The following is a 70,752-nucleotide window of genomic DNA, read 5'->3' as shown; positions in this document are numbered from 1 at the left end:
GGTGGTGACGCACACCTTTAATCCCAGCACTCAGGAGGCAGAGCCAGGCAGATCTCTGTGAGTTTGAGGCCAGCCTGGATCTCAGTCTACAGAGTGAGATCCAGGACAGGCACCAAAACTACACAGAGAAACCCTGCCTCAAAAAAAAAAATCTGGAAAATGGAGAATGGTAACAGGTCTAAGAGCTATTAATAATTTGATTCAGCCAATGAGCTTTTTACAGCCTGGAATTCCCTTGCCTTCTCTATTACCTAAAGGATGGTCTATTATAGTACTTGATTTTAAAGACTGTTTCTTTACTATACCTTTGCAAGAACAGGATAGAGAAAAATTTGCCTTCATGGTGCCTACTTATAGTAATTCCCAGCCTGTTAAAGGATATCAGTGGAAAGTTCTCCCACAAGGGATGTTAAACAGCCCTACCTTATGCCGATTTTTTGTACAACATTGGAAATAATTTGTAATTAGTTTCCTCAATCTATATTTTACCATTATATGGACAATTATCTTAGTAGGTGATTCAAATGTAGATACCTTAGAGAAAATGTTTGAAGAAGTAAAGAAAATTTTACCTTGTTGGGGATTACAAATCACTCCTGAAAAAATACAAAGAGGAGATTCTATTAATTACCTAGGATATAAAATAGGTTTACCAAAAATTTAACCCCAGGCTGGGTGGTGGTGGTGCACGCCTTTAATCCCAGCACTTGGGAGGCAGGGCCAGGTGGATCTCTGTGAGTTCGAGGCCAGCCTGTCTACAGAGGGAGATCCAGGACAGGATCCAAAACTACACAGAGAACCCCTTTCTCAAAAAACAAACAAACAAAAATTCAACCCCAAAAGGTACAAATTAGGAGAAATTGATTGCAGACTCTTAATGACTTTCAAAAATTGCTGAGAGATTTTAACTGGCTATAGCCCACAATTAGATTAACAACTCAAGAACTGAGTGACTTATTTCAAACCTTACAAGGTAACAAGGACCTATGTAGAAAAGGTTTCTGAGTTTATCCTAAAAGCAAAATTGAGACTTTGTAGTCAATCAGCAGGAATAAACCCTGCTGAAATTGTAGTACCTTTTACTAATGCTAAAATTTCCTCTTTATGGGCAGAACATGAACATTGGCAAAGAGCTTGCAGTAATTTTTTTTTGAGAGAGAGAGTAACAACAAATATCTGAAAAGCAAGAGAATTCAGCTTATAAAAAGAACTAACTGGATCTTTCCTCATATTGTATGGGAAACATCAATTTCTTGAGCCCCTACAGGAAAGGCAGGTTGTAAGTCAGGAAATTACAGATGCAAACAAATCAGGAAAGGTGAGAAATTTAAGAAAAGTGGCTGAAAGCCCTTATGATTCTGTTCAAAAGTCAGAATTATATGTTATTCTCATGGTATTATTAGATTTTCCAGAACCTCTTAATATAGTTACCGACTCTTAATATGCAGAAAGTTGCTGTGTTTATTCAGACAATTCAGAATTGACTTTGTTATTTACCTAGTTACAATAAATAATCAGAAATAGAAATCATTCCTTATATATAACACATATAAGGTCCCATATGTGTCTACCAGGCCCTCTAGCAGAAGGTAATGATGAAATTGATAAAATATTGGTAGGAAATGTGCTAGAAGCTACAGATTTCATAAGAAATACCATGTCAATAGCAAGGGTTTGAAAGAAGATTTTTCTATTACTTGGCAACAAGACAAGGAAATTATAAGGAAATGTCCTAATTGTTCTTTGTATAACCAAACTCCATTACCCGCAGGAAGTAACCTAAAGCGTACTCAAATAAATGAAATTTGGCAAATGGATGTCTTTCATTTTTCAGAGTTTGTAAAATTAAAATATGTACACCATACCATAGATACTTATTTAAGATTTCAATGGGCAACTGCTTTGAGTTTTAAAAGGCTGGTTCTGTAATTATACACCTAGCAGAAGTTATGGCCATCATGAGGATACCTGTACAAATTGAGACTGACAATACTCCAGCATATGTCTCTAGTAAAATAATTTTTTTTTTGCATATTAAACATAAAGCATATATCACACAATCCTACAGGGAAAGCAGTTATAGAAAGATTGAACTCTAAAAGATATGCTTAATAAACAGAAAGAGGAAATAAAGACCCCAAGAAATAGATTGCACAATGCTTTCTTAACTTTAAATTTTCTAAATGTTAATGAGAAAGAAACAACAGCTGTGGAGAGACATTGGATAATAGAAAAAAACTACTGAATTAAATCAGTTTATATACTTTAAAGATGTGCTGACCTCAGAATGGAAACCAGGATATATGTTACGTTGGGGAAGAGGTTTTGCTTTTGTTTCCACAGGAGAAGATAAGCTATGGATACCATCAAAACTGATAAAGATTAGATTTGAACAATAGAGACCTCCTAATTAGAAGAGGTAATAGAGTTCATCAACCAATGTGACCATTCAATCTAAACTAACCTATAAAACTAACAAATGCTTTTCATTTGATCAGTTGTAACTTGCCAAAAGGGAAACTCCCCAAAGTTGGGGCAGGGTTTTATTTTTGTTTTTCCAGAAGAATGAAGGCATCCAGCTAAGGAATCTGAAGACTATTGGACAAATGAGACATCTGAAGAAAAAAGACAAATTATCCAGAGAAAATGTCCCAAGAAAAAGAGTAAATTGGCCTATTGGTATATCACATCTCCAACAGAATAAAATTTCATATACATTCCCAAATGTTTGTTTCTGCTGTTCTCTCATACATATAATTCAAATGGTCTTTTTGTAGTTCCAGTTCAATTAAAAATTAAAGCTGGCTTTGGATTTGGAGCATGCTAAACCTAAGCATACTTGTTAAAATACAAAATCTCTGTCTCATGTCAGAAGACCCAGCTGATATGGGACAGAAGAAAAACCAAAATTAAGGGATTATACTATTGCCACTAATCTCATAAACTTTTGGTTTTATTTTATTTTTAAATTATAATATATATATATATATATATATATATATAAACTTTTTTGTCATGATATTAATGGCCATATAGAGTACTAACTAATTTTAGAAAAGGGCTTCATCTAGCTTCCTGTACATGGTTTTGGGTTTGAATCTCTATCAGGTAACTAGGAATTAAGTTTTTGTACCCTGAATATACATAACAAATTATGGTCCTTTAACTTTTTCAAGATCTTCTGCATATGACATTTAAAATGTTTAAGCTTTCTACAATGAATCATAACCATTCCTAACAGTGACCTTTGAAGTCTCCAAAAGGCAGATGGGGCCCTACAACAATTCCACTGGGAAAATGGTAATGCCACTAAGCTGACAAACACCACCACAAAGATCAGTTTTGGACTACAAACTGCTCAGGACAATTTCAAGGTGGCTTAGCTTAGATGATCCAGCCTCACAGACTACTCTAGCCAAAACTTGAGATAAGCCTTGCATTTTCCCATTAGGCAGAGACTGGACAACAAATGATACAGCTAGCTCTCACAGGATTTGACAATTATCCCAATTTTTTTTCAGGATCCCCTAAAGATGCCATCACCCCCAGACAGCAGGAGGTAATTTTAAGAACATGATGCCCACATTCCCAAGAGGTGGGGTGGGTGGTTTTGGACATTCAGTGGTTTATAGAAATTTTGTGTAAGCATTGCAACGCATATGGAAAGGGATGCTGGTAGTGGGGAGCCAAGGAGTACAAGTCACTGTAAGCATAGCAGCTTACAGCCCTGCTCCGGGGAAAGGTTTCCCCAATGTAACAACTCTACCCCTGCAGGGGAGGGTTTCCCCAGTGAAGTTGTTACAGTTCTACTCAGGTGTAACAACTCAGCTCACCTAAAGGAAGGTTTCTCCAGAGAGATTGTTATAGCTGTGTTCTGCTCTGCCCAGGCTTCATCTCTGCTCTGGCTAAAGAAGGTCTCACCTTGGGTAATGCCTGGGGGCACTCACCAACCTAAGACAGAGCTCCTGTGTGGCCTGGGCAGGCATCTCCATGACGGGTAAGGTGACCTGCTGACGTCCCACGCAACCCAAGTCAGAAGCTCATTTTTTAGTAAAAGGGGGACCTGTAGGTCCCTGGCCCCCGTTTTGGGTAACTGTTGTCTTGCTTGCTGACCTTGACCTTGATATCCTCCCTATGCTAATTCCCTGCTGGGTTCCACCTTCCTGAATGCTTAAGGGAAGTTCCTTGTCTGTCTATCCTGCATAATGGGCGTAAACAGCTTAGATGCAAGATTGTAAAACATCAGTAGCAAACTTCTGCCCTCCGGGTTCCCCCATTGTGCTATAAGCCTGTATTTAAGACCTCCTCCCTCCTTCAATAAACAGCATTCGGCATTTAAAAAAAAAAAAAAAAAAAAAAGGTCTCTCTCAAACCTCATTCAAGAATTTATTATCCAGGAGAGTGGCTGCCTCTGCCAGGGTAGAGAAGGCAGCAGCAAACACAACAGGCCCAGGGCTTATATAGGGCTTCTTAGGGGCGGGGTTTTTCTAGGAAGATTTTCAGGGTGGGGATTGGTGGAATTTCAATTCCCTTAAGCATGGACAAGCTCAGATTGGCTAGATTTTGTGCTCAGGGATTGGTTGGTTTCATGCTCAGTTGGTCAGGGGCAGATGAGCTCTGGTTTTAGGGCCAAACTGTTTTCTTTCACTGGCCCTTTTTAGCCTTTTGGCTCTAGTTTTAGCGACAGAGCATATTTCTTTCACTGGCTCTGGTTCCAGGGGCAAAAGTGTATTTCTTTGGCTCTGGTTTCAGGGCTAAAGTGTGTTTCTTTCACTGGCTCTGGTTTCAGGGTCAGGGTGGGTTTCTTTGGCTGGCCCCATTTCCCTAAAGGTTGGTTACAAGTTGTTATTGGTAATCATCAGGAAAAAAAAACAAAGGAGATTAGACTCAGGGATCTTGTTCTGAAAAGAAAAAGGTGGGATATAGAAATGATATGATAAAAAGATTTTTTTTTTTTCCAGGCAGGGTTTCTCTATGTAGCTTTGGAGCCTGTCCTGGAACTCGCTCTGTAGACCAGGCTAGTCTCAAACTCATAGAGATCCACCTGTCTCGGCCTCCCAAGTGCTGGGATTAAAGGTGTGTGCCCTCACTGCCTGGAGAAAGGTGTAGATTATTGAATCTATTTTTAAAATTTATTTATATTTTATACAAGTGCTCTGCATGTATATCTGCATGCCAGAAGAGGGCATCAGATCCCACCATAGATGGTCATGAGCCACCATGTGGTTGCTGGAAATTGAACTCAGGACCTCTGGAAAAGCAACCAGTGCTCTTAACCCCTGAGCCATCTCTCCATTCCCCAAAAAAGCAACTACTAGTCTTAAATATTTTTCCATTGGTATGGATTTTTTTATTTTGATATAAATTTGAGGTCATTTTTATTATACTTTTTATATGTTTCTACTCTTAAGATATTTTTGTATATTTATACAAATCTAAGGTTATTTTTGTTAGAACATACTGTACATACGTTTCTACTCTTGTTCAAGGTATTGTATCTATACAGCTCATTTAACAATGTAATGTACATTTCTAGTCCTTGAAAGTTATTATTAAAAACTATTTAGTATAATAAAGAAATACAGGTTAGTAGTTAGTCACCTATTACAATCAGACTTGTAGTCATGTTAAGTATGTTTTCAAAGACAAACAGAGATATATTTTAGATAAATGGTCTTCAAACACTTCAGAGATCTACCGAATATGGCATTTAAGATGGTTTAATAAAATGGATTCTTTTTATGACAGTGAGACATGTCTGCTCCTGGCAGCACTAATCTACTTCAGAGAAGATGATGGGCATCCAAGAAGAAACTCCATATGGAGTTTACTTTCTTTATGACCACCATGTGGGTTCTGAGAATTGAACTCAAGACCTCTGGAAGAACAGCCAGTGCTCTTAATGCCTGAGCCATCTCTCCAGTGCCACACCAACTCCAGTGTCGTCTGTGTGACATGAACAATTATGTCTATAATAGCGGACGGGAGATACGTGTCCCATGGGACTAAGCTCCCTGGTGTCCCTGGCAGAGTGCCCGTGTTATGCCTCCTTCTCCATTCTTCACGGATCATGAGCTCCCTGGGCTATGGGTTCTGTATAACTGCTTTTCTGATAATGTTCTAATTAATCTATAAAGCACAGCCAAAATTAATGAATGCTTGGGTTGTAAACTATGGAGGAAAGGAGAAGCTGGACATGGATCTTAATCAGATATAACAGAATGAACTATTTCTTAAAGACCCCAAGCCGCTAGATTAAAAAAAAGTATAAGGTTCAGGCATTTCTAGGGAATGAACACTCACCCACTAGGAATCCTTTAAGAATCCCAACTAAAGTGATTTATGGTAGAAAATGTTATCTCATAGGAGGCAGATGGTGGGCCCCTCTGTTGAGGAAGTTCAGCATGGGAAACTTAAGGACTACAACAAAACCCCTTCCCCTTACAGGCATAAAAGTACAAGAGTCCATATTCCAACAGGTAAAAAGTTTTATGTTAAAAGAGATATGTGGTGAAAGAACTAAAAAAAAAAAAAGACTTAGAGAGGGTCTACAGCATCCAAATTGGCTAAGTGGGTCATGAGAACCAGAAAAGTAAAAATGTATAATAAACTAAAAAGCTGCTGAGATAAGATAAAGGACACAGCTACAACCACAAAAAGTCTACACAAGTCTAGAGACCGTACTAAGTTAAAAAAATACAGACTACTCTTTGGGTCATGAAGTTCTTGTGGGTGAAGGAATATGTCTAGCACCGATTAATAATTGTGTGCTTGCTGTTTTTTTAAAGATGATGTAATTAAATTATTGCCAAGCTCTTGTTGTTCCTTGTATGACTTGATAGTTTTCTTTTCTGTATATAAACTACTGATTTACAAAAGTAAAATTGCAGCAGATTCAAACCACTTCTGAGTGTGTTGTCTGTCTGTCATTCGCCGAATCCTTGCCTTCATGACTACCCAAGCCCTGATTCTCCTATGGTTGTGATACCTCCAATGGGCCAGTCCGTGACACTCCAGCCCTACTTTCTTTATGGCAAAAGTTAGCCACTGGGCTAGAAAATGCCTTGCCTTGACTGCTGACAGTATGCTGTCCAAATTGGACAAGCAGGACACAAAAGTAAGTGAGTGCTGAACTTTGCCAAGGCAAGGCAGGACAGTCCTTCAGAATATCCTGCTTTACAGAAAAGTCTGTCATATATTGTAGGCCTGCAGCCTGAAGATGGATGCCCCAACATTGCAGAGGGATCTTGAATCACTATCCAGGCAGTGAGCTGTTTCTGTCATTTTTTAATTTTGGAAGTGTTTGTTCTGCAATTCCTGTTTACTCAGGTAATATTATTTCCTTATATATTAGGTCTCTGATGGAGTTGAAGACTAGATAGTTATAGTTTTCCTTGTTACCAAATTCAGAAAAGAAACTCACTAGCCAGGCGGTAGTGGTGCATGCCTTTAATCCCAGCACTTGGGAGGCAGAGCCAGATGGATCTCTGTGAGTTCAAGGCCAGCCTGGTCTAAAGAGCAAGATCCAGGACAGGCACCAAAACTACACAGAGAAACCCTGTCTCAAAAAAACAAAAAACAACAACAAAAAAAGAAAGAAAAAGAAAGGCCTTGAATTTTGGTTGGATTAATTTCCCATCCTCTGATGTTGCATATGTGTTACCAATGAATTCAAAGTGGTTGCTACCTCCTGCTCATTTGGTCCAATCAGCATAATGTCATCAATATAGTGCACCAGTGTGATATTTCATGGAAGAGACAGATGATCGAGCTCCCTTCGAAGTTATGACACAGGGCAGAAGAGTTAATACATCCTTGAGGTAAAACTAAATGTATATTCCTGGCCTTGCCAGCTGAAAGCCAATTGTTTCTGTAGGTCCATCTGGACAGGTACCGAGAAAACAGCCTCTCCTGGGTCAGTCGCTGCATAAACCGTGTACCAGGAGATACGTTAACCTGCTGAAGTGAGGGCACCACATTATTATAGCAGCTACAGTTGGAGTCACTGCTTGGCTAAGTTTTCAGTAGTCATTGTACTCCACCATCTGTCTTCTGCGCCGGCCAGGGAGAGTTAAAGGAAGACGTGGAACCACCACCCTGCATCTTTCGAGTCCTTGAGTGTGACACTGATTCCTACAGTTCCTCCTGGGATGTGGTATTGTTTTGGTTGACCATTTTCTGGCAGAGGCAGCTCCAGTGGCTTCTGTTTGGCCTTTCCAACCATAACAGCCCTCACCACACTGGTCAGGGAACAATGTGTAAATCCTGCCAGCTTCTAAGTGTATCCCAAGTATATACTGAGGAAATAATATAGGATGAGTTCGGGACCCACTGGACCTACTGAGTCAGAATTCAGCCAAAACTCCACTAATAACCTGATGCCCATAGGCCCCCGATTTAACTGGAGGGCCACAATTCTTGAGATCTCACAGAACCCGTCTCCAATAGACTCCAGAAAATCTGATCGCTTCCTTTCCCTCAGCATATAGTTTCCCTTATAAAAGGCTTCAGGTCCCTCTGGGGAAGGACTGGAGAAAGACTAACAATAGCTGGGCGGTGGTGGCGCACGCCTTTAATCCCAGCACTCGCCAGGCAGAGGCAGGTGGATCTTTGTGAGTTCGAGGCCAGCCTGGTCTACCAGAGCGAGATACAGGAAAGGCTCAAAACTACACAGAGAAACCCTGTCTTGAAAAACCAAAAAAGAAAAAAAGAAAGAAAGAAAGAAAGAAAGAAAAAGAAGGGGGCTGGAGAGATGGCTCCGAAAAAGAAAAAGAAAGGTTAACAATAAAACTCTTGGGTGTTTTAGCAAGGGGAACCTACCTTTTCACTCAAGGGGTTCCGGGTCTGGGCCTGCAAAATGGGTCAAGTCTGGAAGCGGGCTCACAGGGATGGAGTCCCTCTTGCCACTGTCCAGTGGAGCCTTTTGTTTGTTTTGTTTTGAGAATTTTCTGAGCAGCAACTCCAAGGTCTGGCACAAGGAAAAGATGACAATGAAGCTCTTCCAATGTGCTCATAGCCCTCACCATCTCGTGCCTTACAGGATTTGTGGAGGGCATGTCTTCTGGGCCTTCCCGTTGCGGAGGATTAGATTTTACAAGGACTCACTAGCATTGCGATACCTGAGCCTTAAAATCCCTTCAGCAACACTAAGCCAAGGGATATCAGAAGCATCTCTAGCTTCTTTTTAGTGGGCCATCTTTGACAAATGTTTCAGCCAACTATTTAAACAAACTTTTGACCTTTTTTTTTCTTTTTTTTTTTTCCCCCTTAGTTTTTTGAGACAGGGTTTCTCTGTGTAGCTCTGGCTGTCCTGGAACTCACTCTGTAGATCAGGCTGGCCTCGAACTCAGAGAGATCCGCCTGTCTACAGCTGCCAAGAAGGGCTCCTCTAGGAGAGCATGACACAGTGGCCAGGCCAGAGACCTGGGTGTGTGTCTATGTGTGCATCTCTGTCTGTAAAATGGCGTTCTAACTGTAGTGTGCACCCTGAATTGCGGGTGCAAGACCAGAGGAAACTGCTCAAGAAACATTCAGCCAGACCAGGAGTGTAAGAGCACTCCACATACAAGTTCCTGGTGTCTGCTGAGGGGTCTAAGAGGTTTATTTTTTAGTTAGTTTTTAATTTTATGTCTAAGTGTTTTGCTTGTATAAGTGTGTGTACCACATGCATGCCTGTGGGGGTCAGAAGGATCAGACCCCCTAGAACTGGAGTCATAGGTGGTCGTGAACCACCACATGAGTGTCGGGAACTGAAACTCGGTCCTCTGCAAGAGCGAGTGCTCTTTCCCGGGGAACCATTTCCCCAGTTCCCTAATTCTGTTGAAACAGGGTTTTACTATGTGAAGCCAGGCTGCCCGCGACTGATAGATCTTCCTGCTTCAGCTTCCCACATGCTGAAACTATAGGCCTTAAGACCAGGGTCATCTAAGTTCAGTGTTCAAGTATAGATTCCAGGACTGGGGGAACTACACTCTACATTTTCTGTCCCCCAATTGAATCACACCACTCTTATCATTCCAAGAAATCTTAATTTCTTTATTGTTTGACTTTTTGACTCAACATTTTTTTAAACTTTTTGTTTTTTTCTGAAACGTTCTTATGAGCCTTTTGTTTTATTCTCGTTAAATGCACTCGACCCAAAATTGGTTTGGCATATCGAAAAGGAGACCAAGGAAAGAAGGGAGCAGGGTGTGGGGGCAGGGAGGAGGCCCGAATGGACAGAGAAATCGAGAATGAGAGGAACACAGAGACAGCAAAAGGACACAACAAAAGAGGTTGGATAGTTAGGAAAACCCAAAGGGGGAAAATGCAGAGAAAAAGAATGAGCAAGATTTAGGAGCAAATGAATTCAGGAGCCCAAGGAAGGGAGTAGGAGGAGACCAGACCCTTCTCTGACCCGTCCCCGCTGGGGTGGGGGCGTCAAGGCACCAGGTCTGGTTGGGGTAGGGGACACCTGGGCTCTCTGGGTGGCTTTGCGCTGGATTGTAGTGGATCCAGCCCCACCGGGGGACCTGCCATGTAGCTCCGAGGCCTGGGATTTACTCTGTGCTAGCAATTCCAGCTGGAACAGGAACCAAGGGCCCTGCTACACCACATCCTCTGCCTCCATGTGTCCACATCTGGAGAAGGGCTGTGCAGGGAAAGAGGGAGCAGGACTCCTGTGCCTGCCAATCCCAGAGCTCTTCACCCCACCCCTCCTGCCAGCTTTATTGATGTCTGATGGGCCTCAGGCCTGGGCTGAGTCAAGTCCTCTGGCTCCTGGGCTATTCACTCCACATAGCCACAGCAAGCTCCAGGTCCAGTGGAAGCTAGGCAAGAGCCACAGCCATTTCTTACTCTCCATGCCTGCCTAGCAAGACTGTCCCCAACCTCTCCTCTATCTAGACTTCACCCTTGGTCTTCTGGCAAGATAGGCTAAAACATACTACCACCAGAAAAAACCAGAGATGGAATAAACCCTGCCTTTTCACATCTGTTCCCCTTCATGGGGCAAACCATTATCTTTGGTCTGGCCCCTTCCCCCGTCACTGATGGGGACAAGCCAGTCCCAGCTCCCCAGAAGGGAGAGGGCTTTCTAGCAGCAAAAAGGTGGGTCCTCCTAGCCACTGACCCACCGCCTCAGCTCCTTCCTGGAGTCGCTCCCCCATAACCCAAAGAAGTTCATGGCAGCAGCAAGCTGAGACCCGAGGATGCTTGAAAACTCATGGCACTTGTGAGGAAGGAGGCAGGAAAAGACAGGGCGAAGTCAGCAGAGGTGGGCTGCCACCTCTGCAAGATGGCAGCAGGGTTATGCTACCCCCAAAAAACTGGGGGAGGGCAGGCCAGGCTAGAGGGCTTGGAGTGGGGGTAAGGGAAAGTGACCTCTCACCTTTCTTGCCCCTCCCTCAGAAATGACCCCACCACGGCCATCCTGCCCTCAGCCACAGGAGCCATACTCTGCCCTCAACTCCTCTTTCCCCTCTCAGGGTGGGATGCCAGCCTCCTCCTGCCTGCCATGAGTCCTGAAGTGATATACGAGAAGCAGGAACTCAAAGGGGTAGTGCAGCCATCTTGGCAAAAGCATCTTTGGGTGTGAGGGTGTCTCCTGGCCAGCGGGGCAGGGGGAGACAGGCCTCTGGTCCTGGGGCAGGCAGTGAGGTACGCGCCCCAGGAGGGCAGCCAGAGCAGAGGTGATGGACCGGTGCTGGGAAGGACAGGTTCTTTGTTTTGCTGTTGCTTCTAGATTGGTTTTGTCTCTGGAGTGTAAAAGCTGCTCTGGCGGCTGCCCACCCTGGCTGGGATGTACACATACAGGAAGTCCTGGTGGCCAGGGCTGGCCGCGGCTCTGTTCCGGAGAAAGTCCGGGCTGGCCTGGGCTGCAGGTGCCCGGTGGCTTCAAGTGATGAGATTTTCTTACTTTTTTTTTGTCTTTTTTTTTTTTTCCTTTTCCATTTTGTTGAAATATTTACAGCAATAGGGGAGGAAGAGAGAGGGGTAAGAGGACCCCCTAGGGAAAGATCCAAACCCAGGACCCACTCCTCAGGGAGCCCCAGACCCCAAATCTGCTCCCCAGATAGCCCAGCCCACAGGACTGGGAACTGCCCAAATATGGCCACCCCCGTGGGTTGGGGCCCTGCGGGGAGTTGTGCTTCATCAGGAGTCACCCCAAGGGAGGGGGTCATTGGGTGCACTCTGGGGGTCGAGGGGCAGGCTTGCTTGGGAGACAGGGACCAATAGCAAGGGATCAAGGAGCTTCAGAGAAAGTTCCACGTTAACCACCAGCGCCACTGCCCATGCCCTGGGCCTGGCTGGGGTCCAAGGCCCAGTCTCCAGGGCACGGGGAACTGTAGCATGGGAGGATCCTATCCATCTGCCCAATCCCCCGCTGCTCCCTTCTGATGGATGGAGAGGAGCAGCTGATAGACTGGATCCTGCAAGGCTTTGACCACCTCAAAAGCGGCAACCCCCTAAAGACCTAGGGAAGCCTTACCCCTTGCTCTTCCTCCACAGGCAGGGAGTGTCAGAAGTCGGTCACACCTACCAGCTTCTCCCTCACTCCCAGGGCCCGGGGGCTTTTCCTCATTGCACTCCCCTAGAGAGGCTGGGGCGTGTGGCTGGTGGAAACCCTGTCTCACCCTGGCACCTGGGGCCCAGGTCAGCGCCCCTGAGGGGACAGTGGGGCCCACGGGCTGAGGGGCACCTGGAGAGAGTGGCCCACCAGCCTCCGTCAGTCTCTGCTCCCACCAGAGCCCCTCCTGGGTTCCCTCCCCGGCCAGGCCCCCGGCCTCTGGTCCATGAGGCCCCTCAGAGGCTGGTGACCAACTGCATCTGCCCATCCCCATCAGGCCCTGGCCCCTCGAGGCTGGGGGCTGCCAGGTAGCCCTCATGGCTGGGCCGCCGCACCTGGTAGTAGCCCTGTAGGGGATTCCGAGCCACCAGGGCCGGCGGGCGGGAGGTGTAGTAGATTTCTGGGGGCCCAGGGGGGGCAGGTGGGGGCGGGGGCAGGGTCTCACTAGGCCCCTCGGGGCTGCTGTCCGGGTAGGAGGGCGAGTCCCGCAGGTTGGCCCCGCTGGCATAGAGGGAGTCCCGGCCGGGAGGAGAGGAGAGGGGCCGACTGGTGGCCCCGTCCTCCGCCGTACAGCTCTCCGACTCATCCAGATCGCTCTGGTAGAGCACCGACTGGGCCCGGGGCAGCAGCAGAGGCTCCTCCAGGGCCTTGTAGAGAAGTTCAATCTCTGCCCGGTCAGCACCCCCAGGCCCGCCGGCCTCGTCCTCACTGACCCCTGGCACGGGCGGCACAGGAGGCTCCGGCGGAGGCCCTTTGGCGCCCCCGCTGGCCCCCCGGAGGTTGTTGTGCACCAGCTCTGAGATGATCATCTTCTCAAAGGCCGCGGCGTCGGCCAGGTTCCGGCCTCGGGGCGGCTCAGGACCCCCATCCCCCGGGGGAAGTCCCCGCTTCGCAACGAGTAGCTGTTGTTGAAGTTGCCGTTAAGGGGCAGGGTGTCCATGCCACAGGCTTCCCGGCCTCCCAAGGGGTGCTCTGCAGGGCAGAGGGGGGCGGTAAGGATGGGCTGGTAGGCAAGGGGGCTGAGGGGTCTGTCGCAGAGCCTCCCGCCTCACTTCCCTCTCCCCTCCTGTGGGGTCTGCTCACTAGCAAAGGCTCACGAGGGTGTGCAAGGACCGCTTCTCCAGGGTTCCCTCCCAAGCTTCAGAACTTGAGCAAGTGGAGGCCTGCGCGGTCAGGTACACCCCGCTACGCTTGGAACCCTCACCTTCACCCCTACCTGAGGTCCCCACCTGACTGCCACGCCAGAGCCTGTGGGTGGGGACACCCCAGGTTTCCAGTTCCTAGGCGAGGCTTACAGAAAGCTGTGTCCCCTCCCCTTGGGAAGTGCTTCCAGGAGGCAGAGGTACTCACTGGGTTCCCTGTAGCTCCCTGCCGAGGCCAGTCAGCAAGAGAAGAGAAGACAAGCGTGAGCTAAGCAGAGGCCCTCCCGACCTGCCCTCGGGGCTTCCCGACCTGCTCGTCCCTGGTCCTCACCTGGGGAGTTGAAGACTGGGGGCGAGGAAGGGTTGAAGCCCACGGACTCGGCGATGAGGGTATTGTAGGGGCTGGTGCCGCCACGGGGCTGCAGCACGGGGTTGGTCAGCAGGTGATTGCCCATGGTACCTGCCAAGGGCAGGGAGGGTCAGAGGTTACAAGGCAGCCCAGGGGCTGGGGCGAGGTGCTCGAGAGAGGAGCCGGGGCCGGGGAGGCCTCACCTCGGTTCAGGGTGGGGGTGCTGTTGATGTCGCCTGCCATAAAGGAGGACTCCGTCTGTTTCCTCACCGTGTCGTTCCACATCCTCCGGATTCGGCTCTGGGGACACAGCCCAAACATGAGGGGACCTCTGCGAACACCCCCCTCCAGGGCCATCCCGAGGTGCCCCAGAGAGACGCGGCAATGCCCCCTCCCGGGTACCTGGGTCCCTGTGTAGTATCGGGTGTTACTCCGCATGGCGGAGGTCTTGAGGGAGCCGTGCGCGCCCCCTGGCGGGGAGCGGATGCAGCAGTACGAGTGGCGCAGGCACTTGCTGTACTCCTTGTGCACCTGCGGAGGGGACCGACCGGGTCAGCCGGCGGGCCACGCCCCCGCGCCAGCCACGCCCCCGCGCCAGCCACTCCCCGGCCCAGCCACGCCCGCCCACGCCCCGCCCAGCCACGCCCCCGCCAACCACGCCCCCGCGCCAGCCACTCCCCGGCCCAGCCACGCCCCCGCGCCAACCACGCCCCCGGCCCAGCCACTCCCCCGGCGCTAGCCACGCCCTGGCGGCCCGCGTTCAGGCGATTATTTTGGCCCATTCTCTTTTCCTCACCACCAGCACTGCCTCATTCCTTCATTTTCCAACTCAACACATCTTTAAGGAACATGTACGCCAGGCGCGGGGAACATTACGTCTCTGAACTCCCGACCCCCCTGCCCTCGGCTCCCGAGTGCTGGAATTCTAGGCTCGCACCGCTATGCCCAAATCATTATACTGAGGACGGAACCCAGAGATCATGCATGCTAGGCAAGCTTTCTACCACCTCAGGCACATGCTCAACCCTTGTGTGTGTACGGACGCTTTGCCTGCACGATCTGAGGCCAGACAAGGGTTCCCCTGGACCCGTTCCTTCTATCATTACAAAATCCAGTCCTTCCCAGGAATCTTAACACTGCGGCTCCAGTTGTCTGTCTGGCACGGAGCTGGGCCTCACATCTGGCAGGCCCTGCTCTGCACACTCCCACTCCCTCGTAGCCTGCCTCACTTCTGGCTCAATCGCCCAGTGCCCATCAGACTTAGATGGTTCCACAGAAGGCAGGTGACCAGAGGACACACTGAGGGGCCCAGAGGGCACCTGAGCCCTTTCATCCTGGCCTGCCTCTCCTGACAGATCCAGAATGTCCCCAAGGAGAGCTCTGCCCCCTCACCTTTTTCTGTAAGGCGCAGTGAAAGACAAAGATGAAAACCCCCTGGAAGGCGTTGAAGGTGGTGAAGAGATAGGCCATGACTACTGACTCCTTGTTGATGAAGAGGAGGCCGAAAGCCCAGGTGAGGCCCAGCAAGAAGAGCAGCGCGATGGCACCCAGCGCCCAGGACCTGGTGGCCAGGGGGACAGGGGGACAGGCAGTCATGGTGCTCACCAGGGAAGACAGCCCAGCCCCTAGGCCTCCGGTGCCGCCTGAAAGACCTAGCCTAAGGTTGGGGAGGCCTTGGGAAGGCCTGCTGGCTGACACCGAGGGTTGGCTCCCAGTGACGGGTCATTCCCTTTATCACTTGGGCCAAATTTCCAGTCCACTCAAACTCCCTTTGTGGCCGGCTTTTCAAGGTGCCCTCCAGCAGACTCGCACTGAATCTGCAGTGCAGGCCGAAAGCACAGGTCGGATGAACTGCTGCACTTCCTGACCCTGTTAAGTAGGGCCTACACCATGCACAAACACCCTCCTGCTGAAAACCCCACTGCGCAGGCACCGGTGAGGAGCAGTGTTCTGGGAGACCTCAGGGCCCAGGGTGAGGGTCTCACTTGATGTTGTCAAGGCGGCTGGAGTCAGGCTTGAGCACTGAGGAGCTTCGCACCATCTTGTGCAGGGTCACCATGAGGAATACCAGGTTCACCTGGGTACGAGTACAGGAAATGGGCTCAGTTTCTGCTCCAACTCCCTCTTCAGGGGCCCAAAGTGCCCACTACCTGGGTCTGCTATCTGCTGTCACTGCTGTGAGGCCAAGGGTCATGGCTTGGCATGACACGGGCTTGGACCACAGCTGCTGGTACACTGGCCTCAGCGCTGGGGACTGTGGACTCAGTCACCTGGTCTTTTTAGCTACTGCTCACGCCTGTGTGTGTGTGTGTGTGTGCGTGCGTGCCTGCGTGCGTGCGTGCATGTGTGTGTGTGATTTTAGGGCTAGAACCCAGGGCCTTTTGCATAGTGGGCAAGTGTCCACCCCTGAGCCATGCCCTGGCCCCTCTGCTTGGTTCTGATAGTTTCTACACTAGTGCCTTGAAAAGCTGGCAAGGGGCCCAAGGTTAGGGTCTAGACCAGCCTGATGCAAGGAACCCCAGTACTTGGAGTGCCACTCACCACAATAACAAAGGACACGGGCCCAATGAAGCTCCAGATGAAGTAGTTATCCACTCTCAGCCAGCAGCTAAAACGGAACACAACCAGAGTGGAGAAATGCCTGGAAGGCTAGCCACCCCAGCCCTGGCCCAAGGAAAGCCAGCCACTCAAGAGCCAATCAGATGAAGACCATGGGGACAACAGAGACACTCACGCCTTCTCGGTGCCATAGCTTCGGTAGTCAATGGCGGCTGCGATGCCTACCACCAGGGCTGGGAAGCAGTAGCCGCCCAGGTAATAGTACTTGGTGCGTGAGTATTCGCTCTCAAACACCTCCACCAGCAGCAGGTAGAGGTGCACGCCTTCTAGGCACAGCCAGGAGAAGGCGGCCAGGAAAAAGTAGTGCAGCAGGCCCGCAAAGATGGGACAGGCGACCTGGAGAGCACATCAGTAAGAGGCTGGTCTACCGCCGCGTGGCCCTCCCGCTGCCTGGCCCCGGCCCCAGGTCGGGCTCACCTCGTACTGAGTCTTGTCTATCCCAACCAGGAAGAGCAGCTCCGCAAGGAAGAGGTTGATGCAGAGGTTTTTGTGGATGGTGTTGCGGTCAGTCTGCAGGCCACGCAGGAAGCAGAAGGTGGAGATGCAGATGGCCAGACAGACCAGGGAGATGACGATGCCAACCCAGGTGATGACTGACAGCAGCAGCTCATTGATTCGGCCCTGGTACTGGGGACAGGAGTAGGGAGGCACTCAGGGCCTGGCTAGGTGACAGCTGCAGCTAAGGACCCAGGCAAGGCTGTGGGCCACAAGGGCCCTCCAGTGCTACCCACCCAGCCACCAAGCTGGCCCCCGCCCCCGTGCGGACAGAGCGGCTCAATTCCTCATGCTCTAGAAGGCTTGTGGAGAAATGACAGCTGGCTTCTCCAGAGTGCCTCAGGGCCAGAGGGAGCCAGATGCAAGGCCTCATGCCCCAGGCAAGACTGGGGGCCCCCCATGCCCACAAGCGGGCCTCGTAGGCATCGCCCATGCCGTGTGCTCTCTAGGATGCCATGCAAAGCCAGGCCAGCAGCGAGCAGGCCCGGCCAGAGCCGCAGAGCGCCGGGCAGCTTACGATCTCTCGGTGAGCCATGAGCACTGCGAAGTTGGTGAGGTGGCTGCAGGCACATGTGGTATGGGTCTTATTGGACTCCACCAGGCGGCAGCCCTGGGTTGACCAGTAGCCCAGCATGGAGCGCTCTGAGTAGTTCCAGAAGGAGCAGTTTGCATTGAAGTGGTTCTTGGCCTGTGATATGGTGGACAGAGTGTCAAGACTGCAAAGTGCTATTCCTGTCCTCAAACCAGCTACGGGGACAGTGACAGGTGTGACAAGTGCCCGGGGCCCGAGGTGACCACCAGCTCTGTGGGACATATGGTCCAAGCTGAAGCAGGGAAGCTGAAACTTACTCTCAGGTGGGTGAACACATGGTGGGGGACATGCAGCCCAGAAACAGAGGATGCTGGGACCTCCAGGGAGGGAGGGGTACACCTGAGCTCACCTCCAAGTGGGCCACAGTAAAGATGACAGGGTCCATGAGGAAGACGCGGCTGGATTCCTTATTAATGGATGCTGCAATGACCTGTGAGTTCACCACCAGGGAGGCACCTCCAGGGCCACCAGTCCCTGCCTCGCCCGCCAGCTTCACTGTGGCATTCTCCGTGGACAAGAATAGGCCCAAGTTGTTGTAGAGGATGAAGACAACCTTGACCACACCTTAGGAAGATGGGCACAGGGAGATAGAGTGGCTATCCTCGGGCACACACTTCCCTCTGGGCTCCATGGCTCTCAGACACACTGGGAGTGGGCAGTGTCCCACTCAGAAGCCATTTCCACAAGGCCGCTGTCTAGCGGTGGCCAGGACATACAGTACAGGCTGCCTCTCTGACCCACTTTTACTTCCTGTGTGACCCTGGGCAGATTCCCTAGCCTCTCTGGCACAATGACTTCTAGAGCTAGGGCTCCCCCCGCAAACCCAGGCCTCCGCAGGGCTTTGGGATATCCATACCAGTGGCAGATAAACCGTGATTAAAAGATACGCCCGATGTGTTCCACAAAGCCAAGGTCAAGGTGCCAAGTGGGCAGTGCGCACATGCTTTCGGACAAACTCCACGGGACACTAACCATTGCGGCTATTCTGCTTGATGGTGTTGGCGGACAGCTGGATAGAGTTCTCGCTGGGGTATTCCTGAGGGAACACCAACTCTTGCACTTGACCCTCTGTGTTCAGGACAGTCACCTCCAGGACTGTGGGGGCAGGGGCAGAAAGGGCATGCTATCAGTGTCTATCCCCAGACAGGGTTCATGCTATACCATGAGGCCTGCAGCAAAATCACAGGCCCAAGAATCGGGGAACCAACATACTTAGAGTTTGGGATTGGTCCTGGGGTGACTGAGGTACTCACCCACATTCTGCTTGGCAGCCAAGAAGCGAGCGGGTTCCCTGACATTGTCGGCCAGCAGGAAGGCCCCCTCCTCCAGGACATCTAGGAGCATGGTGGCTGTGTGCACCTGCTCTGTGGCATTCATGTCTTTCCAGGATTCAAGTGCCTCTGGCCGGAGCAGGTTGTCCACTGTCTCTACCACAGCCTGTGTGTAGCAGGGACGATACACACGAGTCCTCCACATTCTTTAGTTCCCTGGGGCAGTCTTGATGGCCTCTCTTCTCCCTTCCCCTCATTCCCGCAAACTGTACCCCACTGAGCTCACCTTGATATAATCCTTGCAGGTCCTCTCTCGCTTGTGCATCTAGAGACAGAGATGGAGGTAGAGACGGGTGGGGACTCCAAGCACTGTTCCCCGCCACAGTGCTCACTCTCCCAGAGGAACCCCACCTCTGAGGACTACTCAAGGCAGCGCAGCAAGTGAAGCCCAGCAGCCCCTGGGGTCTGGTGTCCCTCACTGGTCACTGTGGGTGGCAGCAGGTACAGGTGCCTACCTTATTGTAGTTCTTGCCAGCTGACTCGCGCTCAATGGGCCGGAGGGCCTGGAGCTGGGCATCCAGGATGTCCAGCAGCTGCTCCATCAGCTTCACCGACGAGGACACGTCCCCGGCATAGATGGAGCCCCGCGTGTGCCGAGCCAGCTCACTGGCGATGTTGGCTGCGTTCTCTCCACTCTTAATCTGTGTGAGGCAGGGAGGATGGGGCCTCAGGTCTGCTGGGCACTGGCCTGCCCTGCTCTCCATGCCCTTTTCAGACGCCCCACCTGCCTAGGCCCTCTCCCTCTGCTGGCCCCTCCCACGCAAGGGTTGGGCAACAGGAGACCCCTTGTGTCTCCCAAGCTCTTTCCTCCACTGCTGACCCTGGGCACTGGATGGCTGCCTGTAAGGGCAGCAGTTACTGGTACCTTCTGGGCTACTTGGTTGACCCAGGGAGAGGTGCAGTTGCTGAGGTCAGGGCCCCGAGGGTTCCAGAGTCCCAGAGCAGGGAGGCACTGGAATGAGGCAATTCCTGTAGAGATAGACAAGAAAGTCAAAGGGAAGGAGACGAAGAGGGGCCAAGGAAGGAGGGAGGAGACAGAGCAGAGGATGAGAAGGAGGGACAATGGCACAAAGCAGCCCGCCCTAGCCTCGCAGTTAGAACCTCCTAGGCAAGATCCACTATGGAAGGGTTTCTCCACTAAGCCTCTTTCAACCTTGCCTGGACCCCCCAGGGCACCTGGGCTGCTTATCAGTCCCACATCTGTCCTGAAACTGGCTTTGCTACTTTAGTCTGACGCAGGTGGCCGGATTGCCGGCAGCTCCCTGGGTGCCAGACCGCAGAGAGCACCTGTATGGCTAAGCTGCGTGTCTCCCAGCACTCACCTCGAGTGCCCTTGGGGCAAGGCCTCTCCACCAGCATGCCCTGTTGGGTAGCTGGCCACTGGACCCGCCGGACCTCTCGGGGTTCACAGAAGAGCTCAGGAGACACATGCAGATTGGGGGCTGGAGGCCTCCGGGTGCTGGGTGCTGGGGCTGTGGCTGGAGGCAGGTCAGGTCCCAGCTGGTTAATGGCACCCACTGGGTGTGTGGTGAGGGGTGCCCGGCGGAGTGGGGTGGTGGCTGCAGGCGAGGCTGTGCTGGTGAGGGGTGTGGGCCGAGCTGTGGTGGTGGTACTGAGAGGTGGGGAGGTGGCCGGGCCTGGAAGGTAAGAGGGACAGGGCAGGGTCACACCCATGCCTAAGGCCCACCAATGTGCCTGAGCACAGGGCCCCTTGGCACCTTGCCATCCTCCTTACCCACCGAAGTGGAAAGCTGTCCTGGGTCCCTGGCCTTTGTGCTCAGAGGCACGCTACGTTCATCAGACCATATACTCAGAAGAGGGTGAAAATGAACTGCTATGCACCAGAAGGTGTCTCTCCCAGAGCTGGGACGGACATGTGTGTCAAAGTGTCTGGATGTAATCAACTCTCATCTGTGACACACTTGATTGTGGGGTCTGGAACCCGGGTGCCCAACTCCCCCTCTCCAGAGTTCTGGGGATGCTCTAGGCTAGTGATCAGCTGGCGTTAAAATGAGAACACAGCAAGAGTCTGATTCTGCATCCCCCTAAACTATCCCAAACTACTGTGCCCAGGCCGCACAGGTCACTGGGTAGAGCCTAGAATCCTGGGGTTCAATCCTCAAGATAATCCCTCAGCCACGCAGTGCACGGGTTTCGCCTGGAAAACAGTGCAATGAACCTCACGCCCCCAAGATGACAGGCACACCCGGAAGGAGCAACGGCGATGAGTGAGGACAGCGTGTGCCACGAGCTATGATGTGCTTTACCTCCCTGTCCTCAGCAGCCTACAGTGAGCCTACATCCTGGTGTCAAGGAATGAGAGACGCTAAGAGGCCCACACCCCTCAAAACCCATCCTCACCAGCACTGGGGTCTGGGGGTCCAAACTCCAGGCTGTAGCGCACCACAAAATAGTTGTTCCACACGTACAGCTGGTTGTCCCGGGGGTTGTAGTCGACGGAGGACACAAACTGGTAGGGGTTGGGGAAGGCGAGACTGACCGGCTCCTCGCGGTTTGCATTGGTGTTGAAGGCGTAGTCCACGCGGTTGCCGGCCGCCTCACTGTCGTCATCCACGTACACGGAGCGCAGCACGTAGAGGACTCCGCAGACCATGAAGGCGTTGGAGGCCGAGCGCTTATCGTAGCCCGTTTCCCATGTGCCCTCGAAGCGCAGCGTGTAGGGGTTGAGCTGGCTCACCACCAGGCGCCCGTTGTTGCCCTCGGTGGCATAGATGACCCATAGCCCGTTCTCATCCACCGCCAGGTCAATGTCGGTCTTGCCTCCCCAGCGATAAGGCGAGGTGTCGTGGTAGTTGGCTGTGTTGATGACTGTCTCACCGCTCTTGATGCGGGTCCGCAGGTCATACTTGACGATGTTGCGCGTGCGCTCCTTGTTGTAGAAGACCGCGCCATCGTAGACTACGAAGCCGGTGCCATCCACACGGTTGGGCAGTCGGTATGTGGTAGTGTGGCGTGCAGCCACATAGTCCTCCCATGAGGCATATTCAGTCAGTGTGTCCGTGCGGTAGGGTATCCAGGGCATGACGTAGATACGGTCACCTGCCTGCAGCGGGTCCTTACACCATGCACCAGACTGGTGCTCTGACTCATGTGTGGAGGTGGGCTCCAGCACCTTCTGCAGGGTCCCTGGGCACACGAAGACTGGGCCGGGTGGGTAGGTAGGCAGGGAGGAGGTGGGGAGGAGCAGAGGCAAGGAGAGAGGGGAGAGAGAGGCAAGTTGGTCACACGGCGGGGAGGAAACCATGCCGTCCCTCCTGCTGCTGCAGTCATGGTTGCTTTGTCGGGCTGGTGATGGGAAGGGGGTTTGTGGGCGGGGAGTCCCGCCCTGCCCAGCTGCCCCTCTCCCTGGAGCTGTGACCCCTGGAGACCATCAAGAGCAGGGTTAGTGTGGGGAGATGGTGCTCTCTTCCCTTCCTTGGCTGCTAGAGACCCCACAGGCTGGGGACGAAGGATTTGGCCAGAGCTCTCCCAGACTGGGCTCGAGGGGGTGGGAGGTGGGGACCCCTGCTGTAGTCCAGGCTAGCCTCAAGGTTCGGGTATCAGCACCCTGGCCTCCCTTCTCTGCCTCTGTGGAAGAACTAGGGGCTGGGATCCCATCCTTCACCAACCATGCAGGGATGGACTTTTTAAAAAAACTTCACTTTCTTCCTCAAAAAGCTGCAAGGTAGAGTGATGTTTCCACACCCACTCTGGCGGGGAGGCTTAGAGCTGTCTATTCTCTCCTCAGGTCCCTGCTGCTGTCTGGGCTCCCCCAGCTGGTGCCCGTCAGGTAGGGAGTGGAGGAAGGGATGGAGGGAAGCGGCCCCCAGGTTAGGCTAGGGAGAAGTCCAGCTCTGCCCCAGCCAGCAGGGTCTCTGGTGGGGTGAGGTCCAGAAGCGCACATGGACACTGGTGTACAAGGGTGGAGGGGGGCATGGAGAAAGACAGGACTCCCGGGACACTTGGGGGGGGGAGCTGCGCAGAGGGAAGAGAGACAAGGAGGGGGGTGTCCACAAGTCCTGGCTCCAAAGGAGACGTTCTGGAGACCACCTGGGAAGAGAGGGTTAGTGCTGGCGAGGAGAGAGGGGGTGAGCAGAGAATTCACTCCAAGGCCCAGGCCCGACTGAGAGTCCCTTCCGGGGCAGTCCCAGGTCCAGCTCGGAGGGGGCAAGGGAGGGACCAGGTGCTAGGATAAAGCCCCGCCCACCCAGCCAGCCCCCACCTCCCCTGCCCCGGACCCCGATTTACCTGTGACCATCCCCGGCTCGGGAGGAGGGACCAAGGCAGCGCTGATGTCAGAAAGGTGGGGGGCCCCGCCCCACCCCCCCATTCCCTGAAAAGAGGAAAACCTCAACTGCATCTCGTTGGCACCACTGGCCTGCCCACCCTTGCCCCTCACAGCCCAGCACCACCTGTTCCTAGCCTACCCTAGCGATCCAGCAGGTCAGTGTGGCCCACCCTCTCCTCTTCCCTGAGCACTGTGGGACAGACGCCCTTCCCTTCAGGAGGGCTGGCACCTCCTCTCATTTCTCCACGACAGAACCCACAGGCAGGCCAGGGCTGTAGGGTGTGTGTTTGTGGGTCTATGGTGAATTCTCTGCTCCTGCTTGGTCCATCACCAAAGCAGCTAGCCCCAGGGGCACGGGGAGGGCTGGGACGACTTGGCACCAGCATGGTGGGCAGCTTCAGTAGTGAGGGACCTTTGGGTAGGAGCCAGGCCTAGTGGCTAACTTGGTTAGAAGAGGGGACAATCTGTAGTGCCTCCCACCCCCGCACTAGGGCAGCTTGGTTTTAGGCCCCTAGGCCCAAGGCGTCAGCAGCACCGCCTTGTTGGCATGAGTTAACCCTGGGCTCTAAGCCCTGGCATTCCCATCAGTTATGTCTGTACCCTCTGACCAGACTACCTGGCCCCCACCCTTTTTTTCTGTTCCCCAGGTCCCTCTACCCCATAAAAACCCCTGCCAGGGGTGTGTGCTCATGACGAGGGCCTGAGCTGGTCAGAGGGTACCAGGGAGGAAAAACACAGTTAGAGGTCATCCCAAGGAAGGGGAAGAGATGAGGAAGGGTCTGCAGGGGCCTTGGGCAGCAAGGACCCCACCTCAGCACCCGGCTCCCCACATCTCTTCCCTCCCCCAGGCCGACCCAGAGAGGAGATCCAGTGCCGTAGTTCCAAGCCTGCAAGAAGAGTGGCCGGTGCAGGGCTGACTGAGGAGAGCAGGGGAGAGGGGAGGGGGGCAGCTCAGAGGGACCCCGCCCACCTCCCCGCAGGGGCCCTCCACAGACCACCGTAATTTCAAGGCGAAAGGGACCCTGAAGGGCCCTGTCATGGTTTGTCCATTGCTTCCTGCTGCCTTACCACTAGCCAGTCACCCTCCACTCCCTAGCCCATAATAGACAGCCACACCGACTACCATGGGGCTCCCTGCAAGAAATTACGGGGCCTGTGGAAGTCCCCAGAGCAAGCCTGTGGCCCCGCCCCCTCCCTGGCCCCTCCCACACCAGCCCGGAAGAAAACCCTGACTGCAGCTTCGCGAGGTGCCGAGACAGAGCCGCCCCGCCCACCCAGGAGGCCCGCCCCACCCACCCAGGGCTTTGGCCGGCTGCCACCTCCCAGGGGCTTGGGATGGCTGACAACCCTCCCCAGGACTGGACCCGGCTGGTCAGAAAGGGTGGAGGGTGAGGAGACTTGTTCTCTGCGCTCCACAACAGCTCTGGGCCTTGGAAACGCCAAACCAGAGGAACTTAGGCCACCAGGAGCCAGAGAGAGAGGAGAAATCTGGTCCCCAAAGGAAAGAATGTCCCTCCATCCCACCACCCTCTACCGGTACACTTTGCAAAAGGTACAAGGGGACAGGAAAGGAGAAAGAGGAGGGGAGAGAGGAAGAGGGAGGGAGGGCGGGCAGGAGAGACAGAGAGGCCTCTAGCGGTGCCTGTGGAAGCTGGGGAGTCCCTCCCTCCCCACCCGCCTGGATGCTTACACATTTCTCCTAAGGAAGGCAAAAGAAATGAGAGATGAGGTCAGGTGCCCTGCAGGGACCAGGGACCAGAAGAGGTAGAGAGAGAAGTGAGGAGAGAGGGGGGAGGGAGGGAGGGGGAGAGGGGGGGAGAGAGAGAGGGAGAGAGGGAGAGAGGGAGAGAGAGAGAGAGAGAGAGAGAGAGAGAGAGAGAGAGGGGGAGAGAGAGAGAGGGGTAGGTGGCGGAGTGGGGTGAGTGTCTTGCCCAGGCTCAGAGAGGAGCTTCGGTGAGTATCTGGAGGGTGGAGAAGCCCATGGCCATGGCCTTGGCCTTGATGGTGCTGCAGCACCAGGCCCGGCCCAGCTGTGCTGGGAGGGCACCGGGGCAGGGATCCCTGGACCGAGTGGGGGGGGGAAGAAGGGTGGGAGGGGCGGGCCACATGAGTATGGACAGTGGACGAAGTGTGAGTTGGGGTCGGCAGTGGTGGTGACAGTGCGTTTACCTTTCTGCTCCACTTCTACTTTAAGCATCGGAAGAGAGAGAGAAAACAAATTGAAAAAAATGTGCAAGAAAAAAAAGAGAAAAAAAGATTAAATCGCTTTCGTTTCTTTTCTGGCCACACGCCCCCTCTTCCTGCCTTTCCTCCGCTTTCCCAACCCCTTCCGTAACATCATCTCAGCCCCCACCCCCAAGTCCCTTTTTCTGGGGGTGGGATGGGGTAAGAGGTGCTGAGGAGACAGTGAGAAGGGACAGGGGAGACACACGGGAGGGAAGAGACGAAAAGACTGGTATGGTACAGACAGGCAGGTCGACAGGGTCCTCAGGCGGGAGGGCCCCGGTGTGGAGGAGCCCCAGCTAGGAGCTGAACTCTGGCTAGGGTGACAGCAGGCGGTGGGGATCTAGGAACCGCAGGGCTCCTCTCCACCCTGTGTGCTAACCCCTGCTAGAACCGGGGGCCGCGGGAAGGGGTTTAGTGTCTGGGGCCTGGGTACCCCTCCCAGCCGAGAGCACAGGCTGAGCCCCTTCCCCGCTGAGTAGGCCCCACCTGAGTCCAGCTGTGTTCCCCTAAGCCCTCCGGACCCCCGGAACGCACAGAGAGGGCAGTAGAGCCAGACACAGAACAACAGAGGCAGGCAGGCAGGCGCCCCTGGCCTCGGACAGAGCCAGGGTAGGGAGACAAGAGGCACAGAATTGGAGGACACAGACTGGGCTGGACAGATTGTGGCAGACAGGCTCCTACACTTCTGGGGGGGGGGGCTCAAGGTTCAGCTGCTCTGCCCAATCCACCAAGGGCCCAGGAGCCCTAGCTGCACCCTGCCCTGCCCACCGCCCTTGATGACGCACGGGTGGCACCTGGGGAGGAAGGGAGAGTTAGGCTGTGCTCAGCTGCAAAGCAAATCCAGTGTTAGTCCAATGTCTGGGGTTTCCACACTCCAGTGATCCCCCAACTGTGGGATCCCTGCCCCCCACCCTGCCCCCTTCACCAGCACTGGGGTCACCCCAGCCTCTGAAGCCCAGGGCCCTGTGGCTGACCAGACTGATCCCCGCCAGGCACCCTGCTTGGGTTTTGCAGGGGTCTCTGCCTGGCTCCCCAGCGCCTTGCCCAGGACCCAGCACTCAGGATATGCTCAGGGAAAGTCATGAAGCATGTGTCTGGATTCTTCTTAGCTTTAGTTATTCCTGAGCCCCGATTCTCTGGGGGTCCAGGAGATAGTTTACCTGGGCCGACTAGCTCTGCCTGACCAGAAGCACCTGTGGCTAGCCCTGCCCACGACCTCCACCCTGCGCATGGGCACAGTCTGCAAGGCTCAGTCAGGTTTGCGTTCTCCTCAGTCTGAAGCTGCCATCCCCTGCCCCACTTAAACCCCACAGCCATCTTTCTGGGTTGTGCTCCTGGACACACAAGGGGCCCGGCTCTAGGTCTCTACGCTCCAACTCAGGACCTGGGGCCTCTTCTTTTTTCTCGTATCTTGGTTTGACCTTTGAACCTGGACCAGGGACTTTTCCAGCCTTGTGTCCTGTCTGTTCTAGAGAACTGTTTATTATATGTTGCTATTCCAATGACCATGACATTACTCATTACTGTTAGAAGTGAAGTGTAGCCACAGTGACAGCAGCCAGTGCTCATGAGGGCGCGGGAACAGTGCAGGCCCCTGCAGCCAGGCCTTCCAGGACCCTGTCTACAGCTGGGGAAACTGAGGTTCAGAGAAGTGAAGCCACACAGAGGGGGCCATGCAGCTGCCACTCCCTCAGAACCTGTGGCCTGGGGCACAAAGCAGCTTGGGTCCCAGGCTGCCGCTATTCCTCGAAGCACCCCTCCCCCATCACAGAGGAGCTAAGAGGCTCAGGTGGCGGGAAAGAGCGTCCGTACCATCACTGAGCACATCTTGGACCAGGCTCGGGGCTGGGCGCTGGGGGGTGAAGTCGCGGCCTCTGCCTTCGGGGCTGTGCTCCTGGGAGCACTCTGGCCGCAGGGCTGAGTGCTTGTCACTCCCGGTCTCCAGGACTCACGCCTCCGTCTGCAGCACCCGGAGAGATTTTAAGTCATTTGCTGCAGGTTTCAGAGCCAGACAAGTCAGGAGCCACAGCTGCGCCTCAAGCCACCTGCCCAGCCCTCTGTCCTGGACACACGTCACTCCCCACCTCCCTCCCTGCTGCCCCAGCTGCGGGTGGGCAGTGTCCCCAGTGCTGTGGGGAGGCTTCGGGGAGCAGCCGGGCATCCCCCTCAGGCGGTGGAAGGCAGCCTCAGGCGGTGCTGAAAGGAAAGGACGGAGACTAAAAGGAGAAAGTTACAGAAGCAGTGAGTGATCCTGTTCGCCCATCCTCCCGGCTTCACCTGCAAGGAGAAATCAAAGGTTGGAGGGGTGGGGCGGGGAAAGCTGGGTAGGAGGGGAGAGGAGGCAGAGTTAGGCGGTCTCCTGCTCCCCTGCCCCCTCATTTGGACACCCCGATGGTCCTGCCTCCTCCCCTTTGGCCCAGAGGCCCTCCCTACCTCCGGGCTGGCTATGTGAAGGCAGGGGAGAGGACAGAGGGCGATGGAGGGAGGGGTGGGCGGGAGACTGGTGATGCCAGGGGCAGGTGCTGGGGTGAGCGACCCTGTCTATCTGCCCCCTCAGTCAGATGTAGGAGAGTCAGGCTCTTGGCTCCCCAAAATCATCTTCTTGGGGGCACTGTCATTCCAACATGGCAGTACTTCCTTTGCAGATAGGAAGTGTTCTCAGGGTAAGCGATAAACCAACCAATAGTTAGGAACCTTGGAAGATGTCTTTGGCTTTCATGATGTGGAAGGGGCAGGAGGGTGTGTGGGGGGAAAGATCAGGTGTGTCCATGGTCAGGAGGAGAAAGGGTGTGGAACAGGAGGCTGGGAGCGCAGTTGGAAGGCCAGAGAGAGAGGCCAGCATGCTGCAGGTGTGTGGCTGGAGGGCTTTAGCAAGTGAAGGACATGTGAAGGATCAGATCAGGAATGGGCAGGTGACTGGAGCTGAAGACACCCTACAGGAGGGACACATCTGTGTGGGAAAGCAGCCACCCAATGTGGCAAGTGTCTGTGAGAAGAATGTGTCAAAAGTGGGAGCGAGCCTGCGAGCGTCTGTCTGTGCCCAGCCCCATGGATGTGTGCACACGTGTGCTGGACCAAGGTGCGCCCGCCAGGCTCCTTGCTCTGTGGGGGAAGGGCCCGAGCCAGCATGAGGAACAAGATGACTCACTGTAAGGGACACAGTCGTACTGCACCTCCAGGTACTTGTAGGTTCCAGGACAGGGGTCAGGAAAGGCGTCGGAGCCGGCCACCACCACACACTGGGTTCGGTTATTGCACCTATGGGGACAGGAAAATGGACTCAGACCCAGGAGGCTCCAGGTCAGGAAGCTAGCGCACAGCTCCAGGTGGGAAGACGCGTGAGGCACAGGTTGGGGTGGGGTCTGCTTTGCTTCCTGCCTGTTTTCTTTCCCACAGGCCTCTATGGCTGTGAGGCAGGATTTCCTGGTACATCTTTGGCATTTTCCTTTAAATTGAATTAGAAGCTCCCATGCCAGTCACTAAAAACGCACGGTCACACGTGACGGGCACTTTCACAGAAGACTGAGTGCCTGCTGTGTCCACCTTGGCTCTTCCATGGACACTGCCACACTCTGGACACTGCCTGAACCTGCAGCACAGCCAGGAGGAATCTGGAGTCTCCACCGGGGTCCCCGACCCCAAGCCTGTGCTAGTCTCTCGGGGTCTGGCTAGCACGGAAAAGGAGGTCTATTTTACAACCAGAAGACACCACCAGAGATACCTGTCCCCATCTGGTGGCTGCTCTCCTACCCCGCAGCCTGTGCCCACCTGTGGGGGCATCTTCAGCTCTAGTCACCTGCCTGTCCACTCCTTCAGATTCCTACAGCTGCCTGTGTCCTGTCAAGGTGCCTGCAATGGTTCATTCTCTCTGTCAGCTAGCCTGGGTTTAGAACTGCCTAGGAGACTGGTTAGGTATGCTTCAAGGCACATCTGTGAGGGTACTGCTAGAGAGGATTAGCCAGGCAAACAGGTCCACCCCACACGTGGGTCTAGACTAATGTAAGAAAAGTGAGGGAGGAGAAAGGCAGCAGAATGCCCACGGTTCCCTCTCTGCTTCCTGGCAGCCACAATGTGTGTGCTCTGGCATGCCATGCACGCCGCGCTACAATGGATGGAACTCTGAAACCAAGAGCCAAAATGAACCCTTCCTCCCTCCATTGTTTCTGTCCAGTGTTCGGTCACGATCAGAGACAAGAAATGCAGCCAACATCATCCCAGGTCCTTGGAGTGGCAGACAAGGTGTGTACAAGTGCTAAGTACCTTGAATCTGCCTCTAGTTCTTCCCGGGACCAGGAAGTACAGAGGAAAACAGCAGGAGGCTGGGGGGGTAAATAGGCAGGCAGATCTGAGAGTTCAAGGCCAGCCTGGTCTACAGAGTTCCAGGACAGCCAGGGCTGTTACAGAGAAACCCTGTCTCACAAAACCAAAATCCAAAACCAAAACAAATCACCACAACAAACAAACAAAAAACCACACAGGGACCTCATGCAACTGAGTAATCCTGGTCCTCAGCAATATGTCCTACAGCATTTATAGCAAGTGTGAGCAATTACTCAACACCCAGGTTCACTGCTGCATTGCCCACATCCACCAACAGGGGGAGAGAACCCAAGTCCGCCCACGGAGGAATGGCAGAACAAAATGTGCTGGGTTTTGAGATGTTGATGGTAAGTTGGTAAAATGTGGCCTGCCCACGTGATGGAACGCTATCTGGCCAGGAAAAAGGACATGGTGGCTGACCCACAATGTAACGAGTGTATGAAAAGGCTGCACAGGGCAGACTGGTGGGCATGGAGAGAGAGCCTAGGCAAACCTCTGGGCAGAGAACAGAGCAAGGGCAAGAGACTGTGAAGCTTATGGAGTGTCCTTTTGGAGTGATGGAATGCTCTGCAACTAAGCTGAGCTGGTAAATGCACTAAATGTCACTAATTTCAGGGATGAGTGTGGTCCAGTGGCAGAGTGCTCATCTAGAATGTGCAAGGCCCTCAGCACCCCAGCTTTGCACCCCGACTCCCCTGGAGCTGTAGGCGTGGCATCTGTCTTTAAGGGGTGGGACTTGAAGGAGGTGGAAACACAGTCCAGCGAAGGTTGGGGCCAACTACCCAGTGGTGGATCTGTCACCAGCAGCTTAGCTGTGACCCTGATAGACACAGAGAGCTTCAAGACGGGGAGCATTAGGAGAAGCAGCAGGGCTAAGGCCCCCAAGCCCTTCCCCACGAGGCTCCTGAGGTCTCATCTCGCTCCCTGGCCCAGCAACTGCACATACACACACACACAGCCTCCTGTGTAGAGGTGTGCAGATATGACTGTTTTAGCTGCTGTGGAGACTGTGGAAATGGGTGGGGCCTAAGTCAGGGCTGGAAGGCTGGATGAGGAGTCAGGAGAAATGGAGCAAGGGGCAAGGCAGCTTTGGCCAGGCACACTTTGAATCACCCCGCCTACCCGATGTCCTGTGAAGTTCTTGCCTTCCCTTCCTCTGGCCCAGCCTTCCTCCTCCTCCTCCTCCTCCTCCCATGCTACAGGCCTCAAACATCCAGTGAAAAATGCCTGCTGTAGACCTGGCTATAGCCACAGTGGTGAGGGACAAAGGTTTGTTGTCCCTCACCACTGTGAGGGTTCGGGAGGAAACAGGATAAAATACCAAGCACAAAATATCTGATGGAAATGTGGATGGAAGGCAGGGCCCTGAAGGGGTCAGGAGGAGGGAAGGGGGCCTGCAATTTCAGAGTGTGTAAAAGTTAGGTAGACAGCCACAAGGAAGTCTAAGAACAGCCACTTGGATCCCAGGGACAGCATTTAAGGCAGAAGGAATGCAGGGATAGGTTCATGTTTCTAGAAAAACCCAGAGGTTGGCTTTGCCACTTAGCTGTGGCCCATAGACCCTATCAGGGTGTGACAGAGCAGAACCGGAGACTGGGAGCCTTTGGGCTACCAGGATGCAAATTCTGATGCATGCTCAAGTATCTGCAGTATCAGGACTGAACCCAGGCAGCACTCCACAGCGAGCTGCCTTGCAAGGCTGGAACTGAGCCCACAGGAAAGGAGGGCCAGTGGTCAGGGCAGGTCATACAGGCATGTCTAGCCTCAGGAAGGCTTTGGCTTTTGCAAGAAGGTGGGAACCTGAGAATGTTCTAACAGAGGGAAAGGATCTGACTCAGGTGTTCACTGATGCCTGCCGTGTAGGAAGAATGGACTATAACAGACGAGGTGGAGGCAAGGAGAGCAAGCAGGGGCCCTGTGCCACGGAGCGGTGCTTGTGGAGCAACTGAAGGCTCTAGACAGACTGACTATTTGAGTAGGCTATGCAGTTTCCTATGTGGGCTGCCCCAGCCTGGGACACCTCTTTAGTCACACAAGTACACCCTTATTCACACCCACAGCTGCTCAGAGACACAAACACAAGCTTCATATTTGCACACACATATTCAGACGTGAAATCACCATCTGTACAGTTATATACCTGCAACATGCACAAGGACAATTTTGCACACCAAAGCACCCTGCCACAGACAGACAGACAGACAGACACAGACACACAGACACACACACACTTGTGTAAGTTATTAATAGCTGTCTCTCTTTGGGAAGCATACCTTTGCTTTGATTCTGCAAGCTCCCACCCGCCACCAACAGTCTTGAATAAGTCTCTGGAGGTAGCAGAGGGATGAGCAAGGTCTATGGCAGTGGTTCTCAACCCGTGGGCTGTGACCCCAAGAAGGGGTGTACATGTCGGACATTTACATTACAACTCATAACAGCAAAATCACAGTTATGAAGTAGCAACAAAATAATTTTATGGTTGGGGGTCACTACAATCCAAGGAACTGTATTACAGGGTCGCAACATCAGGAAGATGGAGAACCACTGCTCCCTGGGGGTGAGTTAGCTGGGGGACACTGTCCGTGGGAGCAGCTCAATCTCGCTTGCTGTCTGTGTTCAGGGAGCCGATGTGAGGCTGTGGAGCCGGAGCAGGCTCACCTCTGTGACATGATCTTGAAGGCGTCGGGCAGGTAGCACTGCACGTTCTCCATCTGGAAAGGGTCGGCATCGCAGATCTTGTCGTCTGTGCGCCCGTAGTTAGCATTCTCCACCATGATGACGTCGCTGCCTGGGCACCGCAGCTCGATGGGGTAGCCTTCACATGCTAACTCCCGGCGCATCAATCCAAATGGGAGCCCAGCACGACTCAGGCCTGCAGAACAGTTGGGGACAGTGTCACAGTCACCAGGGAAGAAAAAAACCTGCTGCTTTAGCCAGGCTGGGAAGCTGGTTATGGGAGTCTCAGGCCGACTATAAAGTGGCACAGAGTTTTAACCCCTGTGGAGGAAGGAGTAGCCTGGCTCAGAGAGAGCTGACCTTCTTCATCCTGTAACGAATGCCGTGCCTGGGAAGAGTGAACACTATCCTGGATGTTGTGGGCCAGTCACAACTGTGTAACCCCAGATCCTTTCCAAGCAACCTTCTACATTTATTTTGTGTGTTCGAGGGTGGGCATGTGGAGGTCACTTGTACCTTTTGCCAATGATACTGGTGACTAAACTCAGGACAGGCTTGGTGGCAAACTCCTTAGCTCCCCTGAGCTATCTCACTAGCCCTGTCCCCCAAAATCTTAATGCTGAATTGAAGAACTAAGCCCCAGTACTTCACAAAGTGACTGTACTTGGAGATAGTGTCTTTTGGATTTTTTCTCTTCCAACCCCCAACTAAGGCAAGGGTCTCATGTGGCCTAGGCTAGCCTCAAACTTGTAACATAGCCTTGAACTGATTCTTCTGCATCTACCTCCCTAGGACTATAGGCATGCGCCAACACACCCAGCGCACACATACACAAATTTTCCTTCTCTGAAGGTCTCAGTGTAGCCTATGCTGACCTTGAACTCACTAGGTAGCCCAGGCTGGCCACAACACTAAATAATCTTCCTCCCTGCCCCAGCCTCACAAGCACTGGGATGAGAGGTGTGCACCACATCTGGCTTGGAGATAACTTTTTTTTTTTTTTTTAAACAGTGGAGATCAATTTAAAAATGAGGCTGTCAAAGGGCCTCGATGCAGTCTGGCTAGGGTCCTAACAAAAGGGAGCATTTGGGGTACATTTTATTGTTATTGTTGCAATACTAGTAACAGAGGTGAGGCTACACACACCTTCGGGAAGTGCTCTACCACACCTTTCCTTCTGAGATGGCATCTTACTGACTGGCTTAGGTTGTCCTTGGAACTGTGGTCCTGCTTCAGCCTCCTGAACAGCTAGGACATTGGGGCTGGGCCGTCACTCTGTACTACAGAGGGGATCCGACACAGCGTCATCCAGGTAGACTGTGTGCAGACGTGGGGGGAGGGCACCCCAGCAGGCCGAGGAGACCTCGGCAGGAGCCAGCTGGGTTGGTGCCATGATGGTGGGCCTTTGTTCTCCTCACTGGTGGGACAAAGACTGTGGCAGTTTTAGGAGACATGTGCCCTGATGACAGGACTTATGGCCTCTGCAGGGGCGGGTGGCTGCCGTGAAGGCCATCACTCAAGTCTATGATGGGACTTCTGTTGAGACTGGGAACACCAGGACATGCTGTCATAGCAGAACCGCACAGAACTTTACTCTTCCATGTCAAACACCTTCACCAGACTGGGCTGAATCTGTCTTCTCATTGCAAAAAGCTGTCCCTAAGTACAGTAGCGTCTGTGGGTGCTGCTCGTCCTTGTCACAAGTGAGAGTGGTCTGGGGGACCTCCTACCACCACCACCACACACCACACAAGGAGTGGACGGAACCCAGGCAACAGTTCTACCAGGAGCTATACCTGCCTGTTTTGTTTGTTTACTGGGAGCAGGGTCTTGCTGTGTAGCCCAGCCTGGCCTGAAACTTGGTGTCCTCTTGCCTCAGCCTCCCCCACATTCTGAGGTTACAAGCATGTGCCACCATGTCTAACTTTTGCATGCTTAAGTTCAGATAGCTACTGGTAGTGGCTTTCCCAGGCCTTGTTTTCCCAAGCTGTAAAATGGGCACCCACCCACAGGTCAGGACCAGACAGCGGGACTCTAAACCAAAGGAATCTTTCTGTTTTGGTTTTTGAGACAGGATCACACATAGTTAGGTGGTCTCACAGTCTAAGCAGCCAAGGTTAGCCCTAAACTCCTGATCCTCCCACTCCATCCCCAGGTGTGGCAGCATGCTTCACATGAGGGGACACCCTATGACAATCAGAGCCACACAGTATAGCTCTAAGTCCCAGCTCTGCTGTTTCCTGGCCAGGCTGGTGGCTCCAAGGCACCTATAGGGTCCCTGGTCTCTCTGCTACCGCAGAGGTTAACCTACAGTTAATGTCTACTAATGTGCTGACGAGATGCTCGTTTTTTTGTTAAGGGTATTTCTCAGGATCCAGGGCTGACATGAGCCAAGCTGCCCTGGTAACCACTCTGGGACACTGGCTGCAGCCCAGCCACACAGGGCACAGGAAGGTAGACGCTACAGATGTCTGGGGGAGGGCCACAGCTGGGGGTAAGCGGAGTGCCGTGAAAGGTGTGTGTGCTATGGTGCAGAGCCAAGCCAACCCCTCTTCAGAGACCGACAGAGTCCCCAGGGGTTCTAGCAGCCAGGCCTTCGGGTTTCTGGGGGTGAGCAGAGCCCCAGTTGAGAAAAAGTTTCCCATGTGCTCCTGTCGTACCATCTGCTTCCTCCCCTAATTTTAGCTTCCCTTGTCAGGGAGGGAGGCCGGGGGTGGAGGGCTGGCTCACATGGGGCTGGGGGTGGAGGCAGCCCCTCCTGGCCTAGCAGGGGCTGGGCCTGGAACTTGGGCACTAGGAAGATTGGGTCACTGGCCAGCAGGACTCTGCCAAGGCTTCAGAACAAGGCTGACAATATCCCAGTGACTTTCCAGGGGATGGGCCCGGCAAGGTGGGGGAGGGGAGCCCTTTAGGAAGGGGCCAGGCCGGCAGACCTCTTCTTAGCTTCTGTTGTCCTGCACACAGCTGGTGCCCAACCTGGGGATGGTAACTAAGTAATGTCAACAGTGGGCAGCAGGCTCAGGGCACTAATTGTGGCATGTGCAGGATCCCAGGCCGGAGCTGGGTAATTAGTTGTTTTTAAATAAACGTCAGCAGGCATGCTTTAATTAAGCCTTGGTCCCAGTGAGCCTCAGAGATGTGATGAATGACGGGGGGAGGGAGAGATAGAGGAATAGCTGGCCCCCCAGAAGGCCTGTCTTAGTCCTAGGGGTCCCCAAGCAAGACAGCACCCAGTGCACTGGCCTGCTGGGAGTTCAACACCCCTCAGTGGTGCCTGCCAAGGGTGGCATCACCAGGTTCTCTCTGGCCTGGTTCAGCTTCATCTGGGGTGGAGGCTGTGGTCCAGAGAATTTGTTTCCCACCTTCCGTCTGGGTTTGGAGACCCAGCCCTTCCCCAGCCCAGACACACTTACCTTGGGTTGCAGAGGTGACGAGGACAGTGGTGACACAGAGACTCCAGAGTGCTGCAGCCAATCGGGCCATGGCGAAGGCCAGGGGCGGGCGCAGGGCTCTCAGCGGACTGTGGGGGGGGCGTCGCCCCGCATCACCAGGGTACCACGGCCTGGCCCACCAGCCTGAGGGAGGACAGCGGAGTGATACTGGGCAGGAGCTGACCTCAGCAAGCCCAGTGGGAGTCTGTTCTGCTTCCTGGGCTGGGGTGCACACTGCCCTGTTCTGGGGTCACTCTAACCAGCTCTGGTCCCTCTTCTCCAACGGAACCTCCCTGGGGGCAGCCTGACAGGTCAGCATGGCTGCCTTGCACCCATCCACACCAAAGCTGCTTCAGCCCTCACCCCTAAACCCTGCCCCGCCCACTCCTCTCCACCCAGAGATCTCCGTCCCTCAGGGAGGGCAAGGGTGTCCAATTTGATTTCAGCCTTGGCTTCGGGCAGGGATCCAGCCCCGCCCCTAGCCTCTGCTTCCTGTCTCTCCGCTCTGGCAGCTAATTAGAATCCAGCTGGCTGGCGCCACCGATAGGGGATCAGGGACACCCAAGTCCCCTCTTTCCTTTCCAGGGGACTCTGGGGTGAGCTGGAGACAGGCAGGCGGAGTGGGAGGGGTGCTGAGAAGAGGAAGTTGGGATCATGGGTTCTGACTTGCTGTTCCTCCCCTGCCCTCTGCCCTCTATTATCTCACCTGATAATAGCGGAAGCACCATGTTGTACCCCACCCCACCACCGTCACCTAGCCTGTCCCTTCCACTCAATCCAGTATGTTCCAAGTCTCTTCTTTCCCGTCTGGGATCCCCCAACACAGCCTCCATCCTGCTCCTCCCATTTTAAAGTCTTTGAGAAACCACCTACCAACGACTGTCCCGTTCTGCTCCGCCTGGGCCCTGCCCGGCCTTTCATGCATCCGCCCCTCTGCTGCAGCTTCAGCTCCTGAGTTATCCACAGGGCTGGCTGTCCTTTTGCTCAGATGTAACTGTCTATCTGGTTAGGAAACTGCCCATCTGGGGATCTAGAGTGCTTGGTTCATGACTACCACACCCAACTTTTAGAGTAGGCCGCACATACTGAGAAATTCTATTTGTTGACTGAGTCTCAGACCTATCCACTCCCTTCCACGGCAGGTCTGCCTCTGTGTCTAGTTCCTCTGCCCCTCCCCCGCCAGAGCTAAGGACGTGGGATGAGACTCATCTCACAGCTCAGCTTCCTTCTACTCCTCAGGTGCCACCCTGCTGGCCTGTCAACCCCACCTCTTTGCCGCCCCTTCCCCGCTCCCAGAAACTCCCAGCTTCCAAGCACTGTCTGGGACGCTCTCCCATGATTCCCAGGTACAGGCTTCTTACTTGGGGCTCAGACTGAGGACAACCGTCCCTGATCCTGTGCCATAAACTCACCATCCGCTCATCCTTTAACTCCTGCTCCAAGCCACCCCTGATGTGGCCTTCCCACGTGGCAGTCTGTCAGTTACCCCCTCAAGGTTTGTCCGGTCCCCTGTGTGCCCTCCACGGCCATCTCTCTTCTCACCGCCAGGCCCCTGACCATCTAGCCACCTTCTTCTCTAACCCTGCCCAGACATGGGTGGCCTGGGACAGTGCAGGCCACTTCTGTACTGGAGAAGGAGCCTCCCTGGCCCTCACCCACCTCTCCGTCCCAGGCGGTCCCGGCAGTTCTCACCCGCCTCTTGCAGCCGGAGCTTTCTTTGCAGCCGAGCTAGCCTCAGAGGCAGGAGGAAAAGCAACTGCAAAGGCTGGGCACTGCCCTCACAGGAGGCTTCAGAAGCCCCTGCGGCCCCATGTGGGTCCAGGTCCCCAAAGCTGAGTCAGCTTGAAACAATCTAGGCTAGACCCATATTCCTCCACCTCCCGAGCCCTGCCCCCTCGGGGAGGCAAACTATTAGACTGTTGTAAGACCAGCAGTCTCCACTTAGATCCTCACCAGGTGGGAAGTAATTACGGGGGGCTCTCCTCCCCCAAGGCTGCATCCGTGATGCAGAGGCCCCAGAGGGAGTCCCCATACAGCTCATGACCTAAGGAGGCTACAAGTGTACTCTCTGGCAGGACCAGACCACAAAAAAGCCTCCTACCCACCAGTGGCAGCCACCTTCCAGGTCCAGATCTCAGAAGCCCAGCCCCTTGCTTGCTCTTCCTCACCCTGTCCCAGCTGGGGAGCAAGGCAGGAGTCTGTCCCCACGTTCCCTTTTGTCCAAATACTCTAGGCCACCAGCAGGCAGAGGGATCATTGTTTTTGTTTTTTTATTGCAACATAGAGGCTGGAGAGATGGCCCAAAGGTCAAGAGGACCCGCTCTTGCACAGGGTCGCTCAGCTCCCAGCACACCTAGGACGGCTCACAATCACCTGCAACTTGAATCTAGGGGATCCAATGCCTTCTTCAGACCCCCAAGGACATCAGGCACCGAGAGGGTGCACAAACACAAGAGTGAAACTCCTATATATACAAAATATGACGTAATTTTTTTGGTTTTTCGAGACAGGGTTTCTCTGTGTAGCTTTGTGCCTTTCCTGGAACTCACTCGGTAGTCCAGGCTGGCCTCGAACTCACAGAGATCCGCCTGCCTCTGCCTCCCGAGTGCTGGGATTAAAGGCATGCGCCACCACCGCCCGGCCAATATGACGTAATTTAAAGCATGGGTTTTCTTCTGGTATACAGATAGAATCTAGTACGTCCTGAATGCTAAGCATTCATTCTACCTGTGACCTGTGCCCCCAGCCCCCAAACCACCCACGTGTACAATAAGTGTAATCAACTAGAGTCACTCTGAGTGTTTGACTTAGTTTTTAGTAGCCCAAGCTGGCCTTACAGTCACAGTAGTCCTCCTGTCTCAGTCTCCTGTAAGCTGGGATTGCAAGTGTGTGTACTACACCTGGTTTCTATACCTTGTGACATGGCTCTACTCTGATGTCCAGGATTTTGTGAATTCCTGGGCTCGAGCGACACCCCTGCTTCAACCTCCCTCAGCAGCTGCTGCTTCTGCGGTCCGAGCCATCACATCCACCCAGCCTTTCTAGCTTTCTTTTTTGTTTGTTTTTCAAGACAGGGTTTCACTATGTAGCCCTGGCTGTCCTGGAACTTGCTCTGTAGACCAGACTAGCCTTAAACTCAGAGATCGCCTGCCTCTGCCTCCCCAGTGCTGGGATTAAAGATGGGTGCCACCACCGCCCAGCTATTCTAGCTTTCTTAAGGCTGGAATTGTGTGCGCATGCCACCAGGCCTGGCTCTTCTTCCCTTGAGTGCTAAGGGATGGACCAAGGCTCTGCGAGCCAGGGAAGCCAGCTTCTCACACCATGGGTTGTAGCCTCACAACTGAAGGCGGGGTAGTGAAAAAGTTGCTAGCTCTTCATCAACTGTCTGAATGTGCAAAGACCAAAAACTAATCCAAATCAAACAGATCACAAACCGGAGGCATTTCTGACAGTGCTCGCCTGGGCTACACTCTGACTTTACTGGAGCCTTGGTTCCGAGGGCACAGCATTTGCAGCCCCTATGAACTGTGTGCCTTGTCTCTCAGTCCAGACTGCCGTAGGTGTGCGCTGCAATGTTGACCAGCCTTACAAAGTTCTCTGCAGTTATGAAAACATAGTGGTTTCATTATGGAAAATAAGAACTTTTATTATTTTCCTACTATTATTCCTAAGCATGTCTTTGGATTGTATTATGCTGTTTGATTTTTAAACTTGTTTGAGGGGAAGATGGAAAAATGATTTAGTGGTTAAAAGTGTATACTGCTGCTGGGCATGGTGGCACACGCCTTTAATCCAGCACTCTGGAGGCAGAGGCAAGAGGATCTCTGTGAGTTCCAGGCCAGCCTGGTCTGCAAAGTGAGTTCCAGGACAGTCAAGGATACATAGAGAAACTCTGTCTTGACACTCCCCTTTCCCAGGGGAAAAAAAAAAAAGTGTACTGCTGTAGCAGGACTCGAGTTGGGTTCCCAGCACCCATATCAGGTGGCTCATAGGCTCATAATCACCTTAACTCTATTCCAGCGCATCTCATGTCTCTTGGCCGCCATGGGTACCTGCATGGACATGCACATACCCACACACATACACATAATCTAAAAATAATAAATTATTGAATGAATACTGGCTTGAGATTAGGTCAGAATTTCCAGCAAGTTCTCAACACTCCCAAACATTCTTCTGTCATTTTGAACTGTGTATTCACGTGAAACTGGTTCTCAGCACGGGTGATTCTGCTCCAAATGACTCAGGACAGCACAGGAGGCTTTGTGTCCTGCACTGGCAGAACTCGGCCGAGAGTTCATTCCGCCTGTAAAAACTACCAAGCACACCCATCTCATCAGCATGCACACCTGAGTTCATCTTTAAAAAATGGCAAAATTATTATTATGCATACCAAAGAATTGTTTTGAAATTCCCTTATGGTTTACGACCAGCTAGTGTATGATTTGTGTCTCTATATACTAGATTTTTGTGTCCATTTCTCAGGTGAAATGGGATTGTGAGTAGAAAAGTTTAGGAAGCCATATGCTGGGCAAACACTTCAAGAATTCTCCAGGAATGCTGGCACACACCTTTAATCCCAGCACGCAGGAGGCAGGATCTCTCTAGGATTTTAAGGCCAGCCTGGTCTACAGAGTACATTCTAGGACAGCCAGGGATGAATAGTGAGACCTTGCTCTCTAAAAAAATGAACAAAAGAAAATAAAGTGTGTGTGTGTGCGCGCGCCTGCATCTGTATACCACGTGTGTGCAGATTCCCACAAAGGGTGTTGGATCCCCTTAACGATTAGTTACTGAGTCTTCAATAGCATTGACGCAGGGGCAGCAATCTGTGCAGTTCCAGGAGGGACCATGCAGGGTCTTGGAATGCCACACTCCTTCACACAGTCTTAAGCACCGGACGGTGGTATCTGGGGTCCTGGGCCACAGAGACTAACTTCCTCATTGCTCTGAGAGCCAGGCTTCTGTCAAGGGCTCCCTGCCCAGCATGCACACTGCTTCTCCCTGTCCTCACTCAGCCTTCCTGGGTGTGTAGGAGAGAGGTCTCTGTGTATCTCTGTGTTCTTATGAGGACATCACCAGCCCTGTTTTCACTACCACCTCCATGAGGCCCATGACAGGATCTCACGTAACCTTAGCAATCCACTAAAAGCTCCCCAAACCTTCTCTCCAGGGAGGTGTTGGTTGTGGGGGGTGGGGTGGGGGGTGCGGGGACGACGACACACATGGGACACAAGGGGATCTTGAGCTGAAGGCCATTCTGAGCTACAGAGTAAGTTCAAGGTCAGCCTGGATAACCTAAGACATTATTTCAAAATAAAATTTATGCTGGGTGCAGTGGCACATACCTTTAATCTCAGTACTTTGGAAGCAGAGATAGGCAGATGTCCATGAGTTTGTGGCTAGTCAGTTCTACATAGCGAGTCCCAGGCCAGCAGGGTTACATAAAAAGATGTTGTCTTGAAAATATAAATTTAAATTTTATTTTAATTATGTGTGTGTGTGTAAAGGGTATGTACACTCGAGTGTGTGTGTGTGTGTGTGTGTGTGTGTAAGGGTATGTACACATGAGTGCTGATAACAAGGGAGGCCAGAGGCACTGGATCCCTGAGGTAAGTGCTGGGAACTGAACTTGGGTTCTCTGGGAAAGCAGAACACACGCCCCAACAGGTGAACCAACCATCTCCCCCGTTCTTAAATGAATTGTTTTTAAGAGGTCAGGGCATGGTAGAGCACACTGTCTTCACTCACTCTGATCTTACTTTAGGGCAGGGTCTCTCACGGAACCTGGAGCTCAACAGCTCTGTGCAGTGCCTGGCTAGCTCCTCGCTCACTCCGACTTCTCAATCCTCCTGTCCTCACTGGGGTTATGGAGACGCACTGCCACACCTGGGATCTCCAACTCAGGCTGGCTTTGAGCTTGTGGCAATCCCTCTGCCTCCTAAGTGCTGGGATGACTCCTGGCTGCCATGTATCTCATTGAACCACCACCGGAGCCAGGGGCTGCAGGACCCACTTTATGGAATGGGTAACTTCTCTCCTGGGTGCCGTCTCTGTCCAGCACGGTCCCCTCCTCCCTGAACCTGACTCCTACCCTCAATCTCTCCAGCCTGCCCCCACCCCCTGCGGGTCACAGGGTGCTCGTTAGCACCTGAATCATTTCTGTCCCTCCTTTGCTTAGAACACTCCATGGCTCCCACCTTCCTTAGACCAAAAGCTTAAAGCCTCACTGAGCACCCACACACGGCCCAGAGCAAAGTACCCCACTGACACTGCGACCAGGAGGAAGAGGAACCCCTCCCAGGCTCCCGCTGTGCTCGTGTTGGGAGAGGACGAGACACTACTGTGGCAGCGCAGGAACCAGGTGTGCACACACCTGTGCACACCTCCTTCTCAGACCATGTGACCCTGGGGAGACAAGGATGGCGACTCACCCCAGGGCTCGACCCAAGGGGCCACACACCTGCCTTTATGTCAGTGTCTGAGTCCTGTGGTTGCCGTAAGCCTAGAGAGGGCATGTGCAGCAGGGTCTGTCCTCGGGTGCCCTAGGGCGGGGACAGGAGTGTGACAGGAGGAGAAGCGGCTGCTGAGGAGAGGAGAGGGGGCGCCTGGAGCCTGCCCTAGCCTGCGGTTGCCACGGCAACCCTGTATGCTGAGTGAGTGGGAGTCTGAGTGTCTAAGTAGGGGTGGTAGGCAACCAGAAGGGGGCGCTGGGCCCCTCCTGGCCTCACTTGCCCGTCCCTGGAGCAGCCACCCCTTAGGCACCGAGTCTCCTGTTGCTGGCTGGGAGTCCACTTCCGCCTGCACTTCCAGGAAGCCAGGGCTGGTAGACACAGTGGCCAGTGCCAGAGCCAGTCTGGAGTGGAGCCTTGGGTCTGGATCAACTGATCAGGCTCTTGGCCTTTTGGGCCCATCTCCTGGGCCCTACATGGGAACTAGCAAGGGGGTCTTGCAGAGATGGAGATGGAGCCTGAGAGTGCTGGGCACATGTCTTTCTCCAAGAGGTTGGGGGTGAGGGCAGGTTCCCCACTACATATTCAGTACCTCACTCACCAGACAGCAGCCTAGTCCTTCCCAATACCCTGCCCCACAGACAGCTGTCCTGGGTCCCTGGGCCACCTCTGCTCAGGAGTTACTTCTTCCCTAAACCCCCTGGCTCCTACCCTCGTTCTCCAGTGAGGCCAGGGCTAGCCAGCTAGCACCTGAATCATTTCTGTCTTTCTGCTCGGAATACTCCATGACCACCACCTTCCTCAGACCTCGCCGAGGCCCCCAATCCTTGCAACATGAACTCCCTTGCATGGCCCTACCCCCAGGACCTTTGCACAGACCCCCCCCCCTTGCCCTGCAGCTACCCTTCTCTACTGGACTTTGCTCACACTTTCTCAGGGCCCAGGAAGGCCTTGTCAATGGCATCACCCCAGTGCTCTACCCTGTTTTTATTTCTTTATTTCCTTGTGGTTCTTATGTCAAGGAACCTGGATGTTTCATTACATGCTTCTCTCTCACACCAGAGGTTGGCTCTGCAGGGCTGTGTATGAGTCTGTGTCCCAACACCCAGCAGAGAAGGAACTGGATGTGTAATTATTCAGTAGAAAAGCTTCAGAATGCTGCCCTAACTGGAAGCAGACACAGGAGTATCACAAGTTCAAGGCTAGCCTGGTCTACAAAGTGAAACCAAGCCATTCAGGATTAAATAGGTTGTGATATTCTGTTTCAAAATAAATAAATGAATGGACTTTTAAAAATGTAAAGGTTAGGGGTGTACCCGGCTGACCACCAGCATCCCTGTGTTACAGAGAGGCTAGAGTTACCCACAACACCCTGTACCCCCGAACACCTTTTCTCTAGTCTCCTATCATCTACCCCTCCCCTAGACCCAGGCTCTACCCTAAGTCCAGGATATCTGCAAAATGAAGACCCAGTTACATCACTGGCTGCCCACCATTCTCAATGGCTCCCCATTGCCCCTGTAACCTAATACAGCATGCCAGACTCGTTTGTTAGGGGCCCTGCACAGGCCTTCCTCCAGCTCCTCCTCATACATGCAGCTCTGGTACCCCGACACCTGACCCCGTCTCCCCCTAAGGTAATTCATCCTCTTTCCCACACTGTCTCTCTGATTTCTCCCTGAGTTAGACTCAGCCCAGTTGTTGATGGTCTCAGAGAAGAAGGTCTTATCTTCAACTACCACACACCCCGCCCTGGGCACAGGGTAGGTGATTGTTATAGAGCAGGCGCAAAGAGCCAGGCACGCGGGGTGGGGGTGACATCTGAGACTGGGGCATGTGTGAGTGCCGCTGCAGTCAGGGACGCGCAAAGGTCCTGAGGCAGCAATGTGCCGAAACACAGCAGGCAGGCGGCAGATGAAGGGGGCTGACGGTGGCACCTGTGGCCTCTGAGATGACCCTGGCCTTTTCTGTGCGTGAGGTGGAAGCATTCCTAAGCAAAAGAGGAATGAGATGTCATGTGAATGTTCACCTCTGCTGCAGAGGTCTCCGCTGGAGAGTAGCCTGTGTGGACTGTGGTCCTGGGACTGGAGGGGGCACATCAGTCTATTCTTCCTTTTCCCCCGCCCCCCACCAAACCTAGAAACTCATTCTTGCCATCCCCTCCCCTCCCTGCCTATCAACTCTATTCTCAACTCTGCCTCAGAGACACCGCGCCATCTCATGCCCGTGTCTCAAGGCCACTGCACCACCTCATCCCTGTGTCTCAGGCCACTGCACCACCTCATCCCTGTGTCTCAGGCCACTGCACCACCTCATCCCTGTCTCAGGCCACCTCATCCCTGTGTCTCAGGCCACTGTGCCACCTCACCCCTGTGTCTCAAGGCCACTGCACCACCTCACCCTGTATCTGAGGCCACTGCGCCACCTCATTTCCATATCTTGAGGCCAGGAAAAGCTAGCTGCTTCTGGCCCCCACTCCAACGCCTTTGGCTATGAGGGTTTTCTTCCCTAGGGCTCTGACTCCTCTCACGTGGGCCCTGACCCTGGGCCAGGCCCACCCTAAGTTTGCCCAGTCCAGGAACGCTACCAGACCTGAGCAGTGGATCTCATGCTGAGCCTCTCTACACTCCACAGGTGAACCCCGGACCTCTCTAAACCCAACCTACAACACCGAGGTCCAGCCCAGCTTCCTATCCAGAGCTACAAAATACCTTTTCTTTCCTTATATGAGCCCTGTGTCTTTCTCACCTTAGGGAGGACTTCCTTCCAGGCTCTCTAGCCAGTTTCTCCTCCAGGCCACAGCTGGGGAGCCCCCCCCTCCAAGAAGCTCTGACCTACATGCCTGCCCCGCTTTGCTCTCTGCTATGGTAAGCTAGTAGCAGCGTGGCGGGGGTTCACCTCCCAGTGTTCCTGTCCACCAAGCTTCTCCTCTCCTCCCATGCCATGGCAGAAATCAGTGCTAGAAGCCAAGACCCCGGGACGAGGTGAACAGGATGCTCCTGGCCCTCTGATGGATGCATGCTGGCAGGGCGAGAGTGCAAAGCCCAGAGAGGGAAATTTCTGAGATGGATTCTCAATAGAGCAAAAGGACAAAGCCCCAGAATAGCATCTCCAGGTCCAAGGTTCAAATCCTGGAGGCCCACACTTCCAGTTTAATGACAAGATGTATATGCAGGTCACAGTTTGGGAATTCTGACTCTCAGCAGGGCACAGCCAGTGACATAACAGGGTTGTAAGGCTCAGAAATAACATTTGGTTTGGGGCTGCAGGATCTCAGAGTGGAACACTCGTCTAACATACAGAAGACCTGGGTCCTGTCTCCACCACCTAAGATAGACAGACAGACAGACAGACTGACAGACAAGCAGTCTTTACTCCTGCTCTCCTGAGCATCGACCGTATGTCAGCCAGGCGGGGCAGGGGAGACGGTGGTAATGAAGTAGATTTGATCATGTACTAGTGCAATGGAAGACAATGCCAGGAAGAAGAGCCAGGAGGGGCTTGCCTTTTCATTTTCTTTTTTATTCTATGTATGGGTGTTTTCCTGCATGTATGTCTGTGTCCCATATGTGTTCGGGGCCCACAGAAGCCCGAGAAGGTAAGGGACCCCTGTCACTAGAGTTACAGATGCTGCCAGTGGCCATGTGGGTGCTAGGAACCGAACCCAGGTCATCGGGAAGAGCAGCCAGTGCTCCTAACCACTGATCCACCTCTCTGGGTAATTACCTGGCGATGGCACTTCAGCTAAGTCATGCAGAAATCCACGGAAGGAAAAGGGATTCTAGGCCACCCGTGGCTTGTGCAAAGGTCCTGTTTACAGAGCAGGTCCAGGGAGAATGAGGAAATCCAAACAGTGGGGAGGCAGCCAGACTATGCCCGAGTCCCGAGGCACTTGTGGTCCCTAAATGGGGGTGCCCCTCAGTCGATATGCTCTGGGCCATTCTTGTCCTTGGTGAGCTAAGAAGGGCTTCTGACATCCTCTTTACAGTGAAGAGGACGATGAACTTGCAATAGAGCTGTTCCACAGAGCCCACAGAAATTCCTATCTTGCTTTTTGGGACAGGGGGGTAACCAAACCTGGGCTCAGAGCCCTAGAATATACTTCTCAACTGGGCAATTCTGCCTTGGGGTCAGTCTGGAGAGGCTACTGAGTGCAGTGCAGTGGTGTGTGTGTGGGGGGTGCTGCTGCCATTGGGAAGGTGTAGCCCTAAGGTGTCGCTAGGCACCCTACAGATTGCACAGCAGTCTCATAAAAAACACCACGAAGAGCTTGTGGGTTCCCAAGCCTGTCATCCCAGCACTCAGGAAGCTGAGGTAAGAGAGAGGAAGGTGTGTGCCCAGCCTGGGACACACCGGGAGGAGAGAGAGGCCGCCCGAGAGAAAGAGCTGGCACGCACATCAGGCTCCAACATCAGGGGCACCACTGGGCCACCAGGGGCCCACAGTCCACTTGTGACTTTTAAGCTAATTTTTAGCTTCTGTGTGTGTGTGTGGGGGGGGTCACTGTTTATTTTTAGCTGGGGGGGGGCGTTGCAGAACTATTTTTAGCCTCCAATTTATTGACTGAATTGTTATCTCCCCCACACTTTGGAGTGGGAGGTGATCAAGACATAGAATTCTGGTTACTACTCCCCAAGGCCCAGAGAAACCCAAATCATGTGGAGGGCCCCATCCCTGGGAGAAGTAGGGTCAGTGCCCAAGGGACCTTGGGAGCAACTGCTCAGACCTTGACTCAGGGACTCCCAGCTCCCTGGGGAGGGTAAGTATTCCTTGAATTGCCACTCCAGGACCTAACCCCTGTAGCACACAGTAATGTGGAGCCATGTTCCCACAAAGACAACCTCACACACAAAGGTACCTGTGAGTACCGCAAGACTGTCCCCAGGTGGGCACAGGCATGCAAAGAACGTGGCATAGCTAACCCAGCCCAGGCCCTGCTTCTGAAAAGGGGGTCCTCTCCAACTCTAAGGAAAGGACCCTCCTGCTCAGTCAAGAGTGCCAGCCCGCCTGCCTCACCCCCTCCTTCCTGCCTCAGTTTAGAAGCCTCGTCTTTATTATTTGTAATCATGTTTATGTGTGGGGGACGGGGGACAGCACCAGTGAAGGTGCTCAGGAATGATAGAGATGTCAGGTCCCTTGGAGCTATGAACTGATGTGGGTGCTGGAAACTGAATTCTGGTCCTCTACAAGAGAAGCACATCCTTTTAATCTCTGAGCCACCTCTCTCTCTCTCTCTTTTTAAAATTATTAAAATGTCTCCCTCTGCAGCCTAGCTTGGCCTTGAATCCATGCTCAGCCCTCCAAGTCTTGGGAGGGGAGGCTGGTACCACCACATGCAGCTCAGCCAGGAGTTCTTCCAGGGCCCCCGAGCTCCAAGAGCACACGGAGCAACAAGATCCCCGAACTTCTGAATCTTACTCAGGCAGACAGACAGTAAACAGACAGGCGCAATAAATCAGGAAATTACAGAGGTGTGAAAGCCCCAGGCTCCACAGAAAGCCAGGAGCGCCGTGGGAGCTGCAGTGTGAAGCCTAGTGCATGGGCCACGTCCTGGACGGAACTGCCTTTGAGAAGGTGGGATTTCCAACAGCACGGTAGGAACGTGAAGGAATGGGATGAGAGAGGTGGTGACATCACGTTCTACACCGAGGTGCAGCCTGAGGGGTGAGGGTCTCTGTGTGCAGTCTAGGACCATCCTCGCTAGAACGAACACACACACACACACACACACACACACACACACACACACACACGAGCACACCTTCTCTTTGTCAGGCTGTGAGCCAAGGGAAGAGAAGTAGCCACTGTCAGAGCGGTACCTCACGCCTGGCGCCCAGCAGAAAAAGCACCTGTATTTGCAGCTGGCTTGGAGAGGAGTGCCAATCCTGCTTGCTCCCAGCAGTTCTGGGACACACAGCTGAGCCTACACTAGTAGGTGTGGGCAAAGGAAAGCCCTCCTGTCCTGTGCACACAGACAGCTGCTCCAGAGTCACCCCGCAGCAAAACTCACCAAGGGAAGCATCATTCGGACCCACAGGGGCAAGTAGCCACACACTCGGATACAGGCAGAAGTGGAAACGATCGGGATGTGGAGAGCCCCCACCCCAACCCCAGGACCCCAATTTCTCTATTCAGTAGCAACCATATGGTTCCATCCCAGGCAGAGAGGCATGCTGTCTTGCTGGGCACCTTCAGCTCACCAGGGAACCCCCACCTTGGCCAGCCCCTCCCCCAGTATCCCCACAGAGGAGCTGGAGGAGGGGAAGTGTCTGGCAACTGGAAATCTGATCCCTGAGAGCAGCCCACACAGAAACCAGAGCTTTCAGTGTCCTTGGCCACGTCTGGCTGGAGAACCGGCAGAGGGCGGGAACGGAGACCAGAAGCTTCCCCGCCTGCAGTGGAAGGTGGCTCCACTCCGACAACACTTTAGGGGTATACACTCCAGGGCTCTCGGCCCGCTTAACCCTCCTTATTCTCCTGTTAGATGCTCAAGCCGAGGCTGACGCACCAAAGGGTCTCTTGCCAGCCTGGTGGGGCAGCGGACACCCAGACACAAGAGACACTGGCGGCAGACAGTCCCACGTGCAGGTGGAAACCAGAGGGCCTGATGCAAACAGACTCCGCCTGGACCAGGCGTCCGCGGCTCCTCCCCCCTCGTGGGGCTTCCAGAGCGCCCCCTAGGAGAAGGGGGTTCCCCAGGGCAGGCTGGGAATAGAAGCCTAGCTTCGCGTCCCGGCCTCCCACCTCCTCCTCCCGGGCTCCGTGGCCCAGGTGCACACTGGTCCCCAGCTCCCCACCCTCCCCCAACTCGGGGGGCTATCTCCACACCCCATGAACAGGAGTCAGGGAGCACGTCAGAAGGCAGAGCAACAGGGTGGCCCAAGCCAGAGGAGGGAGATGGTGGCAAACCAGCAGGAGGGCCAGTACCCAGACATCCACGGCCGTGGCTGTGGCTGGCTCGGTGCAAAGGTGCCAGGCCGCCAGCCATGGGATTAGTTCCCCTTTCCGCCTCCCAGATGAGTTTTCATCTCTGTAATTAATGGGCAAGTCATATCTGAACGGCGTGGCAGACAAATTGCTAGTTAGGAAAATCACAGATAATTTTCTCGATATGATAATGAAGGTTGTATTCCGTCTCTTATTTTCCCTGTTTTCATCCTACTTTTAAGTAATAAATTCGGCACTAATGGGCAGGGTGTGGAGAAGAAGTCATCTGTCCCCAAAGCTGGGACCCGTCCTAGCCGGCCTCCCCTAACACACACACACACACACACACACACACACACACACACACACACACACACACACGGTCCCCAGCGCCTGACAGATGGAGAAGAGGATGCTAGGGGGACCCTCAATGGAACACCCTGACATTCCATGATTGATGGGGTAGTACCAGGGTCTAGGAAGCCAGTGGGGCACAAGGAGCCGTCAGGTTGGGGGCCAGAATGGAGTTGGACTTCGGGTCGGATTACTAACTCTCTCCTGCCCTTGGGGTGCAGGAGAGAGAAACAGGTACCGATGGCCTCTCTCAGCAGCACTGGAGGTCAACAGGCCCAGAACAGACATCCACCCTCAGGTGCCCTCCACACCTGTCCCCACACCATCCAGCTCCCTCTCCACGGTGACCCCTCACTCTATCGGAGGCATGAGGGTAAGCGGAGAGGGGGAGACAGACAGAGATAAAGAGGCTGCCAGCCATCTTGGCGGCCATCTTGAACCCCTCCCCCAACTCCCCCAAACGCACCACATGTTTGGGTATGGGAAGACAAACCCTGGCTCTGGGTCCCACAGAGGCTGGGAAAGAAGGGGGATCTGGTTCACACTGGGACAGGAGGGACACCCACGAGGATGCCCAGGCCGAGAGGCGGGGTGAGGGGACCGGAAGGCACGGTATATAAGATGCTGGGCCAGGATAGGGCTGGGAGCTGACCTAGACGAGAAGTGCAGGGACGGGATGTGCGGGCTCAGGGGCTGTGTGCCCGCGGGGTGCCGGCTTCACATAGGTGCCTGGGGCGCACTGAAGTGATGCCATTGGAGGGCATTTCCTGGCCACTGCTGGAGTACACGCGACCCTCCCACCACACACACACACACACACACACACACACACACACACACACGAACTGGACTTTCATCCCAGGACCCTCAAACGGGACGATGACAGCTGAACCACACAGCTCTGTTTCAGGAACACCTGGAAGAGGGGAGAGCTCATTTCGGTAGATCCAACCTGACAGCCTCCATCGGTGCTTAACCGGGTACCGCACGCCTTGCACCCGGTCCTGCCCACGGCGCCCCTCCGGGCTGAAACCCCCTCGACACTCAGACAGCCCGCTCCCCATCCCCCCGCGCCATGCCTCCCAGAGAAAAACAATCCTAAACCCAGCATCCTGCGGTGCCAGCCCCCCGACATGGCTTCTCTGGGGAGCCGGGGCCCGCGCGCGCCGCGCGCACACGCACCCTCTCCACTCACACCCAGACACCTACACAAACAGGGCGCCAAGCACCCGCGCGCACACGCACCGGGGACACGCAGGCACCGCCGCGCCGCTTCCCCACAAAGGCCGGCGCGCGCGCGGGCACACGCAGCCACGCGCGGGCACACTCGCGGTCCCCTCCCCCTGCAGGGCACCCTGCGGCCGCCCATCCGCACCCCCACCGAGCCCCCGGCGGGCGGGGGTGGGGTGCCTCCCCCGCCCCTCTCGCCGCGCACACCTGGCCCAGGTGCGGCGTGGCCTGCGACTCCCGCACACTCACCTGTCCAGCGGCGCTTCGGGGTCGGCCGTGCGCGCTCCTCCGGCGGCTCCGCGAAGCCGGGCCCCCCGCCCGGCACATCTCCCGGAGCCCGGCCCAGGGGGAAGCGGGGAGGGGGTGGCTGAGCGAGGGCGGCCTCCGTGTCCCTTCCTTCCTCGGGCCCAGCACTGCCGCCACCGACCAAAATTTAAAAGGGGGGGGAGGGAGGAAAAGAGAGAGAGGGGGGAGAGGAGAGAGAGGGAGAGAGAGAGAGAGAGAGAGAGAGAGAGAGAGAGAGAGAGAGAGAGAGAAGAAAAGGCGGATCGCGGCGCTCCGGAGGCGGCCCCGGCCCCGGGCGCGCGGGTCTGCGCCCCTCCCGGGGAGCGAGGCGTGGAGGCGGAGGGGCGGGGGCGGCGTCAGAGCTCGGGGGGCTGGGGCGAGGCGGAGCCCCCCGAGGCGGCGCCGGCTGCCGCATCTCCCCCGCAGCTCCGAGGCCCCGACGGAGGCGGCACGTGTGTGCCCAGGCGACTTCCCAGCGCCCCCGGACGGCAGCGGGCGAAGGGTTAACGCGGCAGCCCGGGCGGCCCCGCAGGCCCCGCCGCCCGGCGGCGCCGCTCCCGGGCCCGCGCGGCCCCATCCGCCGGGGCGTCTCCGGCAGACGGCGGGGCGGGGGCGCCGCAGCGCCGACTGCTCCCGCGCCGACCGCTCGCGCTGCCCGCGGGGGCCGGGGCTACGCGGCTGGAGGCAGGCGCGGCGGCGTCGCGCCCCCGGGGTGGCCGGAGCAGGGGGCGCGGGGCCGGGCCCGTGGGCACCGCAGGACGCGCGGAGCGAGCGGGCGCGGGGCACCAGCAATGACAAGCCGCCTGCTCTCGGCGCTCCCCGGCCCGCCGGCTCCGGGAGGGGGGGGCGGCGGGCAAGCGCGAAAACCTGGCCTGGACTCCACGCCCGGGACTGGCCTCCGCAGCCCTCCCGTGCTCCCCAGCGACGGGCCCGGAAACCCGGCCTGGAGTTCCACTCGCCTCCCCCAAGGAAAAGTGGGCAGAGGGAGGCGACGCGCTAGATCCCCTAGTTGGGCCAGGGGGTGGTGGGGTGCGACGGGCAGCGGGAAGAACCGGAACGGATTCTACAGCCGTGCTGTGCAGAAAGCGCCCAACCGGTGAGGGGTAAATGGGGAGCTGTGCAAGGACTGCGCAAAAACCTGGTCCAGATTAGGCGGAGCGGGCAGGGGCGGCGGGGAGGGGGGCGCTTGTGGGAGCTGCGACAAGGCCAGATGCATCCCGAAGCACGCAAATTTCGGGCCGGATTCTTCCCGGGGAGACGGAGTAATGCGTCAAGCCTGTGCAGTGGTAGCAAGCAAGACCTGGACCAGAGTTCTCCGACCCGGGCTTGCAGGAGGATCGGAGGGGGTGCTGCTTAGTGACTGACAACAGCGTAGGCTGTCCCCCATCATCCTGACAGCGACGTGCGATAGGGAGGGGCACAATGAGGGCTGGACTGAGGTATGGAGGGATCCCGCGCGCTGGCTGCAACGGAGCCTGCAGGTAAAAGCGGTTTCTGGATCCTAGGTGATGCTACAGGAAGGGGATGTGGTGTGGATCCCGCTACCCTGGGAGACCAGACCTACAATAAAAAGCGAGGGAGGGACGCAAAGCCAGGACTGGAGTGTAGGCGGGATGGGACGAGGCACCCCCCCCCCCCAGCAGAAGAGAGCCTTGGCAACCGGACAGGGGCCTGGAGCTGACCAGGCTGCTGGAGCGGAGGAGAGGTTAGTATCTATAAACGCCTCAAGCGTCTGGCTTTGGAGGGGGTGGGTAAAGAAGAAAAAAAATTGAATTTTAGGTTGCTGGCAGGAGCAAAAGCCCGGTGCAGATTTTCACAACCTAAGAACTATACTGCAGCTGATGGACTGAAGAAGTAGGGCAGCGGACCGAGCTTGGATTCTAGACGTCGGACTCAGCGAGTGAGGCCAGAGGCTGCGTTCAGGCCCCGGCTGCAGATGAAGCCTCGGATTCCCTCTCAGGATGGGGAAGGCTGTCGACCTGGCCAAATCCCTGGAGCCAAAGCTATCATTGCCAAGACCCACAGTGGGGGCTATAAAACCGGGACTCGTGCCAGAAAACCGGCACTTCGGCAGTATAGGCAAGTCAGTGCAGGGTGGGGGCTGGGGAAGGGGGAGTCCTGAGAGCTAAGAGCGAGGCTTGGAAGCTGCCGCGCTGCGAATCCGTTTTACGAAAGATGGGTGCAACTCTTAAGATTGATGGCTGGGGAGGAGCAAAACCCGGGCTTGGATTCTTGGGGAATGGAGTGCACCCAAATGCAGCCTAAATATCGAATCAGGTAGCTTATTCGAGTTCAAAGTCCGGCTGAATTCTAGCACTCTGAAGCCTTAGGAGGGCAGATAAACTCTGATGTGGATTTTTAGAGAAAGGGACGTGTTGGGGTTAGAGCAGGGGATAAAAGTCCATCTCTGTGTCCAAGGAAGGCGACGCATTGCTGACCAAGCTGTCTGCTGAGTGGATGAACGTCAGAAAAGGCTTTGAAAGTAGACGGGATTGAAGCGGTCACTACACAGAACTTGGGTGGGTTTTGAATAGGAACAAAGATTATCTACGAAAGCCTGAATGCATATGGTAGGCCCTTAACCTGGCTTCCAAAAACCCCTTCTAAGCAGCCCGCGCTGCTGGCGGAGTCGGGTGGGAGGCAGGCAGCAGTAGATGTCTAGGAGGGCTGGGTAGAACTAGGAGCTGCCCGTGTAATTCTCGTTCCTGCTTCTTTAAAAACACACCTTTCCTCCAGGACTAGGGGTTCTTGGCCCTTCAAAACCTAAAATCTGTGGTCCCCAAACTTCAGGTAGGAGTACTTAGGTGGGGTGCTGAATCCCCGCCCCAAGACTCCATGTTCCAAGAACATCAGCCTAGAGCCTAAGTGACCAGGCCCTGGGAACTGAATCCAGGGAACCAGAGACACATCTTGAGTGCAGAAAGGTGTGCCTGACTGATGGTTCTGGTCAGAGAGGAGGGTCCATCTCTCTGTGCCTCAGTTTCCCACTTTGACATACTAACGAACCCCTGAAAAGCATGCTGTTCTCACATCTGCGCGCGCGTGGTGTGTGTGTGTGTGTGTGTGTGTGTGTGTGTGTGTGTGTGTGTGTAGCACTGGGACTAGTGTTCAGTGGCCTACCTAGCATGTGCAAGGCCCTGGGTTCCACCTCCAGCCCAAAGGAAGAGGAGTCCTTTATGCCGCTACTAGCTTCCCGTTTCTCCCAGCAGCCCACCCATCACTACTGGAAAGCAATCCAGGAGGTGTTTCGAACCAGCATTCTCCGTTATGAGGAAAAGTCGTGGCATATTATTTTTAAGGACCAAGGCTTAGTTTGGGAAAATCCTGGCAGGCTGGCCCTTCCCCCTCCAGCTTTCCGGATCCCTCCTTTCCCCCAAAGCTGGTGGTCAGTGGAGCGCCCCTGGTGGCAGCCGGATTGGCTTGCCAGCCTCCTTCCTATGCGTGGCTCTTGGGTTCTTGGGCCCAGGGCTCACGCGGCAAAGGATGCAAGGAGGCTGTGAACGCGAAGAGTCACCCCCACACCCCGACTCTCTGCCTGCGCAGTCGCAATGGAGGCTGCGCTGGCAGCCGGGCTCCGGGAACCAAAGCTTCTGCGCGCGCGCAGACTCGCCCCTGCGGGCTCCACTAACCCCTAACTCCTTAGTGGTACCCAAGGCCCTGACACAGCGCACTTCCCTTCTAACATCCTGCCTTTCGCTTCGGGACTCTATGCAGAGTGACCACGTGGTCCGTTCCTTGACACTACATTCTGTACATCTAGTCCCATTGGATTCTTATGCACAGGTTGTCTCTTGTCTTGGGTACCTCTGAGTTTACAAGGCACGACACTTCATCTTTTGAGCATCATGTTCTAGAGGGCACCTATGCCCAGAGTGTCCCAGCATAAAGGTACCCTATATTTTCCGACACCTTTAGGATCCCATATTCTGAACGTCTAGCTCGTTAGACACCTCAGTCCTAGGCATAATGGTACCCTCCTTGGGCCATCATGTGGTGCCCACAGTCTCAGTGAACTCTTGTCCCCAGCGCTCCCTATTTGCTTGTCTCAGGCCCGCCACCTCCCAGTGGTGGGGGTGGGGTTACTGCACCTGCTGGCGTGAGTGGACCTGTCATGAGAGCTGGGTGCGCTCCTGCGGCCCCTGGGAGCTCCCTATACCGGGTCCCTTGAGCAATTTCTGAGCTCCATCCCATGCCACACTCAGTATCCACTCAAGTGAACAGCATGATAAAGACCTCACAGAGTGCTGGGCAATTGTGGACACATCTTTAACCCCGGAACTCAGTAGTTCAATGGCAGCGAACAAAGTGCCTGTCCTCTGGGACGGACGTTCTAATTGGTGAAACAAATACAAGGTCCTGCAAAGGCATAAAAGATAAATGGTGCAAGAATAAAAGTTCCACCAAGGAAAGGACAGAAAACGGACACCGAAGAGGTGGCAGGTTTCTCGGGCCGGAGTGGGATCTGAGGCTTCCCTGGACAAACACTCTTCCATATCCCCAGCGCTAGGCATCTTTAGTTAGGGGAGGTCCCTGGCGCTCTCTCTGAGAAGATGGGGTCTGAACAAAGATCTGAGAAAAGGGAGGAGCCACAGGGTTGGGGTGGGAATATGAGGAAAGACACTCCAGAGAGAGCAAACAGCCTTTGCCCGGGACCTGAGGCAGGGGCATTGAACAGAGCAGTGAAAGGGAGGGGGAGGGGCAGGAGGGAGGAGGTAATGGGTTTGGTGCTGGTTTAGTGAGCTGTGCGCTGGGATCGACGGGGAGTTGTTGAGAGAGGAAAGGTGACAACGGACTGAGGTGTTCACAGGTCCTCTGGCCACTGTGGGGGAAGGGAAGGGGTCAAGAGCAGACGCCAGCGACTGCAGAAACTACTCCGATAGTCCAGGCTCCATGCTGATAGTGGGACCCTGATGGTGGCGATGGAGACGGTGAGGAAGGTCTGAGGGGCTGGGGTATAGAGCAGCTGCCTAAAACCCCTCGGTGAGGGGCTAGGAATCTAAGTCGGTATTAGAGTGTACTGGCTTGGACTCTCCCGGGGAGGGGCTGGGCGGGGCACTTGCCGTGACCCTATCTGTTGAAGTGGCCCCATCCCCAGAAACAGCAAGGAAAATGGAGCAGATGACTTGGAAGTGGAGGGCAGAGCACACTGGAGTGCGGCTGAGCTCGGGAAGGGTGGGGAAGGTGCAGAAGGGACACTTGGAGGTTAGACTCAAGATTTCCATCTGATCCACCGACTAGCAAGCAGCAACAGCAAGTCAGCCCCGGGGCGCAGCACAGGTGACCTACACTTTAAGACAAGACTGAGGAGACGTCGCCTTCCCTGTCTCACAGAAGGGCTCTCCGAGCAATTGCAGGATCAGAGTCAAGCTGGGTGAGGTGGCACACGTCACCTCAGCACTCTGGAGGTGGAGGCAGGAGAAACGCCACGAGTCCGAAGCCATGTAGTATTACAGTACATGAGTCCATTGATGCGAAATGTCCAAAAATGGAGACAGATGGGTGGTGGCCAGGGAACGGGGAAGGGAGAGACAGTGGAAGCTAATAGACAGGGTTTTCATTTGGGGGGAGGTTGGTAGAAACACCGTGGACCTAGACACATGTCCCAAACTCTGGGTTGTCAATTTGGGAGTGGTTTTAGCACTTAATTTTACATAATGATATGTTAGCTTCAATTTTAAACAATTGTAGGAGTGGGACAGCGAGATGGCCCAGCAAGTAAAGGCATTTGCTGCCAAACATGATGACCTGAGTTCGATTCCTGGGACCCACACAGAAGAAGGAGAGAATCAACGCCCACAAGTTGTCCTCTGAACTACACACGCACACACGCACACACACACACACACACACACAATGCAAATTTAAAAAAATTATAGGGGTGACTTGAGAGAAATGGGGACGGGGGGAGGTGGTCATCAGATGAGAGGCTGGTGAGTGAGGCTGACATAGCATTTACAGGGAGGTGGTAAGGTTCAGGAGATGCTGTAGAGACAGAGTCAATGGTACCCCTTAACCTTTGTACCTCCATGGTGCCTAGCACCCCATCCTTCTCATTCCTAAGCCCTTCTCCACAGCATTTTCCACCTTAGAGTGTTCCTGTTTGCTGTGTGTCCTCCACAGGCACCTGTGTTAAATCTTGGTCCCCCGCTCGGTGCTGTTGAGAGGTGCTGCGTACCTCTTTAGGAGATGAAGCTTTGCTAGAGGTCTTTGAGTCACAAAGTCTCTTTGTTATGTCTCTATTACTGTAATCAGACATCACATCCAAGGCAACTTTCAAAAGAAAGAGTGTATTTGGAGCTTATGGTTCCAGAGGGTTCTATCACGGCCAGCATGGTGAGGAGCATGGCAGCAGGCAGGCATGGTGCTGGAGCAGTAGCTGAGAGTTCACGTCTGAGACACATGCTCAAGGAGAGAGCGCTAACTGGGAGTGGTATGGACTTTGCCCCGGTGACACACCTCCTCGAACAAGGCCACACTTCCTAACCCTTCCCAAATAGCTCCACTGTTCAAGACCAAGTGTTCAAACATATGAGCTTCCAGGGGCCATTCTCGTTCAAACCACCACACTAAGGATGGCATTTGTAGCTGGACTTTCCTTTGGGCTGCTAGTTCACAAGTAATGTCATGGAGACTTCTTATTAATTATGAAAGCTTGGCTATAGCTTAGGCTTGTTTTTACTAGTTCTTATAACTTAAACTAACCCATTTGTATTAATCTACGTCCTATCACGTGGCATTACCTCTCCTTCCATCTTGTACCTCCTGCTTCCATCCTGTGTCTCCTGGTGTCTCCTCTGCACCTCGATTATCTCCTCCTGCTTCCTCTCTCTCTGCCTGGAAAGTCCCACCTATACCTCCTGCCTAGCTATCGGCCGTTTAGTTCTTTATTAAACCAATCACAGCAATGTATCTTCACACAGTGTACAAATATCTCACAATAGACACTGAAGGAACTGTGAGGTTCTCCTCCTGTCTCCCCTTCACCTCCTGAACAGGAAGTGAATGGTGTGTTTTCCCCCACGGCTCCTGCCGAGAAAGATGTGCTACCTCACCACAGACCACATCGGTACGGAGGAGACCTCCAAAACTGTGCGCCAAAAGAGGCGTCTCTGGTGTGATATGCGGCACAGTGGGTCCAGTACCTGCCTGCCACACACTAGGTTCTGTCCCAGTCACCACAAAAATAAATAAGTGAATAACCTTTCCTCTTTATAAATTGATTTATCTCAGGCATTTAGTCCCAGACAACTTTTTTTTGTCATTATTTTTTGAGTCAACAACTTTATTATCAGTTTACATCGTAGTAAAAGGTGCAAAGAATGGATCAGGGATTATAAAAAAAACAGTCCAGGTGTGCACACATCCTCTGTTTACACATGGTTGTAGGGCTGTGTCCCCAGCAGGTGCACTTCTGCAGATGCAGGCCTCCGGCAGCCGGTGCAGCAGCTTTTCTTACAGTGGGTGCATGTGAGCTCTGCAAAGCGGGCACAGGAGCAATTGGAGTCTGTGGTGAGCCAAAGTCACCGTTTGACTGGAGCCCGAAGACAGATGCTCACAGCTATGCTAGCAGGAAGTCTTCACTTCTTTTCTTTCTGACAGGGTCTCACATAGCCCAGGCTGGCCTTGACTGAATCGTTTAGAATGACCTTGAACCCTGTGACTCCCAAGTGGGAGGGCTAGGCTCACAGGTAGGCTGCACCACACAAGGTCTGATACGATGCCAGGGATTGAACCTAGGCCCAGTGCATGTTGTGGAGGCTTTCCATCAACTGAGCCACATCTGCAGCCCTTTGTGTTTTTCTTGTCTTTGATTTGTGTCTTCTGATGGATACCGGGAGGCGGGGCATGTTTATTTCATGTCCTTGGCTGTAAGACCACAGTCCAGAACTGTTCCAGGCAAGTAGTAGGCGTTTATGAGGAGGTAAGGAAGTAAGCAAGAGTCCAGGGGGCTGCGGAGCGCCGTGGCTCCAGTCTGAGCAGGAATTAGGAGGGCAGATTGAGTTCAATTGAGATAGGTTGAGGCAGGGCTTCACAGGAACCCAGTTGTCCGCGCTTCCTTCCCCGACCACTAGGGGCCACTGCCATACTGCTCTGCGGCCGCCAGGTGAGCTGCCGCCCTTCTCCCCAGGTGTGCCGGAGACCGGGCAAACTGAGGTATGAGTGGGGGGTTCCGAGTGAAGGAGACCGCAGAGCTTGTCTGAGATGGGGACCGCGGAAAGAGGAAAGTGGGGGGCGGGGGGAAGAAGGAGAAAGGCCACTCGGTGTTGCAGGGGCTAGGGGGCGCGGGGGTAGAAGGGAGGCCCCAGGATGCCACCGGGACATACTTCAGAGTAGGGATCAAGAGACAGGTGAGCAGGTGAGCAGGAAGAAGGGTCCTGGAGGGGTGACCTTGAATGCTTTCCTGGGGGTGATTTGGGTGGGGCTTGTGGCCAGCCGAGGTAGACGACAGGGTGCAGGGCTGTAGGGTGGTGAGCAGACCCAGGGAAGGTGATGAAGATAGACCACCTGAGTGTGTGTGTGTGTGTGTGTGTGTGTGTGTGTGTGTGTGTGTGTGTGTGACAGAAAACACTGGTGAGACACGGGAGGCAGGGCAAAGGTGGAAGTCACATAGACACTTGGGGAAGACACGGGGGCCCCATAACCAGAGGGTTCCAAGGCTATCTCGGGCTAGGATGAGTGATGGGAGGCTGGGGGCTGAAGATAGAGAGCTCTTCTGGTTTTGGAAGAGAAGAATCTCACAGCAGAGGTCTGAGGGTGCCGCCAAGGAAGGTCTAGGCAGATCCAGGCTGTAACAGGCGGCAGGGAATGGTGGGGTCTGAGGCAGTATGGAGGGGCCTAATAGGACTGAGGGGGCCCCGCGTGTGAGGAAGAGAGATATGAGCACAGAGAGAGGTCGATGGAGGTGGAAGCTGTAGCCTCAGGGAACAGGTGGTTCCTAATCGCGTCCAGGCCCGCTGAAGGAGTTAGAAAGCCAGTACTGACCCAGGAGTGAACGGGACTGAGGCAGTGAGTGGGAAGGAGGGCCCAGCCTGGAGACCTGAAGCCACGCCCCCTTCGAAGCCGGGTCACTGCAGCTCCAGCCGGATGCGGATGCTAGGACGCGGGCACCGCTCTGTTGGAAGACTGGATTCTGCGAAAGAACCCAGAAGTTCGGGTGGCTGTGTGTGTGTTTTCTTCTTGTCACCATAGCCAGTGTCCGACCTACAGACAGACAGATTTATGTAGGAGGTTCTGGCCCACAACCTATTAGCCATGTTGCTTTTGGGCAAAGCCGTGGGACATTCGATGGTACAAAGCCAATCATGCCAGAGCAGAGACGTGAGGACACTCTCCTGATAACTGTAGTCTCCCCAGTGGCCCTCTTGAGGTGTTTTGTTTTGTTTTGTTTTGTTTTGTTTTGTTTTGTTTTGTTTTGTTTTGAGACAGGGTTTCTCTGTGTTGCCTTGGCTGTCCTAGAACTAGCTGTGTAGACCAGGCTGGCCTTGAACTCACAGAGATCCACTGCCTCTGCCTCCCGAGTGCTGGGATTAAAGGTGTGCATCACCGCCCGCCAGCTGAGCCCTCATTTCTTAAACATTTTACCATCTTCCTGTAGTTCAGTGAGACTTTAATATGAACACACCCTGCCTGCTCATGTATTCTAAGTGGCTATCCACCTGGGGGTACTGCATTGGAAGGTTCTGGAAATTTTGGGAGGTGAGGTCTAGCTTGAAAAATTAGGTCACTGAGAAATTGTCTTTCAGGGTTCTGCCAAGTCTCCAGACCCCCTTTCTTTTTCTTCCTGCTTCCTGTTTGCTATGATTTCAGCAGGCTGCCATGCCAAGGTGCCTGGGAGCACACAGCTGAGCAAATGTGGAGGGAGCCTTCCAAAACCGTGAACCAAATAAATCTTTCCTCCCCGGGTTGTTCTCTCAGGAGTTTCCTCACAGTTACAACAAAATAACCAGTGAAAGCTCCATGGTGGGGACCAAGCTTTGAACATGTGGGCCCTTGGTGGGGCATTCCAGATCCCATCTGTAGTTTACAGAACTCCCCAGCCTCAGATCTACTGAGCAAAACTGTTATCACGCAGCAGTTCCACCTGGGAGTAATTCATAGCGGGGACAAAGAGCAGACATTGTATAACCCCTTTCCTGTGACACTTAAGGCCGGGCAGAAGCAATCCGGAGATAGTGTGGGCCTCAGGTTTCCCAAACGCAGCATTGTGGATGTTTATGGCGGATAGGTGCAGACACTTGCCCGGGGCACTCTGGGGCAGAAGCAGCATCCTTAGCTGCCACCTGCTAGATGCCAGCAGCAGACTCCTAGTTGTGACAAGGATCTTTCACGGGTGGAGGCAAAAACACTCTCAGAGGAGAGCTCTTTGGAGAGTGAGACTTTGTATAAAATGCTTCCTGCGACACAGACTTCTGGGGTTTTGAATGGTTTCTATCTTGAAGTAGATGGTGGTGATGAGTGTGAAATATTGGTTTAAAAAAACCAACTTAGAGGGACTGAGGAGATGGCTTAGTTGTTCAAGTATTTGTCACATAATCATGAGGACCTGAGTTTGATGCCTGCACCTGTGAAGGCCTGGACCGCAGTGTGTTCCTGTGACCCCAGGCGTGGGTAGCAGAGGCAGGAGACTACCTGGGGTTGACGGCTAGCCAGCCTCGCCTAATGGGTGAGCTCCAGGTTCAATAAGGGTGCCGGTCTCAGAAATTAAAGTGCAGGGTTGGCAAGATGGCTCAGCAGGTAGAGGTACTTGCTGCGGAAGCCTGACGACCTCTGGTTCGAGACCAGAGGTGACATGGTAGAAGAATAACACTGACTGGAGAAGTTGCCCTCTGACCCCACAGATGTACTGTGGCTCAGGCACTCTCATGTGCGTGTGCACAAACACACACAAACATGTAATAAGTATATATATAATATATTGTAATAAGTATTATACATATATAATGTTTTTTTGAGACAGGATTTCTCTGTGTAGTTTTGGAGCCTGTCCTGGATCTCCCTCTGTAGACCAGGCTGGCCTTGAACTCACAGAGATCCGCCTGCCTCTGCATCCCGAGTGCTGGGATTAAAGGTGTGCGCCACCACCACCTGGCTATAATAAATATTTTAATTAGGTTAAATAAGATGGACAGCAATTGAGGACAAAACACACTGTACCTACCTCTGCCCCCCACATGAACATATGTACACAAGCACACATAGAAGGTTACAGACCTGTCCTGCACATCACTAACTGAACTCAGGCCTAGAGTCTACCAGTGGCGTGGGACGTGGCTCATTGGTAGAAAGGCAGTCAGAGTCTACCATTGAGGGGATGGGGGCATGGTTCGGTGGTAGAGCCCTTGTCTAGAATCCTCCAGAGAGGGGCTGCAGGTGTCTATCATTCAGTGGTAGGGAACTTGCCTAAGGTCTTTGGCGTAGGTTCCATTGCCATAAAAGGGGACTCAGAACCAATGTTCCTCCATTTTGGGCAGGGAGTTGTAACTCAATCAGTGCAGAGCACTTGCTGGCCTTGTGTGGTCTTGGGTTCCACCCCCAGCATCAGAAATACAAAAATGAGAACCCAAGATGCATGTGACTTTGAACATAAGTGTCAACCTGCCACAGAGCTGACCCTTGACCTGCCACAGAGCAGAAGAAGCCCAGCCCCAGAGAGCTGAGTGTTTGGGTCTCTGTATGGAATGTCTAGAGCAGACGAAGGCAGAAGGTAGATCAGAGGCTGCAAGGGCTGTAGAGGAGGTGAACAAACAACTTTGAGGTAAAGAGAATATCCTGGAATTAAGAGGTGACAGTCACACAATTCTTGAGTGTACTGAGCTATACTTTTGTTTTCTCTCTGGTGGGGAGGCTGGAACCCAGGGCTTTGGGATGGTAAACACCCTAATACCGAACCGCAGGCTAGCCCTTGACTTACACTTTTATTAGCTTGCTTTTTATTTTGTCCTTCATGTGTGTACACAGTGCATTCTGACCATTGCCCCGTCCTCTCTTATCTCCCCCACCCCAGCTCTCTCCCCCACTACACATCTCTGCCACGTTCATGACTTTTCATTTGTTTGTGAGCCACTGAATTTAAGCAGGCCTGTCTCTGCGACCCTGGGTTTGGTGCTACCCACCAGAGCCCGGTGTGCTCACCAGAGGGTATAGTTTTCTTGATTTCCTTAGGAGACCGTGTCTCATTCTGTCCAAGTCTGGCCTGGCACTATGGAACCCAGGCCATCCTCAAACTAATGGCAATCCTCCTTCCTCAGCCTCCTGAGTTCTGGGATGGCAGCCAGCACACCCCATTTACTGTCTGCCTGAGCGGTACATTCCTACTATACACAAACTACCAAACATTGGGCATTTTGTTACAGCAACAAGAGCACACGGTGACAGCGACATCACACGTGGCAAGACGTGGCCGACTTTTCCTTTTGCGGGAGAAGTGGCCCCCATCTGCAGCCCCAAGCTTCCGGGCTCCGGAAAGCCTCCCTGGCCCCCTCCACCTCAGCACTGCAGATTCAGGCCTGAGCTGCCCAGGCGGCCCCGGCTGGTCTGGCTGAGATGCTGTCGTTTTACTTCCGGTCAGCAGCTTGAGCTAGCCTCTGACCCACAGCCGCTCGTGCCAAGGCTAAGAGGGAGCTAAGAGGAACGCTTTCCCCCTTTTGTCTCCGATTTGCCTCAGCTCTCCTGCCACAGGAACACCATCTTCTAAAGGCTGAGGCGGCCTCTCTTCTTTTAATGTTTCTTTCTTTTTGGTTTGTTTGTTTTATTTCGTTGTTTTGTTGTTGTTTTTCAAGACAGGGTTTCTCTGTGTAACCACCCTGGCTGTTCTAGAACTCACTCTGTAGACCAGGCTGGCCTCGAACTCACAGAGATCCGCCTGCCTCTGCCTCCCGAGTGCTGAGATTAAAGGTGTGCACCATTACTGCTCAGATCCTTTTATTACTTATTTTTAATTATCTTTATTTATTTATTTATTTTTATTTCTTATGCATTGGTGCTTTGCCTGCATGTGTGTCTCTGTGAGTGTGCAGATCTCTTGGAACTGGAGTTACAGACAGTTGTGAGCTGCCATGTGGGTGCTGGGACTTAAACCTGGGTCCTCCGAAAGAGCAGCTAGTGCTCTTAACCACTGAGCCATCTCTCCAGCCCGCCTTTTATTATTTTGTATTCATTAACTCATGGGTTTTGTGGTAACACTTTCATCAACCCGTGCTTTGATCACGCTGGCTCTCAAGTCTGGCTGTGGTGGCTCACAGCTGCAGCTTCCGCTCTGAGGGGCCGAAGCTGAAGGGTATCCACAGCCCTGTAGTGAGTTCGAAGCCTGGACTTCATGACACTCCGTGTCTCAAAAAACAATGTCCCCATCACCACGCCCTCCCCCTGTTTCCTTTCCTCCTGCTAAAGAGCCACATATATGTTCTAGACATACGGGTGCCTGTGAGTGCACGCGTGTGCACACACACACAAAGTGAGAATAGAAGGAAAAAGGAAAAATTAAAACAGGACTGGAAAGGCGTCAAACCCGCCCGTCCCAGAGGCCCTGGGCATGCAGCCTGTGGGCAGGAGGACAGGGTCACGGTCGCACAGGCTCCAGCAGGCCGCCTTTTCAGACTCACCAGCCTTGCGTTGCTAGGAGTGAATCCGTGGTCGGCAGCCGCCGTCCCTCCCTCTGAGCCTGAAAGGTGGGGGAGAGGGGAGGAGGAAGTTTTCCATCTGTTCTTCCTGTGATGGAATGAGATTTTCACCGCTCACACCCACTTTTCCTCCCAACTCTTCTAGGCCAAGGGGACAAATAACATAGATCCCCGAAAATGACTCGGCTGGCTGCTCACTAGGATGTGTTAATAATGGCTCATTGTATGCCCTGGGGAGGGAAAATACTCCATGGAGATATTGGAGATCGGGGCCTCAGAGAGAGAGACAGAGACAGAGAGACTGTGTGTGTATACATAATGGCCCTGTCACCCAAAGAACATTCCAGAACATCCTCATCTTATTGGGATCCCAACTGACCTTTCTTTCATTTATTTATGTGTTTATTTTTAATTTGAAATCACCCTTTAAAGTGTGGGTTCTGGGGGTTGAACTCAGAACTCAGATGGTCAGGATTGGCAGCAAGTGTCTTCACCCACTGTCATTTTGCTGACCCTAATTTTTTGCTTGTTTGTTTAATTTTATTTTAAACAGGGCCTTACCATGCAACCCTAACTAGCTTAGAATTGCTCCTTAGACCAGACTGGTCTTAAAGTCACAGAGCTAGCTCCCTGTGCCTCTGCATCTGGAGCGACGAGATTTAAATGTGGATCCCACCACACCTACCCACTCCTTTTTTTTTGTAGGAGGGAACCTATTTATTTTGGGCACAGGACCTTGTGTGGTCCAGACTGGTTTACAGCTACACAGTTGAAGATGACCTTGAACTTCTGGTCCTCCTGCCTCTGTCTTGAATGCTGGGATCACAGGCATGTATCATCACAACTGGTTTATGTGGTGCTGGGATCCAACCAGGTGCTTTGTGCCACCAACTGAGCCACATCCTGGCCCCTCCAGTCGCCTTTCTGTTTAAGTATTGCTGCTCAGAGCCCCACGGCGCCCATTCCCCCTGGGATGAAGGGGTTTTGTTACAGAATATCTGAGTCTGTTTGGTGAGCACAAAGTGTAGTGTCTGAGCTAGGTACAAGCAATGCAGGCCATCTCCTAAAGCTTTGCCCTTCCTGGATGCACATTCTAGAAACTGAAGACCGCGAAGATGTTGGCAAAGAACTCATGCTGGGGAGGTCAGCACCCCTGAGGAGCGGGGCTGCATCCCATGGACTGCACAACAGGATCCTGTCTCTGAAGGAATGAGGAGATAAAGGCTTTGTCTGAGGAGACAGCTCGGCGTTTGCTGTATTAGCTCAAGGAGGCTGAGTCCGGATCCCCAGCACGGACGTGGAAGTCAGGCCTGGTGGCATGTGTCTCTAACAGCGGCACTGGGGGGGTGGAGCCCCGAGGATCCCTGGGACTAGCGACAGCCAGTCTAACCCAACCAGGGAGCTTCAGTTCAGTGACAGACCCTGTCCCTGGAAGCAAGGTGTGGGGCTGGTGGTATGGGGCAGCAGGGTCAAGTCACCTGCTGCCAAGTCTGACGGCTTGGGTTCAATCCCTGGGATCCGCACAGTGGAGAGAACTGACTCCACAAAAGTGCCCTTTGACCTCCATTCTCACACTATGGCACATGTGTCCACACAGGCGTGCCCCCCCCCACACTATTATACACATAAACCTAAACAAATAAGGGGAAATATTGAGGTAGACCTCTGCATACATGTACATACACATGTGTACATGAACACATGTGCACACATATGCATACATGACATGCACACAAGAACACATCACACACCAAAACAATTTAAAAAATAAGGACTAGCTCATTAGTGAGCACTTTCCTAGCATGTACAAGGTCTTGGCTTGCATCCCAGCTCTGCTGGTGGTGGTGGTGGTGGTGGTGGTGGTGGTGGTGGTGGTGATGATGATGATGATACACTAGACAAAAGGGCACTAAACTAAGCTGACCAGTGGTGGAGCTCACCTTTAATCCTAGCACTGGGGAGGCAGGGGCAGGCAGATCTCTATGAGTTCGAGGCTAGCCTGGTCTACAGAATGAGTTCCAGGACAGCCAGGGCTACACAGAGAAACCCTGTCTCAGGGGGAAAAAATAAAAAGCCAACTAGGCTGGGCTGGTGGGATGGCTCAGCAGGCAAAAGGCATCTGCTGTAGGACCTGAGTTCAGTCTCTGAGACGCACGGTAGTGGGAGACGCGTGACTCTCGGAAGTTGTCGTCCGATCTCCACATGAAGGACTGTGGCATGCCTGCACCCCCATACAGTTATAATACTTAAATAAATAATATTTAAAGCCTATCAAACTGTCTTTCTGATTGGGGAGCTTGTGATGGAAGTATGGGACGTAGTGAGGATGGGTAGTAGCCCATGGAATCCCAGCATTCTGGAGACAGAGGCAAAAGGATTAGGAGTTCAAGGTCATCCTTGTCTACATAGCGAGTTCCCAGCCAGCCTGAGCTATGTCTCCAAAAAGTAAAATCCCAGGATACTGTAAATCAGGTTATTTCTACACAGCAGATATTATTGTTTTCAAGTCTGAAAGTCTGAGCTCATGGAGCCAGCCTGTTTTTACAGAGACATGAGGAGTCTTTGCTCTACAGGTCCTAGGACTCTGCCTTCTGCATAAGGTCACAGTCCCACTCAGGAGGTCTCTAAATGTCCTCGCCGCCCACCTTGTAATACCATGACCATGGAGGGTTAGGGGAGTCAACTCAGAAACTGAGAGGAAAGCAGACAGATTCAGAAGACAGGATTTCCCATCCATCCTTTCTTGTCTGCTTTCTCCCTGCGTGGGGTAAGTGTTAGCTTCCCTTCAAGATAGTCCTATATCCTAGAACCAGCGAGTGTGAGCATCTTTGGGAAAATGAGATCTTTGAAGGCATAATTAAGAATCTCCACGTGATATCTCAGTGGATTGAGATGTGCCCCAATCCACTGACAAGTGTCCCTGTGAGAGAAGAGGGTGGGAGATAAACACACGAGACCCAGGGACAAAGGCTGAACCTGGAGCTTACAGTTCCAGCTAACTGGCTAGGCAGCTCGGCCCCTGCAACCCTCCTGCTTCCCACTGTGGGCAGTGCTGGATTGCAGGCCCACGCTGCTGGGCTCAGCGCGGTGCGTCCCCACAGGCCCACGCTGCTGTGCTCAGTGCGGTGTGTCCCCACAGGCCCACGCTGCTGGGCTCAGTGCGGTGCGTGCAGGGATCCCGACCCTGCCCCATGTGCAGGACCTTTGCACCCAGCCATCTCCCCACCCTCAGTTCGAGCCACCCTAGTTTAGAGTTCGCTGTAGCTGCCGTGTTGAACAAATACATTGCTCTCATTGTTTGGGTCCAAAAAAAGTCCTCATGAACTCATGCTCCAGCACCTGCTCCCCATCTGGTGACAATATTTTGGGAGTCAATAGACTCTTTAGGAGATGGGACATACATGGCAGAAACAGATCAATCAGAGGGTGTCCTTTGAAGGTCAAACCTTGCTCCTGGTCCTCGTGCCTTTCTGTCTTCTGGTGTATCCTACCACCAGCCTTCCCTGGTGGTTTGAAAAGAGCCAGTAAAACAGTTTAAGGCACCGGGGGGTGGGGTGGTGGTGGTGGCGCACACCTTTAGTTCCAGCACTCAGGTAGCAGAGGCAGGCAGATCTCTGATTTGATTCTGGTCTATAGAGTGAGTTCCAGGACAGCTTGGGCTACACAGAAAAACCCTGTCTAGCAAAACAAACAAACAAACAAACAAAAGCAAAAAACAAAAAACCCCGCAGGGTCTCATAGTAGCCCAGGCTGACCTCAAACTCACATCACCATGCAGCAGATGACCTTGAGTTTCTGATCTCCTGCTCACACACCCTAAATGCTGAGTTTATAGGTAAGTACCCCTGTGTCCAGTGTATATAGTGCTGAGGATGGAACCCAGGGTCTGAGCATCCTAGGTAAGCACTTTGCTGACTAAGTCATATCTCCAGCCTCCAGAAGTAATCTTTCTTCCTTTAGTTGTCTCTCTCAGAAATTCTGTCACAGCAATGCACAGATGACCAGTAAGGGGTTGGTGAGGTGGCTCAGCAGATAAAGGCGCTTGCCGCCAAGCCTGAGGACCTGAGTTTGATCCCTGGATCCCACATGGTAGAAGGAGAGAAGACTCAAAATAAATAAGCATCATATTTGTTTAAATGACCAGTACAACCTCCTTTTCCAGCAGAGCCCTAAAGAGTCATAGGGGTCTTGAGCTGCCCTCCCATCCTGCCTCTGTCCATCCTTCTCCATCAAGCTTCTGTCCCCCTCGGCCACCTCGAGGGATCCACTTTGCTCAGCCAGATGGCAGTTTCTTGGTGGACAGGGCCTGTGTCTTTTGACTTCCCTCCACAGCTACTCTGCACCCACCAGACAGGTTCAAGGGGAGGGCGCCAAAGGCTGGGAAGCTCCCCAACTCCAGAACCAGAGATGATAAACCGCTGGGGTGTTCAGCTTCCCCGGCTTATGGCAGAAATTCGAAGATCCGATGCACTTGGGTTTCCCCAAAGTAAGCCCTGAGACTTTGATTGGGGTGGAGGGGTGGGTTCCCTTCGAGGTGAGCTCTGAAGCACTGGGGAAGGGGGAGGGCTGTGAGAGCCTCTGCTTTCGGATTACTGGGTTACTGTTGCTGTGAGTAAACACTGTGACCACAGCAACTTGGGGAGAAGCAGGTGTTCATTTTACATTTCTCAGGCAGTAGTCCATCACTGAGGGATGTCAAGGCAGGAACTGAAGCAGGCCAGGAACTAGGAAGCAGAAGTGACACAGAAGGAGTGTGGCTTACTGGCTTGCTCCCCATGGCTTGCTCAGCCTGCTTTCTTACAGCACCCAGGACCACCACCCCAGGGGTGGCACTGCCCACAGGTCAGCTGGGTCCTCCCCCATCAATCATCCAAGAAAAAGTACCACAGGCGCTCCCAGAGGCAAATCCGGTGGGGACAATTTCTCAGTTAAGGTTCCCTCTTCCAAAATAACTCTGGCTCGTGTCAAGTTGCCCGCACAGTCTCCCAGAGGCCAGTGTGTCGAAGGCCAGGCTCTTGGTGCAGCAGGCACCTTGGGTCCTCTGCAAGGGATGAGTCCGTTCTCCTGCAGGACGGAGGTCTTGGAGGCCACTGGCGCCTCTAGGACAAGGTTGATATTCTCTCATGCAGAGCATGAGCCAGTGGGGTCCCTGCCATCTGACTCCTAGCCTGCTTGGGTTGGTGTATGCCAGCAGGGAGAAGGAATTCTCTAGAAGTCTTGGCATTCCCTGTGCGAGCACCTCCCCTTGAGTCTGGCTAGAACTCTGAGATCTGCCATGGGAATGTGGGAAACATGGTGGGATGTCACTGCTGAAGTTAGGTTATAAAAAGAGTCTCTCTCTGTCTCTCTGTCTCTCTGTCTCTCCACATGCACGCACACACGCACCCTCTCTCAATCTTGCTCTTGCTCTTTTACTCTTCCTCAGAATCTCACTACATAGCCCAGGTTAGCCTCAAACCCCGGCAAACCTCCTGCCTCCACTTCCTGGGTGCTGATATTCTAATCCAGCACCACCTACACCTGGCTGCCATCTTTTCTGTTTTAATTGCAATGTGTCCATGGTTATTTGGACTTTTGTTTAATTATCATTTTATTTATTTGTTTTTTAGATTTACTTGTTTGATTGTGTATGTTGAGTGTTTTGCATGCATATGCACTAGAATCATGCCTGGTGCTAGCGGAGGTAAGAAGAGGGAGTCAAATCCCTTTTGGAACTAGAGTTACAGATGATTGTGAGCTGCCATGTGGGTGCAAGGAATTGAGCCTGGGTTCTCTACAAGGACAGCAAGAGCTCTTAACTGCTGAGCCATCTATCCAGCCTTGTTTAATTTTAAATTCACAAATGAAAACAGCGTGTGTATTTATAGTG

At 53.6% G+C, this 70,752-nt stretch overlaps 1 protein-coding gene across 1 annotated transcript; it reads right to left on the bottom strand.

The window, feature by feature from the left end:
* Positions 1-11,908: 11,908 nt before the first annotated feature.
* Positions 11,909-51,780, bottom strand: Adgrl1 (adhesion G protein-coupled receptor L1). Its single transcript, XM_028858662.2, is given in 25 exon segments — positions 11,909-13,427; positions 13,430-13,519; positions 13,898-13,915; positions 14,021-14,149; positions 14,242-14,338; positions 14,441-14,569; positions 15,431-15,599; positions 16,024-16,115; positions 16,580-16,646; positions 16,773-16,993; positions 17,075-17,284; positions 17,670-17,840; positions 18,094-18,308; positions 18,717-18,839; positions 18,998-19,181; positions 19,302-19,340; positions 19,531-19,716; positions 19,941-20,044; positions 20,398-20,712; positions 21,437-22,237; positions 25,533-25,547; positions 28,738-28,847; positions 32,568-32,781; positions 35,999-36,160; positions 51,229-51,780. Coding segments are annotated over 24 exon segments (4,413 nt in total). The 5' UTR covers positions 36,069-36,160; positions 51,229-51,780; the 3' UTR covers positions 11,909-12,783.
* Between the last annotated feature and the right edge of the window lie 18,972 nt (positions 51,781-70,752).

Source organism: Peromyscus leucopus, chromosome 5 (assembly GCF_004664715.2).
Source record: "Peromyscus leucopus breed LL Stock chromosome 5, UCI_PerLeu_2.1, whole genome shotgun sequence".
NCBI lineage: Eukaryota > Metazoa > Chordata > Mammalia > Rodentia > Cricetidae > Peromyscus > Peromyscus leucopus.
Note: the sequence above shows the minus strand (reverse complement) of the source record. Positions and strands in the feature narration are given on the sequence as shown.